A 66,017-nucleotide genomic window follows, 5' to 3' on the forward strand; every position below is an offset into this window, starting at 1 on the left:
GGGAATAGAGAGAGAGTGTAAAGGGGATATCAGGGAATAGAGAGAGAGTGTAAAGGGGATATCGGGGAATAGAGAGAGAGTGTAAAGGGGATATCGGGGAATAGAGAGAGAGTGTAAAGGGGATATCGGGGGAATAGAGAGAGAGTGTAAAGGGGATATCGGGGAATAGAGAGAGAGTGTAAAGGGGATATCGGGGAATAGAGAGAGAGTGTAAAGGGGATATCGGGGAATAGAGAGAGAGTGTAAAGGGGATATCGGGGGAATAGAGAGAGAGTGTAAAGGGGATATCGGGGAATAGAGAGAGAGTGTAAAGGGGATATCGGGGAATAGAGAGAGAGTGTAAAGGGGATATCAGGGGAATAGAGAGAGAGTGTAAAGGGGATATCAGGGGAATAGAGAGAGAGTGTAAAGGGGATATCGGGGGAATAGAGAGAGAGTGTAAAGGGGATATCGGGGAATAGAGAGAGAGTGTAAAGGGGATATCGGGGATTAGAGAGAGATTGTAAAGGGGATATCGGGGAATAGAGAGAGAGTGTAAAGGGGATATCGGGGAATAGAGAGAGAGTGTAAAGGGGATATCGGGGAATAGAGAGAGAGTGTAAAGGGGATATCGGGGAATAGAGAGAGAGTGTAAAGGGGATATCGGGGATTAGAGAGAGATTGTAAAGGGGATATCGGGGAATAGAGAGAGAGTGTAAAGGGGATATCGGGGGAATAGAGAGAGAGTGTAAAGGGGATATCGGGGGAATAGAGTGAGAGTGTAAAGGGGATATCGGGGAATAGAGAGAGAGTGTAAAGGGGATATCGGGGGAATAGAGAGAGAGTGTAAAGGGGATATCGGGGAATAGAGAGAGAATGTAAAGGGGATATCGGGGAATAGAGAGAGAGTGTAAAGGGGATATCAGGGGAATAGAGAGAGAGTGTAAAGGGGATATCGGGGGAATAGAGACAGAGTGTAAAGGGGATATCGGGGGAATAGAGAGAGAGTGTAAAGGGGATATCGGGGGAATAGAGAGAGAGTGTAAAGGGGATATCGGGGAATAGAGAGAGAGTGTAAAGGGGATATCGGGGGAATAGAGAGAGAGTGTAAAGGGGATATCGGGGGAATAGAGAGAGAGTGTAAAGGGGATATCGGGGAATAGAGAGAGAGTGTAAAGGGGATATCGGGGGAATAGAGAGAGAGTGTAAAGGGGATATCGGGGGAATAGAGACCGAGTTGAAAGGGTTATAAATGGCCCTGCCATTTTGTCCCCAGTTCGCTCTGACCTTTCACCATCGTTTCCAGCTATCCCTGACTCGGAGAGCGACGTGGAGCGTTCACTTCTGGAAGTTTTGTACCAGGCCGTGGCCAACATCTCCTGCGCTCCTGACCCCCGCATCTTCATCGCCCTTCGATTGGCCCGATCCCACGACGCAGGCGTTGAAAACCATCTCTTTCAACGACTGGTCCAAACTCTCCTCCAGAAAACGCAGGCAGGTTGGTCAACAGTGGAGAACTTTGGCGGGGCGGAGCCGTCTTAACTTTGGGGATGGGTGGCGGAGGGGGGCTTCGGGTGAAACGGACAACTTTGGGTTGTATTACATGGAATTCGCAGCGTGCAAGAAGCATGCTGAATGGGCCTCCTCCTGTTCCTGTGTAACAGGCTCGAGGGGCTGAATGGCCTCCTCCTGTTCCTGTGTAACAGGCTCGAGGGGGGCTGAATGGGCCTCCTCCTGTGCCTGTGTAACAGGCTCGAGAGGGGCTGAATGGGCCTCCTCCTGTTCCTGTGTAACAGGCTCGAGGGGCTGAATGGGCCTCCTCCTGTTCCTGTGTAACAGGCTCGAGGGGCTGAATGGGCCTCCTCCTGTTCCTGTGTAACAGGCTCGAGGGGGGCTGAATGGGCCTCCTCCTGTTCCTGTGTAACAGGCTCGAGGGGGGGCTGAATGGGCCTCCTCCTGTTCCTGTGTAACAGGCTCGAGGGGCTGAATGGGCCTCCTCCTGTTCCTGTGCAACAGGCTCGAGAGGGGCTGAATGGGCCTCCTCCTGTTCCTGTGTAACAGGCTCGAGGGGGGCTGAATGGGCCTCCTCCTGTTCCTGTGTAACAGGCTCGAGGGGCTGAATGGCCTCCTCCTGTTCCTGTGTAACAGGCTCGAGGGGGGCTGAATGGGCCTCCTCCTGTTCCTGTGTAACAGGCTCGAGGGGCTGAATGGGCCTCCTCCTGTTCCTGTGTAACAGGCTCGAGGGGGGCTGAATGGGCCTCCTCCTGTTCCTGTGTAACAGGCTCGAGGGGCTGAATGGCCTCCTCCTGTTCCTGTGTAACAGGCTCGAGGGGCTGAATGGGCCTCCTCCTGTTCCTGTGTAACAGGCTCGAGGGGCTGAATGGCCTCCTCCTGTTCCTGTGTAACAGGCTCGAGGGGCTGAATGGCCTCCTCCTGTTCCTGTGTAACAGGCTCGAGGGGGGCTGAATGGGCCTCCTCCTGTTCCTGTGTAACAGGCTCGAGGGGCTGAATGGCCTCCTCCTGTTCCTGTGTAACAGGCTCGAGGGGGGCTGAATGGGCCTCCTCCTGTTCCTGTGTAACAGGCTCGAGGGGCTGAATGGGCCTCCTCCTGTTCCTGTGTAACAGGCTCGAGGGGCTGAATGGCCTCCTCCTGTTCCTGTGTAACAGGCTCGAGGGGCTGAATGGGCCTCCTCCTGTTCCTGTGTAACAGGCTCGAGGGGGGCTGAATGGCCTCCTCCTGTTCCTGTGTAAGAGGCTCGAGGGGCTGAATGGCCTCCTCCTGTTCCTGTGTAACAGGCTCGAGGGGCTGAATGGGCCTCCTCCTGTTCCTGTGTAACAGGCTCGAGGGGCTGAATGGCCTCCTCCTGTTCCTGTGTAACAGGCTCGAGGGGCTGAATGGGCCTCCTCCTGTTGCTCGTTTGGCTCTTGTACACAAATGGGAGAAAGTATCTGAGAGTTTATTATCACAGATAGTGTCTGCAGTCACTGGTTATAGGAAGTCCATCACTCATATTGATGTGATTCCCGCCCTGTCATTATAGCTTAGCTCAGGATAATGATCTCCAATTCCTCTATATCCTTTTTATAATATGGAGACCAGAATTGTGCACAGTGCTCCCAGTGTGATATGGAGACCAGAACTGTGCACAGTGCTCCCAGTGTGATATGGAGACCAGAACTGTGCACAGTGCTCCCAGTGTGATATGGAGACCAGAACTGTGCACAGTGCTCCCAGTGTGATATGGAGACCAGAACTGTGCACAGTGCTCCCAGTGCGATATGGAGACCAGAACTGTGCACAGTGCTCCCAGTGTGATATGGAGACCAGAACTGTGCACAGTGCTCCCAGTGTGATATGGAGACCAGAACTGTGCACAGTGCTCCCAGTGTGATATGGAGACCAGAACTGTGCACAGTGCTCCAAGTGTGATATGGAGACCAGAACTGTGCACAGTGCTCCCAGTGTGATATGGAGACCAGAACTGTGCTCAGTGCTCCTAGTGTGATATGGAGACCAGAACTGTGCACAGTGCTCCCAGTGTGATATGGAGACCAGAACTGTACACAGTGCTCCCAGTGTGATATGGAGACCAGAACTGTGCACAGTGCTCCAAGTGTGATATGGAGACCAGAACTGTGCACAGTGCTCCCAGTGTGGTCTAACCAAGGTATATGGAGACCAGAACTGTGCACAGTGTTCCAAGTGTGATATGGAGACCAGAACTGTGCACAGTGCTCCAAGTGTGATATGGAGACCAGAACTGTGCACAGTGCTCCAAGTGTGGTCCAACCAAGGTATATGGAGACCAGAACTGTGCACAGTGCTCCAAGTGTGGTCTAACCAAGGTATATGGAGACCAGAACTGTGCACAGTGCTCCAAGTGCGGTCTAACCAAGGTATATGGAGACCAGAACTGTGCACAGTGCTCCAAGTGTGGTCTAACCAAGGTATATGGAGACCAGAACTGTGCTCAGTGCTCCAAGTGCGGTCTAACCAAGGTATATGGAGACCAGAACTGTGCACAGTGCTCCAAGTGTGGTCTAACCAAGGTATATGGAGACCAGAACTGTGCACAGTGCTCCAAGTGCGGTCTAACCAAGGTATATGGAGACCAGAGCTGTGCACAGTGTTCCAAGTGTGGTCCAACCAAGGTATATGGAGACCAGAACTGTGCACAGTGCTCCAAGTGTGGTCCAACCAAGGTATATGGAGACCAGAACTGTGCACAGTGCTCCAAGTGTGGTCTCACCAAGGTATATGGAGACCAGAACTGTGCACAGTGCTCCAAGTGTGGTCTAACCCAGGTTCGTTTCAAGTTTAACATAACTTTTCAATTCTGTCCCTCTCGAAATGAACCCCAGGTCTTGATTTGCCTTTTTTATGGCCTTAATGACCTGCGTCTGAAACAGCGCCTCAGCACGTTCCCACCCCATGCTCTGCTGCCCATTCGTTTTCAACAGACCACCAATCGCAGGCCGGGAAGGGGGCTTGTCCGTAGAATCACACAGCACAGAAGGAGGCCACTCGGCCCATCATGCCTGTGCTGGCTCTTTGAAAGGAGAGAGTGTTTCCAGTGGCCAGTTTCTCCACGTGTGAAAACAGCCCCTCCTTATCTCCTCGATCGAAATATTTGGGGTGACCGTAGCCGAGACATCGCTAATGGTTTCCCCTCTCCCTCGACCTTGCAGGTGAAAACCTGACTCTCTCCGAGATGGCCCTCTACTCTCTCGCTGTCCGATCGGCCTGCGGTAATCCTGGAAACATCAGCAGCGAAGGCTCATCCATCGATCTGATTCTCCAACTTGATGGCAAACTCAAGGAGGAAATGAAAAGCCTCGGTCGGTATCTCCAGGGGCTTGTCCCTCGCCCTCTCTCTCTCTCTCTCTCTCTCTCTGTCGGCCGTTCTCTGCAGCGTGGCAGGCGGCGTTGTGACCGTTGACGTAGCTTTGCGATGCAATGCCTCCTGGCCGGCCGCCCACGCCCGCCTCCGTAACATCGCCCGCCTCCGCCCGCCTGCTGCCGAAACCCTCGTCCGTGCCTTGGTCACCTCCAGACTCCACTATTCCAACGCTCTCCTGGCCGGCCTCCCATCTCCCACCCTCCGTAAACTCCAGCTCAGCCAAAGCTCGTGTCCAAATCCCCTCCATGGCCCCTCGCCCCTCCCTATCTCTCTAACCTCCTCCAACCCTCCCAGATCTCTGCGCTCCTCCAATTCCGCCCTCTTGTCCATCCCCCCGATTCCCATCGCTCCACCATTGGCGGCCGTGCCTTCAGCTGCCTGGGGCCCTGAGCTCTGGAATTCCCTCCCTAAACCTCTCCGCCTCTCTCTCCTCCTTTAAGACGCTCCTTAAAACCTCCCTCTTTGACCTCCCATCAGCTTCCCGACAGGCAGATTCGGTTAAAGTCACTCCCTGTCCTGCTTTAGCACTCGTCTTTTGTGATTGCAAAACTCCCCTGATGAATTCACTGTTCTATTTCTTCAGAAACGCTGTCGTATAACAACATCAAAAGTTCCGAAATGTCACCAGGATATTTTATTTCCTCTTTTAATGACGGTAAGCTTCTTACTCGGTTTTGATCGAGCAAATAAGGAGAGACTGTTTCCAGGAGGGTCGGGGAACCAGAGGACGCAGATTGAAGATAATCGGGGAACGAGGGGGAGATGAGGAGAACGTATTTTTATGCAGTGAGTCGCGATGATCTGGAATTCGCTGCCTGAAAGGGCGGTGGGAACAGATTCAATAATAACTTTCAAAAGGGAGGAATCGGAGAGATACTCGAAGGGGGAAAATTTACAGGGCGACGGGGGGAAAGATTGGGACTGATTGGAGAGCTCGTTCAGCGAGCTGGCACAGGCCCGACGGGCCGAGCGGCCTCTTTCTATGCCGTGTGAGTCTATGATTCTATATTTGTGGTTTAGACAACTCCATCGATTGGATTAAAAGTTTGAAATCAGGACCAAGCCTGAGAGTGCATTGCATCTTCTCCAGGAGACCAGAACTGTGCACAGGCAATGACCATCTCCAAAAAGAGAGAGTCTAACCATCTCCCCTTGACATTCAACGGCATTACCATCACCGAGTCCCCCACCATTAACATCCTGGGGGTCACCATTGACCAGAAACTTAACTGTACCAGCCATATAAATACTGTGGCTACAAGAGCAGGTCAGAGGCTGGGTATTCTGTGGCGAGTGACTCACCTCCTGACTCCCCAAAGCCTTTCCACCATCTACAAGGCACAAGTCAGGAGTGTGATGGAATACTCTCCACTTGCCTGGATGAGTGCAGCTCCAACAACACTCGAGAAGCTCGACACCATCCAGGACAAAGCAGCCCGCTTGATTGGCACCCCATCCACCACCCTAAACATTCACTCCCTTCACCACCGGCGCACTGTGGCTGCAGCGTGCACCATCCACAGGATGCACTGCAGCAACTCGCCAAGGCTTCTTCGACAGCACCTCCCAAACCCGCGACCTCTACCACCTAGAAGGACAAGGGCAGCAGGTACATGGGGACAACACCACCTGCACGTCCCCCTCCGAGTCACACACCATCCCGACTTGGAAATATATCGGCCGTTCCTTCATCGTCGCTGGGTCAAAATCCTGGAACTCCCTTCCTAACAGCACTGTGGGAGAACCTTCACCACACGGACTGCAGCGGTTCAAGAAGGCGGCTCACCACCACCTTCTCAAGGGGCAATTAGGGATGGGCAATAAATGCCGGCCTCGCCAGCGACGCCCACATCCCATGAATGAATAAAAAAAAACTCCAAGTGTGTGATATGGAGACCAGAACTGTGCACAGTGCTCCCAGTGTGATCTGGAGACCAGAACTGTGCACAGTGCTCCCAGTGTGATCTGGAGACCAGAACTGTGCACAGTGCTCCCAGTGTGATATGGAGACCAGAACTGTGCACAGTGCTCCCAGTGTGATCTGGAGACCAGAACTGTGCACAGTGCTCCCAGTGTGATCTGGAGACCAGAACTGTGCACAGTGCTCCCAGTGTGATATGGAGACCAGAACTGTGCACAGTGCTCCCAGTGTGATCTGGAGACCAGAACTGTGCACAGTGCTTCCAGTGTGATATGGAGACCAGAACTGTGCACAGTGCTCCCAGTGTGATCTGGAGACCAGAACTGTGCACAGTGCTCCAAATGTGATATGGAGACCAGAACTGTGCACAGTGCTCCCAGTGTGATATGGAGACCAGAACTGTGCACAGTGCTCCCAGTGTGATATGGAGACCAGAACTGTGCACAGTGCTCCCAGTGTGATCTGGAGACCAGAACTGTGCACAGTGCTACAAGTGTGATATGGAGACCAGAACTGTGCACAGTGCTCCCAGTGTGATATGGAGACCAGAACTGTGCACAGTGCTCCAAGTGTGATATGGAGACCAGAACTGTGCACAGTGCTCCCAGTGTGATATGAAGACCAGAACTGTGCACAGTGCTCCAAGTGTGATATGGAGACCAGAACTGTGCACAGTGCTCCCAGTGTGATATGAAGACCAGAACTGTGCACAGTGCTTCCAGTGTGATATGGAGACCAGAACTGTGCACAGTGCTCCAAGTGTGATATGGAGACCAGAACTGTACACAGTGCTCCAAGTGTGGTCTAACCAAGGTATATGGAGACCAGAACTGTGCACAGTGCTCCAAGTGTGATATGGAGACCAGAACTTTGCACAGTGCTCCAAGTGTGATATGGAGATCAGAACTGTGCACAGTGCTCCAAGTGTGATAGGGAGACCAGAACTGTGCACAGTGCTCCAAGTGTGGTCTAACCAAGGTATATGGAGACCAGAACTGTGCTCAGTGCTCCAAGTGTGGTCTAACCAAGGTATATGGAGACCAGAACTATGCACAGTGCTCCCAGTGTGATAGGGAGACCAGAACTGTGCACAGTGCTCCAAGTGCGATATGGAGACCAGAACTGTGCACAGTGCTCCCAGTGTGATATGGAGACCAGAACTGTGCACAGTGCTCCCAGTGTGATATGGAGACCAGAACTGTGCACAGTGCTCCAAGTGTGATATGGAGACCAGAACTGTGCACAGTGCTCCCAGTGTGATCTGGAGACCAGAACTGTGCACAGTGCTCCCAGTGTGATATGGAGACCAGAACTGTGCACAGTGCTCCCAGTGTGATATGGAGACCAGAACTGTGCACAGTGCTCCCAGTGTGATATGGAGACCAGAACTGTGCACAGTGCTCCCAGTGTGATATGGAGACCAGAACTGTGCACAGTGCTCCCAGTGTGATATGGAGACCAGAACTGTGCACAGTGCACCAAGTGTGATACGGAGACCAGAACTGTGCACAGTGCTCCCAGTGTGATATGGAGATCAGAACTGTGCACAGTGCTCCAAGTGTGATATGGAGACCAGAACTGTACACAGTGCTCCAAGTGTGATATGGAGACCAGAACTGTGCACAGTGCTCCCAGTGTGATATGGAGACTAGAACTGTGCACAGTGCTCCCAGTGTGATATGGAGATGAGAACTGTGCACAGTGCTCCCAGTGTGATATGGAGACCAGAACTGTGCACAGTGCTCCAAGTGTGATATGGAGACCAGAACTGTGCACAGTGCTCCAAGTGTGATCTGGAGACCAGAACTGTGCACAGTGCTCCCAGTGTGATATGGAGACCAGAACTGTGCACAGTGCTCCAAGTGTGATATGGAGACCAGAACTGTTCACAGTGCTCCCAGTGTGATATGGAGACCAGAACTCTGCACAGTACTCCCAGTGTGGTCTAACCGAGGTATATGGAGACCAGAACTGTGCACAGTGCTCCAAGTGTGGTCTAACCAAGGTATATGGAGACCAGAACTGTGCACAGTGTTCCAAGTGCGGTCAAACCAAGGTATATGGAGACCAGAACTGTGCACAGTGCTCCCAGTGTGATATGGAGACCAGAACTGTGCACAGTGCTCCAAGTGTGATATGGAGACCAGAACTGTGCACAGTGCTCCCAGTGTGATATGGAGACCAGAACTGTGCACAGTGCTCCCAGTGTGATATGGAGACCAGAACTGTGCACAATGCTCCAAGTGTGATATGGAGACCAGAACTGTGCACAGTGCTCCCAGTGTGATATGGAGATCAGAACTGTACACAGTGCTCCAAGTGTGATATGGAGACCAGAACTGTGCACAGTGCTCCAAGTGTGATATGGAGACCAGAACTGTGCACAGTGCTCCCAGTGTGATATGGAGATCAGAACTGTACACAGTGCTCCCAGTGTGATATGGAGACCAGAACTGTACACAGTGCTCCCAGTGTGATATGGAGACCAGAACTGTGCACAGTGCTCCAAGTGTGATATGGAGACCAGAACTGTGCACAGTGCTCCCAGTGTGATATGGAGACCAGAACTGTGCTCAGTGCTCCAAGTGTGATATGGAGACCAGAACTGTGCACAGTGCTCCAAGTGTGATATGGAGACCAGAACTGTACACAGTGCTCCCAGTGTGATATGGAGACCAGAACTGTGCTCAGTGCTCCCAGTGTGATATGGAGACCAGAACTGTGCACAGTGCTCCAAGTGTGATATGGAGACCAGAACTGTACACAGTGCTCCCAGTGTGATATGGAGACCAGAACTGTGCACAGTGCTCCCAGTGTGATATGGAGACCAGAAATGTGCACAGTGCTCCCAGTGTGATATGGAGACCAGAACTGTGCACAGTGCTCCCAGTGTGATATGGAGACCAGAACTGTGCACAGTGCTCCCAGTGTGATATGGAGACCAGAACTGTGCACAGTGCTCCAAGTGTGATATGGAGACCAGAACTGTGCACAGTGCTCCAAGTATGGACTAACCGAGGTTCTATCCAAGTTGAACATAACTTCTCTGCTTTTCAGTTGTATCCCTTAGACCAGGAGTTAACCGATTTTGTTTAATTGTAGACACCAATGGAATCCTCCTGAATATATCCATGGCTATCCTCGCCCTGTGCCTCGAAAATAAGCAAATTCCCTCCTACACGGTGGAAAGATTTGTTGATGAAATCCTCTATTATCAGTATCCATATGGAAGGCATTTCTCTTTTGGTGAGCTTGTTAACTGGTAGTTAACTGGTAGTTAACTGTTAGTTTGCCAAGCAAACACTTGGGATAAAGTGTCAGCAAGCAGAGCGGGCAGTCCAGGTCAGGCGTTAAATTCCTTATAGATGGCACCTTGATTGTTAAACAGATTAGTGAGATACGATTTCATCGGTGGTGTGACCAGACGAATGCTTTCTGCAAAGTAAAAAAGCCCGAGGGTCTTGAGATGGTTTCAACCCAACTTTATCAAAGTGTGTACATTTTGAGACCTGATTCTCAACTTTCGAAAGGGGAATGGGTAACTATTTGAAGCAGAAACAATTTGCCGGGCGATGGGGAAAGAGCAGGGGGAACCAATTGGAGAGGTTGTTCAAAGAGCCAGCACAGGGCACAGTGGGCTGAATGGCCTCCTTCTGGGGCAAGGTCATCCTGCGATTCTATCAGTGTAAGGTTGCGATGGCTGGACTGGGAGTCTAGACTGGCGTTATGGGATGGGCTGTAGGTCTCGGGGTCACTGAGGGTCACTGACCAGCCCTCTGAAGGTCCCTCCGCCTTGGTGATTGACGGTGGACATCTCAGGACGCAGCTTTTATCAAAGGGTCAATCAGAAGGGACTGTGATTGATCACTGTTAGTATTAATTCCGCCATTCAGCCCCTCGAGCCTGTCGCACAGGGACAGGAGGAGGCCCGTTCAGCCCCTCGAGCCTGTCGCACAGGGACAGGAGGAGGCCCGTTCAGCCCCCCTCGAGCCTGTTATAGGAACAGGAGGAGGCCCATTCAGCCCCCTCGAGCCTGTTACACAGGAACAGGAGGAGGCCCATTCAGCCCCTCGAGCCTGTTATAGGAACAGGAGGAGGCCCATTCAGCCCCTCGAGCCTGTTATAGGAACAGGAGGAGGCCATTCAGCCCCTCGAGCCTGTCGCACAGGGACAGGAGGAGGCCCATTCAGCCCCTCGAGCCTGTTATAGGAACAGGAGGAGGCCCATTCAGCCCCCCTCGAGCCTGTTATAGGAACAGGAGGAGGCCATTCAGCCCCTCGAGCCTGTTATAGGAACAGGAGGAGGCCCATTCAGCCCCTCGAGCCTGTTATAGGAACAGGAGGAGGCCCATTCAGCCCCCCTCGAGCCTGTTATAGGAACAGGAGGAGGCCCATTCAGCCCCTCGAGCCTGTTATAGGAACAGGAGGAGGCCCATTCAGCCCCTCGAGCCTGTTATAGGAACAGGAGGAGGCCCATTCAGCCCCTCGAGCCTGTTATAGGAACAGGAGGAGGCCCATTCAGCCCCCTCGAGCCTGTTATAGGAACAGGAGGAGGCCCATTCAGCCCCTCGAGCCTGTTATAGGAACAGGAGGAGGCCATTCAGCCCCTCGAGCCTGTTATAGGAACAGGAGGAGGCCCATTCAGCCCCCCTCGAGCCTGTTATAGGAACAGGAGGAGGCCATTCAGCCCCTCGAGCCTGTTATAGGAACAGGAGGAGGCCCATTCAGCCCCCCTCGAGCCTGTTATAGGAACAGGAGGAGGCCCATTCAGCCCCCCTCGAGCCTGTTATAGGAACAGGAGGAGGCCCATTCAGCCCCCCTCGAGCCTGTTATAGGAATGGGAGGAGGCCATTCAGCCCCTCGAGCCTGTCGCACAGGGACAGGAGGAGGCCCATTCAGCCCCTCGAGCCTGTTATAGGAACAGGAGGAGGCCCATTCAACCCCTCGAGCCTGTTATAGGAACAGGAGGAGGCCATTCAGCCCCTCGAGCCTGTTATAGGAACAGGAGGAGGCCCATTCAGCCCCCCTCGAGCCTGTTATAGGAACAGGAGGAGGCCATTCAGCCCCTCGAGCCTGTTATAGGAACAGGAGGAGGCCCATTCAGCCCCCCTCGAGCCTGTTATAGGAACAGGAGGAGGCCCATTCAGCCCCCCTCGAGCCTGTTATAGGAACAGGAGGAGGCCCATTCAGCCCCCTAGAGCCTGTTATAGGAACAGGAGGAGGCCCATTCAGCCCCTCGAGCCTGTTATAGGAACAGGAGGAGGCCCATTCAGCCCCTTCGAGCCTGTTCCGCCATTCGATGAGATCAGGGCTGATCTCTCTCCCATCTCCCTCCACCACCCTAGGCTCCATCTCCCTTGAGCTAGCAAAAATCTATCGATCTCCGATGTGGAATGATGAATTGAGCTAACATCGACTGCTTTTAGTGGGAGGGAGTTCCACACATCTCCCACCCTTTGTGTGAAGAAATGTCTCTCAAACTCCTCTCCTGAACGGCCCAGCTCTGGTTTTAAGGGTCTTCCCCCTTGTCCCAGGCTCCCCCGACCAGCGGAGAAAGTTTCTCTCTCTCTCTCTCTCGACCCTATCAATTCCTTTCCAAATCCTAAAAACCCCAATCAAATCACCCCCTTAACCTTCGATATTCCCGGGAATACAAGCCTGGTTTATGGACCCTCTCCTCATAATCCAACACTTGGAGTCCTGGTAACGTTCTGGGGAATCTGCAGAGCACTCCCTCCGAGGCCGGTATCTCCCCTCGAAGGTGCGGTGCCCGGAACCGTACACCATACTCCAGATGTGGTCTAACCAGGGCTCTGTATCGCTGTAGCAGAAACTCCCCTTTATGTTCTGGCCCTCTCGTTATAAAGGCTAACGTCCCATTAGCCTTTGTGATTATTTGTTGTATCTGACCCCTAGTGATCTGTCGACATGGATCCCCTAAATCTCTTTGGATCTCCACTGTTCCTTGTTTATCTTCCCTTAGCTTGCTTTTTCCTGTTCATCGGAGATCTATCCCGGGCAACACTCTCGTGTATTTCTAGTGTACAAACTACAATTTTCATTTATATAGCACCTTTGACGTAGCAAAACGTCCCAGGGCGCTTTACAGGAGCGTTTATCAAACAGAATTTAACACCGAGACACATAAGGAGATATTAGGACAGGTGATCCAAACCTTGGCCAAAGAGGGAGGTTTTAAGGAGCGTCTTAAAGGAGGAGGAGAGAGAGAGGCGGAGAGGTTTAGGGAGGGAATTCCAGAGAGCAGGGCCCCAGGCAGCTGAAGGCACGGCCGCCAATGGTGGAGCGATGGGAATCGGGGGCGGGATGGGCAAGAGGCCGGAATTGGAGGAGGGCCGAGATCTCGGAGGGGCTGGAGGAGGCTGCGGAGATTAGGGCGAGGGGCCATGGAGGGGATTTGAACACGAGGGTGGAGAATTTTAAAATCGAGGCGTCGCCGGACAGGGAGAGCATCGGAAGAGGGGAGTCTGGAGGTGACGAGGGGACGGACGAGGCAGGGGGCGGAGGCGGGCGTCGTCACGGAGTGGGGGAGGCGGGCGGCCTTCGCCGAGTTTGTTTTAACATCCCGAACTCTCTTTCAGAAACCAGTAGCGTTTCTGTCCTCGCCTTGACCTGCCTGTTTCGCTCAACGACTCTGTACAAGCCTTTCAGAACCAAGTTATTTGTGGCACTGGAGTTTTCAGTGAAAGGCCTACTGCAGAGGCTGAAGATTGACGGCTCTTTTGGGGGCATCGTAAACACGACGCTCGGTATCCAGGTAACACGAGGGGGACTATTTATGTGAGACATGGAGCCCACCGAGTGTCCAACTCCAGTGTGGGGTTCATTTCTAGAGGGGTAGAGTTGAAAATCAGAGAACGTAGGAACAGGAGGAGGCCATTCAGCCCCTCGGGCCTGTTATAGGAGCAGGAGGAGGCCCATTCAGCCCCTCGGGCCTGTTATAGGAGCAGGAGGAGGCCCATTCAGCCCCTCGGGCCTGTTATAGGAACAGGAGGAGGCCATTCAGGGTCAGTACTGAGGGAGCGCCGCACTGTCGGAGGGTCGGTACTGAGGGAGCGCCGCACTGTCGGAGGGTCGGTACTGAGGGAGCGCCGCACTGTCGGAGGGTCAGTACTGAGGGAGCGCCGCACTGTCGGAGGGTCAGTACTGAGGGAGCGCCGCACTGTCGGAGGGTCGGTACTGAGGGAGTGACGCACTGTCGGAGGGTCGGTACTGAGGGAGCGCCGCACTGTCGGAGGGTCGGTACTGAGGGAGCGCCGCACTGTCGGAGGGTCGGTACTGAGGGAGCGCCGCACTGTCGGAGGGTCGGTACTGAGGGAGCGCCGCACTGTCGGAGGGTCGGTACTGAGGGAGCGCCGCACTGTCGGAGGGTCGGTACTGAGGGAGCGCCGCACTGTCGGAGGGTCGGTACTGAGGGAGCGCCGCACTGTCGGAGGGTCGGTACTGAGGGAGCGCCGCACTGTCGGAGGGTCGGTACTGAGGGAGCGCCGCACTGTCGGAGGGTCAGCACTGAGGGAGCGCCGCACTGTCGGAGGGTCGGTACTGAGGGAGCGCCGCACTGTCGGAGGGTCGGTACTGAGGGAGCGCCGCACTGTCGGAGGGTCAGTACTGAGGGAGCGCCGCACTGTCGGAGGGGCAGTACTGAGGGAGCGCCGCACTGTCGGAGGGTCGGTACTGAGGGAGCGCCGCACTGTCGGAGGTGCCGTCTTTCGGATGAGACGTTAAAAGAGCAGGGGGGAGTCCTCCCCGGTGTCCTGGGCCCCAATATTCACCCCTCAACCAAATTCACTGATAAAGCACAGATGACCTGGTCATTAGCGTGTTTGTGGGATCTTGCTGTGCGCACACTGGCGGCCGCGTTACCCTACGTTACGACAACGCCCGCACTTCATTGGCCGTGAGGTGCTTTGGGACATTCTGAGGTCGATAAAGGTACTGTTGAATCAGGGAGGCTTTTCTTTATCAGGGCAAGGTAGAGCATTAAAGTATGACACCAAAACCCGTGGACTTCTGATCGATCTCACTCTGCAGGCCTTGGGCGTCGACACGCTGGTACGACCAACAAGCTACAACTGCTCCAAATCCCTGCGACGGTTGATCAGCGAGACCCGCACTTGGAACTCCCCCTCAAAGACCTCCAGCGCAGTGGCCCTGGTGGTCGAAGCTTTGGAAGGGAAGACTTACCTGGACGTGGCCCGGATGAGCTGCAAAGGTAACGGTTCGCGGCGCGGGGACGTAGGACTGTTGGAACGTCGAATCGTAGAAAGGTTGTCCGGCCCGCCGAGTCCGTGCCGGCTCGATGCAAGAGCAATGCACCTAGTCCCGCTTCCCCGCCCTTTCCCCGTAGCCCTGCAAATTTTTCTTCCTTTCAAGTACTTATCCAGTTCCCCTTCGAAGGCCATAATTGAATCTCCCTCCACCTCCCCCTCGGGCAGCGCATTCCAGATCCTAACCACTCGACTTTCCTCAAGTCCCCTTTGGTTTTTGTGCCAATCACCTTAAATCGACGTCCTCTGGTTCTCGACCCTTCTGCCAATGGGAACAGTTTCTCTCCATCTGCTCTGTCTAGACTGTCTAGAATTTGAACCCCTCGATCAAATCTCCTCGCGACCGTCTCTGCTCCAAGGAGGACAACCCCAGCTTCTCCGGTCTCTCCACGTAACTACAGTCCCTCATCCCTGGAACCATTCTAGTAAATCTCCTCTGCACCCTCTCTAAGGCCTTCACATCTTCCCTGAAGTGCGGTGCCCAGAACTGGACACAATACTTTTTTTTTATTCGTTCACGGGATGTGGGCGTCGCTGGCGAGGCCGGCATTTATTGCCCATCCCTAATTGCCCCTTGAGAAGGTGGTGGTGAGCCGCCTTCTTGAACCGCTGCAGTCCGTGTGGTGAAGGTTCTCCCACAGTGCCGTTAGGAAGGGAGTTCCAGGATTTTGACCCAGCGACGATGAAGGAATGGCCGATATATTTCCAAGTCGGGATGGTGTGTGACTCGGAGGGGAACGTGCAGGTGGTGTTGTCCCCATGTACCTGCTGCTCTTGTCCTTCTAGGTGGTAGAGGTCGTGGGTTTGGGAGGTGCTGTCGAAGAAGCCTTGGCGAGTTGCTGCAGTGCATCCTGTGGATGGTACACACTGCAGCCACGGTGCGCCGGTGGTGAAGGGAGTGAATGTTTAGGGTGGTGGATGGGGTACCAATCAAGCGGGCTACTTTGTCCTGGATGGTGTCGAGCTTCTTGAGTGTTGTTGGAGCTGCACTCATCCAGGCAAGTGGAGAGTATTCCATCACACTCCTGACTTGTGCCTTGTAGATGGTGGAAAGGCTTTGGGGAGTCAGGAGGTGAGTCACTCGCCGCAGAATACCCAGCCTCTGACCTGCTCTCGTAGCCACAGTATTTATATGGCTGGTCCAGTTAAGTTTCTGGTCAATGGTGACCCCCCAGGATGTTGATGGTGGGGGATTCGGCGATGGTAATGCCGTTGAATGTCAAGGGGAGGTGGTTAGACTCTCTCTTGTTGGAGATGGTCATTGCCTGGCACTTATCTGGCGCGAATGTTACTTGCCACTTATGAGCCCAAGCCTGGATGTTGTCCAGGTCTTGCTGCATGCGGGCTCGGACTGCTTCATTATCTGAGGGGTTGCGAATGGAACTGAATACTGTGCAGTCATCAGCGAACATTCCCATTTCTGACCTTATGATGGAGGGAAGGTCATTGATGAAGCAGCTGAAGATGGTTGGGCCTAGGACACTGCCCTGAGGAACTCCTGCAGCAATGTCCTGGGGCTGAGATGATTGGCCTCCAACAACCACTACCATCTTCCTTTGTGCTAGGTATGACTCCAGCCACTGGAGAGTTTTCCCCCTGATTCCCATTGACTTCAATTTTACGAGGGCTCCTTGGTGCCACACTCGGTCAAATGCTGCCTTGATGTCAAGGGCAGTCACTCTCACCTCACCTCTGGAATTCAGCTCTTTTGTCCATGTTTGGACCAAGGCTGTAATGAGGTCTGGAGCCGAGTGGTCCTGGCGGAACCCAAACTGAGCATCGGTGAGCAGGTTATTGGTGAGTAAGTGCCGCTTGATAGCACTGTCGACGACACCTTCCATCACTTTGCTGATGATTGAGAGTAGACTGATGGGGCGGTAATTGGCCGGATTGGATTTGTCCTGCTTTTTGTGGACAGGGCATACCTGGGCAATTTTCCACATTGTCGGGTAGATGCCAGTGTTGTAGCTGTACTGGAACAGCTTGGCTAGAGGCGCAGCTAGTTCTGGAGCACAAGTCTTCAGCACTACAGCTGGGATGTTGTCGGGACCCATAGCCTTTGCTGTATCCAGTGCACTCAGCCGTTTCTTGATATCACGTGGAGTGAATCGAATTGGCCGAAGACTGGCTTCTGTGATGGTGGGGATATCGGGAGGAGGCTGAGATGGATCATCCACTCGGCACTTCTGGCTGAAGATGGTTGCAAACGCTTCAGCCTTGTCTTTTGCTCTCACGTGCTGGACTCCGCCATCATTGAGAATGGGGATGTTTGCAGAGCCTCTTCCTCCCGTTAGTTGTTTAATTGTCCACCACCATTCACGACTGGATGTGGCAGGACTGCAGAGCTTTGATCTGATCCGTTGGTTGTGGAATCACTTAGCTCTGTCTGTAGCATGTTGCTTCCACTGTTTAGCATGTATGTAGTCCTGAGTTGTAGCTTCACCAGGTTGGCACCTCATGCTGCTCCTGGCATGCTCTTCTACACTCCTCATTGAACCAGGGTTGATCCCCTGGCTTGTTGGTAATGGTAGAGTGAGGAATATGCCGGGCCATGAGGTTACAGATTGTGCTGGAATACAATTCTGCTGCTGCTGACGGCCCACAGCGCCTCATGGATGCCCAGTTTTGAGCTGCTAGATCCGTTCTGAATCTATCCCATTTAGCACGGTGGTAGTGCCACACGACACGTTGGATGGTGTCCTCAGTGCGAAGACGGGACTTCATCTCCACGAGGACTGTGCGGTGGTCACTCCTACCAATACTGTCATGGACAGATGCATTTGCGACAGGTAGATTGGTGAGGACGAGGTCAAGTAAGTTTTTCCCTCGTGTTGGTTCGTTCACCACATCCAGTTGTGGCCGAGCCAGTGTTTTATATAAAGGTTCATCATGACTTCCGTGCTTTTGTACTCAATGCCTCTATTTATAAAGCCTGCGATCCCGTCTGCTTTTTTAAGCATTTTTTGACATGGGGACATCGGAATGCAGGAACATGGAGCAGAAATTGGGCCGCGTCGCGCCCATCGCTGCCTCCCGAATTTCCAAAATGGCGTCCGGAGCGCGCGGGCATTGTTTCCGGCGTTACGCAGCCCAGACGCCATCTTGGTAAAGGGTTTAGCGCAGATAACAATCGCTGGCTTCCGTGTCGAGTGGGGAGAAAAATGCGTTTGATCACTCCACTCGACGCACGGTCTTGACCGCGTCTATCTAAACGTGTCTTCGAGTGCCTGGAGGACCCCCCCCAAACCAGCGATATTTAAAGGGACCACGCAGGATTTAACGGGTTAGTGGCTGGATTATTGCTTCTGGCCGCCCAGACATTTGTAACTGTTTTTGGAGACTTCAATACTAGGACGCGAGGAAGACCTACCACCCTCTGAGTGAAGAAGTTTCTCCTCATCTCAGTTTTGAAAGAGCAGCCCCTTATTCTAAGATTATGCCCCCTAGTTCTAGTATCACCCATCTTTGGGACCATCCTTACCGCATCCACCCGATCAAGCCCCTTCACAATCTTATATGTTTCAATAAGATCGCCTCTCATTCTTCTGAACTCCAATGAGTAGAGTCCCAATCTACTCAACCTCTCCTCATATGTCCGCCCCCTCATCCCCGGGATTAACCGATTGAACCTTCTTTGTACTGCCTCGAGAGCAAGTATGTCTTTTCTTAAGTATGGACACCAAAACTGTATGCAGTATTCCAGGTGCGGTCTCACCAATACCTTATATAACTGCAGCAATACTTCCCTGTTTTTATATTCTATCCCCCTAGCAATAAAAGCCAACATTGCGTTGGCCTTCTTGATCACCTGCTGCACCTGCATACTAACTTTTTGATTTTCTTGCACTTGGACCCCCAGATCCCTTTGCACTGCAGTACTTTCCAGTCTCTCGCCATTAAGATAATAACTTGCTCTCTGATTTTTCCTGCCAAAGTGCATAACCTCACATTTTCCAATATTGTATTGCATCTGCCAAATCTCCGCCCACTCACCCAGCCTGTCGATATCCCCTTGTAGGTTTTTTATGTCCTCCTCACTCTCTACTTTCCCTCCCATCTTTGTATCATCTGCAAACTTTGATACGTTACACTCGGTCCCCTCCTCCAAATCGTTAATATAGATTGTAAAGAGTTGGGGACCCAGCACCGACCCCTGCGGAACACCACTGGCTACTGGTTGCCAGTCCGAGAATGAACCATTTATCCCAACTCTCTGCTTCCTGTTAGATAACCAATCCTCCACCCATGCCAGAATATTACCCCCAATCCAGTGATTCTTTATCTTGAGCATCTGTCGGTGAGTGTCCTGCGGGACGGTCGGGTGATGTGCCAGTCATGGTTGAATAGCCGCCAGTGCTTGTGGCCTCTGAGCTGTGGGTGTGCGGCTTGCAACAGCGGTAATGTGTAAGGAAGCGTCTGAGTTGAGGACTGATGGAGAGAGTTTGTTGGTACGTGGGTGATGGGGGGGTGTAGTGCGTGGTGCAGTTGCTAGGAGGCGCCACTTGACAGTTGACCTCACTCACCTTGACCACTCGTGCCAGAGCATTGAACTTCTTCCTGCACTGCATTCACGTCCGTGGTGCTGTGCGCCTGGCATTGACTGCTGCCTCCCACTGCCTCGGAAGCATATGTCTGGAGGGTATGTTGCCCCCCCACCTCTGCGGATGTAGGATGTCCCTCCTTCTGTCCACCTCTTGCACCAAGGCCTCTGAGAACCTTGGTGCACGCTCTCTCGCAGGCCTGGCACCAACTCAGATCGGTGGGGTCTGGGGCGCAGATTGCAGGATGTGGGATTTAGCAGTGCGCAACCTTAATTCAAAAGTTTTAAAACAACCCATCAGCTTGCAAACATAGGGACGGGACCCGCATCTGCGTTTTACGTGCGCGATGTCTGATCTCCGTTTGGCCTCTGTGCAGATCGTCTCTTATTTCTCGCGACTAAGAGGTGCAGCCTGCCTTTAAGAGGTGCGAGCAACTCAGCCGAGATTTGCCCCCCATCTCCCCCCCCGCCGGTGAGAAGGGAGGAGAAGGGAGAAACTGGAGAGATGAACCGGCTAACCGCGCACCGCGATGCCCGCGCCCTGAATCGGGGGTTAACAGGGACAGGAGGAGGCCCATTCAGCCCCTCGAGCCTGTTACACAGGAACAGGAAGAGGCCCATTCAGCCCCCCTCGAGCCTGTTACACAGGAACAGGAGGAGGCCATTCAGCCCCTCGAGCCTGTTACACAGGAACAGGAGGAGGCCCATTCAGCCCCTCGAGCCTGTTACACAGGAACAGGAGGAGGCCCATTCAGCCCCTCGAGCCTGTTACACAGGAACAGGAGGAGGCCCATTCAGCCCCTCGAGCCTGTTACACAGGAACAGGAGGAGGCCCATTCAGCCCCCTCGAGCCTGTTACACAGGAACAGGAGGAGGCCATTCAGCCCCTCGAGCCTGTTACACAGGAACAGGAGGAGGCCCATTCAGCCCCTCTGTTCCGCCATTCGATGGGACCAGGGCTGATCTATCTCCCATCTCCCTCCACCCCGCCTTGGCTCCATCTCCCTTAATACCCTCGGGCCAGCAAAAATCTATCGCTCTCCGCTGTAAAATGATGAATTGAGCTAACATCGACTGCTTTTAGTGGGAGGGAGTTCCACACATCTCCCACCCTTTGTGTGAAGAAATGTCTCCAAACTCCTCTCCTGAACGGCCTGGCTCTGGTTTTAAGGGTCTTCCCCCTTGCCCCAGATTCCCCCGACCAGCGGAGAAAGTTTCTCTCCATCTACCCTATCAATTCCTTTCCGAATCCAGAAAACCCCAATCAAATCACCCTTTAACCTTCGACATTCCCGGGAATACAAGCCTGGTTTATGGAATCTCTCCTCGTAATCCAACACTTGGAGTCTTGGTAACGTTCTGGGCAATCTGCACAGCACTCCCTCCGAGGCCGGTATCTCCTCTCGAAGGTGCGGTGCCCAGAACTGTAACACGGTTTCCTGGTGTTTTCTGATGGATTTTGTGTTGGGACAATTTGGGGGAGTCATTACGGGGCAGTAAATTGACAGAGGACATCGCACACCCAGTATCGAGCCCGGCCGATCTTCCACCCCCATCGATTTCGAAGTTTGTAACACCCAACTTCCCAGCACTGAGGAGATTAACATCATTGACGATCCCAAGTCTCACTCGGTCAGGTATTAACAAAAATAGTGGCACCAGTATACCCGGCCAGAACGGAGATGATTGGGTAATTCCCCCAATCACGCCTGGAGACCGCGCTGCTGGAAGTGACTGGGATTGATATTACGCATGTAATTTGTATTATGGAATTATCCCCCGCTCGCTGCATTTTGCTGGAGAAATAATCCCGCTTTTGTCGGGAGAAGTTGCTGTAGTTTCGGTCATGGCTTCTGTTTGCTGTAATTCATAGTGACTCTGTTTAAATAGACTCTGTTTGCTGTAGTTCATAGTGACTCTGTTTAAATAGACTCTGTTTGCTGTAGTTCATAGTGACTCTGTTTAAGTAGACTCTGTTTGCTGTAGTTCATAGTGACTGTTTAAATAGACTCTGTTTGCTGTAGTTCATAGAGGCTCTGTTTAAATAGACTCTGTTTGCTGTAGTTCATAGTGACTCTGTTTAAATAGACTCTGTTTGCTGTAGTTCATAGTGACTCTGTTTAAATAGACTGTTTGCTGTAGTTCATAGTGACTCTGTGTAAATAGACTCTGTTTGCTGTAGTTCATAGTGACTCTGTTTAAGTAGACTCTGGTTGCTGTAGTTCATAGTGACTGTTTAAATAGACTCTGTTTGCTGTAGTTCATAGAGGCTCTGTTTAAATAGACTCTGTTTGCTGTAGTTCATAGTGACTCTGTTTAAATAGACTCTGTTTGCTGTAGTTCATAGAGGCTCTGTTTAAATAGACTCTGTTTGATGTAGTTCATAGAGACACTGTTTAAATAGACTCTGTTTGCTGTAGTTCATTGAGACTCTGTTTAAATAGACTCTGTTTGCTGTAGTTCATAGTGACTCTGTTTAAATAGACTCTGTTTGCTGTAGTTCATAGTGACTCTGTGTAAATAGACTCTGTTTGCTGTAGTTCATAGTGACTCTGTTTAAGTAGACTCTGGTTGCTGTAGTTCATAGTGACTGTTTAAATAGACTCTGTTTGCTGTAGTTCATAGAGGCTCTGTTTAAATAGACTCTGTTTGCTGTAGTTCATAGTGACTCTGTTTAAATAGACTCTGTTTGCTGTAGTTCATAGTGACTCTGTTTAAATAGACTCTGTTTGCTGTACTTCATTGTGACTGTATAAATAGACTGTTTGCTGTAGTTCATAGTGACTCTGTTTAAATAGACTCTGTTTGCTGTAGTTCATAGAGGCTCTGTTTAAATAGACTCTGTTTGATGTAGTTCATAGAGACACTGTTTAAATAGACTCTGTTTGCTGTTGTTCATAGTGACTCTGTTTAAATAGACTCTGTTTGCTGTAGTTCATAGAGGCTCTGTTTAAATAGACTCTGTTTGTTGTAGTTCATTGAGGCTCTGTTTAAATAGTCTCTATTTGCTGTAGTTCATAGAGGCTCTGTTTAAATAGACTCTGTTTCCCACACCTCCTGCCCGCCTCCAACTCATTGGCTGACACAGTGGCAGCAATACACACACCGTAAAAATATTAGAGGCAGATTTTCTCAGTCGTGCTCGGATGAAAAGCAAGGTTTATTTTTAAAGTCAGTTTGGTCGTCGGTTCAAATCTCACTCCAGAAACTTGAGCCCCATAATCCGGCCTGACACTCCCGGAGCCGGTACTGAGGGAGCGCCACACTGTGGGAGGGTCAGTACCGAGGGAGCGCCGCACTGTGGGAGGGTCAGTACTGAGGGAGCGGCGCACTGTCGGAGGGTCGGTACTGAGGGAGCGCCGCACTGTCGGAGGGTCGGTACTGAGGGAGCGCCGCACTGTGGGAGGGTCAGTACTGAGGGAGCGCCACACTGTGGGAGGGTCAGTACCGAGGGAGCGCCGCACTGTGGGAGGGTCAGTACTGAGGGAGCGGCGCGCTGTCGGAGGGCCGGTACTGAGGGAGCGCCGCACTGTCGGAGGGTCCGTACTGAGGGAGCGCCGCACTGTCGGAGGGTCAGTACTGAGGGAGTGCCGCACTGTCGGAGGGTCAGTACTGAGGGAGTGCCGCACTGTTGGAGGGTCAGTACTGAGGGAGCGCCGCACTGTCGGAGGGTCAGTACTGAGGGAGCGCCGCACTGTCGGAGGGTCGGTACTGAGGGAGCGCCGCACTGTCGGAGGGTCGGTACTGAGGCAGCGCCGCACTGTCGGAGGGTCGGTACTGAGGGAGCGCCGCACCGTCGGAGGGTCGGTACTGAGGGAGCGCCGCACTGTCGGAAATGCCGTCTTTCAGATGAGACGTTAAACCGAGGGCCCTGTCTGCCCCTCTCAGGTGGATGTAAAAGATCCCACGGCCCACTATTGGAAGAAGAGCAGGGGGGAGTTCTCCCCGGGGTCCTGGGCCCCGATATTTATCCCTCGACCAACATCACTAAAAAAAACAGATGATCTGGGTCATTTATCACATTGCTGTTTGTGGGATCTTGCTGTGCGCAGATTGGCTGCCCCGTTTCCCCCATTACAACAGTGACTACCCTTCAATGATGTACTTCATTGGCTGTGATGCGCTTTGGGACATCCTGAGGCACTGGGTATCAATGGGAGTGAATTCTCTCTTTTCGGTTATATTTTGCATGGTGTCTCCACAAACAAACCATCTATTTCTGTGTCCCCTTTAGATACAAGCCCGTCCATGGTTGGGTTGAGTGCAAAGGTATCTAAGACCCCAAATCCTTCCAGCTCAGCCGCGGTGATCATCGAGAGCACCCAGCTCGTCGCAATGAAATGCTGTAAGCACGGTTTGCAGTCGACTTTCGAAACCTATTTGTGTTAAGTCCGGCGGGGGGCGCGGGCATCGCCGGGCGAGGCGGCCGTTCGTTGGCCCCCCGTTGCCCCCCTCGAGAAGGTGGTGGTGGGCCGCCTTCTTGGACCGCTGTGCAGTCCCGTGCGGCGAAGGTTCTCCCGCGGTGACGGAGTTCCGGGGATTTCTGACCCAGCGACCGTGAAGGAACGGCCAGTACACGTCCCAGTCGGGGCGCTGATTGCTGGGCGCGCGCCTGCGACTCGGAGGGGAACGTGCAGTCGGCTATCTTCCCCGCTGCCCCTTTCTCCTTGCTGATGGTCGAGGTCGCGGGTTTGGGAGGGGGGAAGGCAAAAGAGGCAGAGCCGCGTCGGATAGAATCAGAGAATGTTACGGCGGAGAAGGCGGCCTTTTGGCCCATCGTGTCCGTGTTGGCCGACAAAGAGCCACCCAGCTTAATCCTACTTTCCCGCACTTGGTCCGTAGCCCTGGAGGTCCTGGCTCTTCAGGTGCACATCCAGGTACTTTTCGAATGAGTTGAGGGTCTCTGCCTCTCCCACCCTCTCAGGCAGTGAGTTCCAGACTCCCACCACCCTCTGGGTGAAAACATTTCTCCTCAACTCCCCTCTCATCCATCTACAAATTACTTTAAATCTATGTCCCCTGGTCACTGATCCCTCCACTAAGGGAAATAGGTCCTTCCTGTCCACTCTATCTCGGCCCCTTGTAATTTTAGACGCCTCAATTAAATCTCCCCTCGCCCTCTTCTGTTCCAAAGAGAACAACCCCAGCCTCTCCAATCTTTCCTCACGGCTAAAATTCTCCAGCCCTGGCTAAGTCCTCGTAAATCTCCTCTGCACCCTCTCTAGTGCGATCACATCTTTCCTGTAATGTGGTGACCTGAACTGTACGCAGTACTCAAGCTGTGGCCTAACCAGTGTTTTATACAGTTCGAGCATAACCTCCCTGCTCTTATATTCGATGCCTCGGCTAATAAAGGAAAGTATCCCATATGCCTTCTTAACCACCTTATCTACCTGTCCTGCTACCTTCAGGGATCTGTGGACATGCACTCCAAGGTCCCTCACTTCCTCTACACCTCTCAGTATCCTCCCATTTATTGTGTACTCCCTTGCCTTGTTTGCTCTCCCAAATTACCTCACACTTCTCCGGATTGAACTCCATTTGCCACTTTTCTGCCCACCTGACCAGTCCATTGATATCTTCCTGCAGTCTACAGCTTTCCTCCTCACTATCAACCGCACGGCCGATTTTTGTATCATCTACAAACTTCTTAATCGTGCCCCCTACATTTAAGTCCGAATCATTAATATATACCACAAAAAGCAAGAGGCCTAGTACCGAGCCCTGCGGAACCCCACTGGAAACAGCCTTCCAGTCACAAAAACACCCGTCGACCATTACCCTTTGCTTCCTGCCGCTGAGCCAATTTTGGCTCCAACTTGCCACTTTCCCTTGGATCCCATGGGCTTTTACTTTTTTTGACCAGTCTGCCATGTGGGACCTTGTCAAAAGCCTTGCTAAAATCTATGTAGATTACATCAACCGCGCTGCCCTCATCGAGCCTCCTTGTTAACTCCTCAAAACATTCAATCAAGTTAGTCAGACGCGACCTTCCCTTAACAAATCCGTGCTGACTGTCCTTGATTAGTCCGTGCCTTTCTAAATGACGATTTATCCTGTCCCTCAGAATTGATTCCAATAAATTGCCCACCACCGAGGTTAGGCTGACTGGCCTATAATTACTCGGTCCATCTCTTTCTCCCTTTTTAAATAACGGTAAGACGTTAGCAGCCCTCCAATCCTCCAGCACCACGCCTGTATCCAGAGAGGATTGGAAAATGATGGTCAGAGACTCCGTTATTTCCTCTCTTGCTTCTTTTAACAGCCTGGGATGCATTTCATCCGGGCCTGGGGATCTATCTACTTTCAAAGATGCTAAACCCCTTAATACTTCCTCTCTCACGATGTTTATCCCATCCAATATCTCACACTCCTCCTCCTTAACTACAATCTCTGCATCGTCCCTCTCCTTTGTGAAGACAGAAGCAAAGTATTCATTAAGAACCATCCCCACATCTTCGACCTCCACACACAGGTCACCTTTATGGTCTCCGATAGGCCCTACTCTTTCCTTGGTTATCCTCGTGCTCTTAATGTATTTATAAAATGTTTTTGGGTTTTCCTTAATTTTACTAGCCAGTACTTTTTCATGCCCTCTCTTTGCTGTCCGAGTTTCCTTTTTTAATTTCACCCTGAACTTTCTATACTCCTCGAGGCTTTCTGCGATATGGAGTTCTCGGTGTCTGACTAGGCTTCCCTTTTCTGCCTTATCCGACCCTGTGTGCTCCTCGTGGTCCAGGGGGCTCTAGATTTGGGAGTCCCACCTTTTCTCTTTGTGGAAACATATTTACTCTGAACTCCTTGAGTGTCTCCCACTGCTCCGACACTGGCTTTCCTTCAAGTCGCTGTTTCCAGTTTGCTTTTTGCGAAATCTCTTCTCAGCTTCGTAAAATTGGCCTTTTCCCGTTCCAGCTCCGTCCTTTTCCATAACTGTGCTAAATCGAACTGAGTTATGATCACTGCCACCAAAAAGCTCTCCCACTGACGGCCTGGAGCAGACGCCTAGACGGCCTGGAGCAGACGCCTAGATGGCCTGGAGCAGACGTCACCTACAACGTAACATCTGCTGACGTCAGCAAATCGTGCGGCCAATTGGGGAGTAGAAGGGATCGAAACAGGATCGAGATGGGCAGATAAAATTTATCGCAGAGAAGTGTGAAGTGATGGATTTTGTAGGAAGAACGAGGAGAGGCAATATAAACGAAATGGTCCAATTTTAAAGGGGGTGCAGGGTCAGAGGGACCTGGGGGGGTGGTGTGTGCACAAAGCCGTTCCAATCGGGGAATTCAGGAGAAACTTCTTTCCCCAGAGAGCGGTGGGAATGTGGAACTTGCTCCCACAAGGAGTAGTTGAGGTGAATAGTGGAGATTGATTTAAGGGGAAGCTCGATAAACACATGAGGGAGAAAGGGATAGAAGGAGATGGTGATCGGGTGAGATGGAGTCGGGAGGGAGGAGCAGGAACACCGGGATAGACCACAGTCGGGCCGAGTGGCCTGTTTCTGTGCTGTAGACCTGATGTAATTCTCTTTCTTTTTCTCTCGTTTTTCTCTCTTTCTTTCTCTCTTTCTCTTTCTTTCATTTTTCTCTCGCGCTCTCTTTCTTTCTCTCTTTCTCTCTTCCCTCTCTCTCTCTTTCTCTTTCTGTCTCCTTCTTTATCTTTCTCTTTCTCCTTCTTTCTCCCTTTCTCTCTTTCTTTCTTTCTCTCTTTCTCTCTCTCTTTCTCTCTCTCTTTCTCTCTTCCTTTCTCTCTCTCTCTCTTTCTTTCTCTCTCTCTCTTTTTTCTCTCTCTTTCTCTCTTTTTCTCTTTCTTTCTCTCTCTCTCTTTCTCTCTTTTTTCTCTCCCTTTCTCTTTCTCTTTTCTCTCTTTCTCTCTCCCTTTCTCTCTCTCTCTTTCTTTCTCTCTCTCTTTTTTCTCTCTCTTTCTCTCTTTTTCTCTTTCTCTCTCTTTGTTTCTATCTTTTTTCTCTCTCTTTCTCTCTCTCTTTCTTCTCTCTCTTTCTCTTTCTTTCTTTCGCTCGCTCTCTCCCTTTCTCTCTCTCTTTCTCTCTTTTTTCTCTCTTTCTTTCTCTCTTTCTTTCTCTCTCTCTCTCGTTCTCTCTCTCTCTCTTTCTCTTGTTCTCACTTTCTCTCTCTTGTTCTCTCTCTCTTTCTCTCTCTCTCTCTTTTTTCTCTCCCTCTCTCTTTCTTTCTCTCTTTTTTCTCTCTCTTTCTTTCTCTTTCTTTCTCTCTCTCTCTCTCGTTCTCTCTCTCTCTTTCTCTTGTTCTCACTTACTCTCTCTTGTTCTCTCTCTCTTTCTCTCTCTCTCTTTTCTCTCCCTCTCTCTTTCTTTCTCTCTTTTTTCTCTCTCTTTCTTTCTCTCTCTCTCTTTCTCTTGTTCTCACTTTCTCTCTCTTGTTCTCTCTCTCTTTCTCTCTCTCTCTCTCTTTTCTCTCCCTCTCTCTTTCTTTCTCTCTTTTTTCTCTCTCTTTCTTTCTCTCTTTCTTTCTCTCTCTCTCTTTCTCTTGTTCTCACTTTCTCTCTCTCGTTCTCTCTCTCTCTTTCTCTCGTTCTCACTTTCTCTCTCTCTCGTTCTCTCTCTCTTTCTCTCTCTCTCTCTCTCTCTTCCTTTCCTTCTGATATTGATATGTTCTTCAGGTATTACTGAGAATCAGAGGCCGATCGTGAATTTGCTGAACAGCCTCTTACTCCAAACCATCTGTAACTGCTCCCTCAACCCGGACCCAAGAATTTTGCTCGCTCTGCGTCTAGCCAGGAGACACAACCTGCAACTGGAACAGCGACTCGTGGACTGCCTCCTGCAGTCATACTCCGAGAAATCAGTGGGAGGTAAGTGCAGTCCTGGGCACCGCCCCTCGGGAAGGATATATCGGCCCTCGGAGGGGGTGAGGCCCAGATTCCCCAGAACGATCCCCGGGGCTGAAAGGGTTAAATCCCGAGGAGGGGTCGCACAGACCGGGCTTGTGTTCCCTCGAGTGTAGGAGATCGAGGGGTGATCTAATCGAGGGGTTTGAGATGATTGAAGGTTTCGATAGGGTCGATGGAGAGAAACTATTTCCTCTGGTCGGGGGTCGGGGGAGAGTCCAGAACAAGGGGGCAGAATCTTAAAATGAGAGCTGGGCCCGTCCAGGGGTGATGTCAGGAAGCATTTCTTCACACAAAGGGGAATGGGGAATCTGGAACTCTCTCCCCCCAAAAAGCTGTCGGGGCCGGGGGTCGATTGGGAATTTCAAACCTGAGATCGATCGATTTTTGTTGGGTGAGGGGATTAAGGGTTAGGGAACCAAGGGGGGTAAATGGGGTTAAGATACAGGTCAGACATGGTCTCATTGGATGGCGGAACAGGCTCGAGGGGCTGAATGGGCCTCCTCCTGTTCCTGTGTAACAGGCTCGAGGGGGCTGAATGGGCCTCCTCCTGTTCCTGTGTAACAGGCTCGAGGGGCTGAATGGCCTCCTCCTGTTCCTGTGTAACAGGCTCGAGGGGCTGAATGGGCCTCCTCCTGTTCCTGTGTAACAGGCTCGAGGGGCTGAATGGCCTCCTCCTGTTCCTATTCTCCAGACCATTTGGGCAGAATGGCCTGTTTTTGTGCTGTAAAATTCAATTTAATTCCATGTAATGCAGGCCCAGACTCGGGTAAGGACTGGAGTCAGGTATTGGCCCAGACCGGGTAAGGACTGGAGTCAGGTATTGGCCCAGACTGGGTAAGGACTGGAGTCAGGTATAGGCCCAGACTGGGTAAGGACTGGAGTCAGGTATTGGCCCAGACTGGGTAAGGACTGGAGTCAGGTATAGGCCCAGACTGGGTAAGGACTGGAGTCAGGTATCGGCCCAGACTGGGTAAGGACTGGAGTCAGGTATTGGCCTAGACCGGGTAAGGACTGGAGTCAGGTATTGGCCTAGACCGGGTGAGGACTGGAGTCAGGTATTGGCCCAGACTGGGTAAGGACTGGAGTCAGGTATTGGCCTAGACTGGGTAAGGACTGGAGTCAGGTATTGGCCCAGACTGGGTAAGGACTGGAGTCAGGTATAGGCCCAGACTGGGTAAGGACTGGAGTCAGGTATAGGCCCAGACTGGGTGAGGACTGGAGTCAGGTATCGGCCCAGACTGGGTAAGGACTGGAGTCAGGTATCGGCCCAGACTGGGTAAGGACTGGAGTCACGTATAGGCCCAGACCGGGTAAGGACTGGAGTCAGGTATTGGCCCAGACTGGGTAAGGACTGGAGTCAGGTATAGGCCCAGACTGGGTGAGGACTGGAGTCAGGTATAGGCCCAGACTGGGTAAGGACTGGAGTCACGTATAGGCCCAGACTGGGTAAGGACTGGAGTCAGGTATAGGCCCAGACTGGGTAAGGACTGGAGTCAGGTATTGGCCCAGACTGGGTAAGGACTGGAGTCAGGTATAGGCCCAGACTGGGTAAGGACTGGAGTCAGGTATTGGCCCAGACTGGGTAAGGACTGGAGTCAGGTATTGGCCCAGACTGGGTAAGGACTGGAGTCAGGTATTGGCCCAGACCGGGTTAGGACTGGAGTCAGGTATTGGCCCAGACTGGGTAAGGACTGGAGTCAGGTATAGGCCCAGACTGGGTAAGGACTGGAGTCAGGTATAGGCCCAGACTGGGTAAGGACTGGAGTCAGGTATTGGCCCAGACCGGGTTAGGACTGGAGTCAGGTATAGGCCCAGACTGGGTAAGGACTGGAGTCAGGTATAGGCCCAGACTGGGTAAGGACTGGAGTCGGGTATTGGCCCAGACTGGGTAAGGACTGGAGTCAGGTATAGGCCCAGACTCGGGTAAGGACTGGAGTCAGGTATAGGCCCAGACTGGGTAAGGACTGGAGTCAGGTATAGGCCCAGACTGGGTAAGGACTGGAGTCAGGTATAGGCCCAGACTGGGTGAGGACTGGAGTCAGGTATTGGCCCAGACTGGGTAAGGACTGGAGTCAGGTATAGGCCCAGACTGGGTAAGGACTGGAGTCAGGTATTGGCCCAGACTGGGTGAGGACTGGAGTCAGGTATTGGCCCAGACCGGGTAAGGACTGGAGTCAGGTATAGGCCCAGACTCGGGTAAGGACTGGAGTCAGGTATAGGCCCAGACTGGGTAAGGACTGGAGTCAGGTATTGGCCCAGACTGGGTAAGGACTGGAGTCAGGTATAGGCCCAGACTGGGTAAGGACTGGAGTCAGGTATAGGCCCAGACTCGGGTAAGGACTGGAGTCAGGTATAGGCCCAGACTGGGTAAGGACTGGAGTCAGGTATAGGCCCAGACTGGGTAAGGACTGGAGTCAGGTATTGGCCCAGACTGGGTAAGGACTGGAGTCAGGTATAGGCCCAGACTGGGTGAGGACTGGAGTCAGGTATTGGCCCAGACCGGGTAAGGACTGGAGTCAGGTATAGGCCCAGACTCGGGTAAGGACTGGAGTCAGGTATAGGCCCAGACTGGGTAAGGACTGGAGTCAGGTATTGGCCCAGACTGGGTAAGGACTGGAGTCAGGTATAGGCCCAGACTGGGTAAGGACTGGAGTCAGGTATAGGCCCAGACTCGGGTAAGGACTGGAGTCAGGTATAGGCCCAGACTGGGTAAGGACTGGAGTCAGGTATAGGCCCAGACTGGGTAAGGACTGGAGTCACGTATAGGCCCAGACTCGGGTAAGGACTGGAGTCAGGTATTGGCCCAGACCGGGTAAGGACTGGAGTCAGGTATAGGCCCAGACTGGGTAAGGACTGGAGTCAGGTATAGGCCCAGACTGGGTAAGGACTGGAGTCAGGTATTGGCCCAGACTGGGTAAGGACTGGAGTCAGGTATTGGCCCAGACCGGGTAAGGACTGGAGTCAGGTATTGGCCCAGACCGGGTAAGGACTGGAGTCAGGTATTGGCCCAGACCGGGTAAGGACTGGAGTCAGGTATTGGCCCAGACTGGGTAAGGACTGGAGTCAGGTATTGGCCCAGACTGGGTAAGGACTGGAGTCAGGTATTGGCCCAGACCGGGTAAGGACTGGAGTCAGGTATTGGCCCAGACCGGGTAAGGACTGGAGTCAGGTATTGGCCCAGACTGGGTAAGGACTGGAGTCAGGTATTGGCCCAGACCGGGTAAGGACTGGAGTCACGTATAGGCCCAGACTCGGTAAAGACTGGAGTCAGGTATAGGCCCAGACCGGGTAAGGACTGGAGTCAGGTATTGGCCCAGACCGGGTAAGGACTGGAGTCAGGTATTGGCCCAGACTGGGTAAGGACTGGAGTCAGGTATTGGCCCAGACCGGGTAAAGACTGGAGTCACGTATAGGCCCAGACTCGGTAAAGACTGGAGTCAGGTATTGGCCCAGACCGGGTAAGGACTGGAGTCAGGTATTGGCCCAGACCGGGTAAGGACTGGAGTCACGTATAGGCCCAGACTCGGTAAAGGACTGGAGTTACCTATAGGCCCAGACTGAGGCAGGTTTCCTTCTCTAAAGGGACATTAATGAACCAGGTGGGTTTATACCAACATCACTACCCACCTTTACGAGCACAGCTTTGTGTTCAACAGAATTCCAAGTACCGGGCCGGAGAATTGAACTCGCCACTGCTCGGAGATTACGAGCACCAGGCCTGATTGCTGGTCCAGAAACATAACCGCTCGTCCACGGTCCCCAGACTGGCCAGTACCGGGGTAGATGGAAACGATACCTTGCTGGCGGAGGCGTTGACGTTGTGTTGTCCTCTCCCTGCAGATGGGAACTTCACGACTGGCGATATGGCTTTATACACTCTGGCCTTCAGGTCCTCTTGTATGGACCCCACTGCCATACCCAACAACTACCTCGGAATTAACCTCATCCGTCTACTGGACGCAACACTGATGATTGAGATGCACACATTGGGTGAGCATGGTGGACGCCTCCCAGTTCTATCGTTGGGACTGGACACGTCTTCAGCAACCTGCGCCTTTTAACGTGGTGAGGCGTCCCCCAGGGAGCCTCACAGGAGCGATCGTCAGACAAAATTTAACATCTGAAAACAGGTGGTGACCTGGTCGCTTATCACAATGGCCGTTTTCTGGGATCTTTGCTGTGCGCAAATCGGCCTTCCCTGCATTACGACAAATGACGCCGTCTCGGAACACTTGAGATGTCAGGAGAGTTGGCCGAAAGCTCGGTCAAAGAGGGAGGTTTTCAGGAGAGTCTTAAAGGAGGAGAGGTTTAGGGAGGGAATTCCAGAGCTCGGGGGCCCCAGAGCAGCTGAAGGCACGGCCGCCAATGGTGGAGCGATGGGAGTCGCTGGGGATGGACAAGAGGGCGGAATTGGAGGAGGGCAGAGATCTCGGAGGGTTGGAGGAGGTTCCAGAGATAGGGAGGGAGGGGGGCGAGGGGCCAAATACAAGGAGCACGAGACTGACCCCAGGAGAATACCAGAGCTTCACAGCCAATGAAGGACTTTATTGAGATGGCGCCATTGTCGCAATGCAGGAAGGGCCAATTTGCGCACAGCAAGATCCCACAAACGGCCATTGCGATAAATGACCAGATCATCTCTCTTCAGGAATTGGGTCGAGGATAAATATCGGGGCCCCAGGACCCCGGGGAGAACTCCCCCCTGATCTTCTTCCAATCGTGGGCCGTGGGATCTTTTACATCCACCCGAGAGGGGCCCTCGGTTTAACGTCTCATCCCGAAAGACGGCACCCCCGACAGTGCAGCGCTCCCTCAGTACCGACCCTCCGACAGTGACGGCGCTCCCTCAGTACTGACCCTCCGACAGTGCGGCGCTCCCTCAGTACCGACCCTCCGACAGTGCGGCGCTCCCTCAGTACCGACCCTCCGACAGTGCGGCGCTCCCTCAGTACCGACCCTCCGACAGTGCGGCGCTCCCTCAGTACTGACCCTCCGACAGTGCGGCGCTCCCTCAGTACCGACCCTCCGACAGTGCGGCGCTCCCTCAGTACTGACCCTCCGACAGTGCGGCGCTCCCTCAGTACCGACCCTCCGACAGTGCGGCGCTCCCTCAGTACCGACCCTCCGACAGTGCGGCTCTCCCTCAGTACCGCCCCTTCCGACAGTGCGGCGCTCCCTCAGTACTGGACACCGGGCAGAGTCGGCCTGGATTATGGGGTCAGTACTGAGGGAGCGCCGCACTGTCGGAGGGTCGGTACTGAGGGTGACCCAGATCCCCAATGAGCAGGAGGCGGAGAGCATGGCGGTCGATCTAGATCAGTTCTACCCTCAAGCCTTACGTGTCCCGTCTCCCCCTCCGCTGGCCTAACCCTCCTTCTTGTCTCAATTCGCAGAGAGCTCTCGTTCGTATTTCACGGACTCCTATCAAGTGAGCCTGGCCATCTTGGCCCTGTGCCTGGAGGATGAGGAGATCACGCTCAATGTTGCCCACGCCTTCATCAACTTTATCGTGGACCGCGAGGCTCCAGAAGCGAAGAACATGACCGCGGGTGAGCGCCCCGCTCGAGAATCGATGGCGCCCGAGAGATGGCGTCAGACGTTGCGTTCGGCGAGACGGGCATAATCTGGGACGTCGTCACGCACGCCCTGCGCGCCCGAACGGGGACGGGGGGAGGGGGACGCGTTCCATCCATGGCGATAAGGCGCTCAAGGTCGCCCCCTCGGGCGTGACGCCACGCGTGGGGGGTGGGGTTTCCGACGCAGGCTGACCAGCGAAAGCTCGCCGTGAATCCTGCCCGTGAGTCGGCGCGGTCGAGCGGCAGGATCAATCGGACGCGAGCCGCGAGCGGAGACGGGCGACAGACGGCCGATTCGGGAGGCCACCGGAAGCCTGGCCGCGATCTGAACAACACGGGCCACGGACGGACGCAGTCGGTGGGAACAGGAGGAGGCCATTCAGCCCCTCGAGCCTGTTCCGCCATCCAATGGGACCATGGTTGATCTGTATCTTAACCCTACCCCCCTTGGTTCCCTATCCCTTAATCCCCCTCACCCGACAAAAATATTACCACCGCCTCAGAAAAGGACGAGGCAATTGTTGAGATACAAATTTGTCAGCCATATGCTTTTCTCTCCCAACTATTTCTGGTTCACAAAGTGATGATCGGATACGGTGAAATTATTGACAATTTTCCTTGGTTCTGATCGTGTTTGTGCTTCCAGGAGCCAGGTCTGTCTACGTTCTCGCCTTGATCTGCATATCAACGTCTCAGATCCAACTGGGTGTCCTACGGCCAAGAATGGAGATTGCCATTGAGGTGCTGGTGGCTTCCATCCTTCGGGATTTGCAACCGGATGGCAGCTTTGGGAATGTGTACAACACGGGGCTGGCCATTCAGGTATCGTCTGGTGTGGAGGGACGTGTCAGAGAGAGAGAGAGAGGGAGAGGGAGGAGGGGAAGGGGGAGAGAGAGGGAGAGAGTGGGAGGGAGAGAGAGAGAGAGAGCGGGGAGAGAGGAGGAGGAGGAGAGAGAGAATGGGGGAGAGAGGGGGAGGGAGAGAGAGAGAGAGGGGGAGGGAGGGAGGGGAAGGGGGAGAGAGAGGGAGAGAGAGAGAGAGAGCGGGGAGAGAGGAGGAGGAGGAGAGAGAGAATGGGGGAGAGAGGGGGAGAGAGAGAGAGAGAGAGCGGGGAGAGAGGAGGAGGAGGAGAGAGAGAATGGGGGAGAGAGGGGGAGAGAGAGGGATAGGGGGGGAGGGAGAGAGAGAGAGAGAGCGGGGAGAGAGGAGGAGGAGGAGAGAGAGAAAGGGGGGGAGAGGGGGGGAGGGAGAGAGAGAGAGGGGGGGGAGGGGGAGGGAGAGAGGGAGAGAGTGGGAGAGAGAGAGCGGGGAGAGAGGAGGAGGAGGAGAGAGAGAAAGGGGGGGAGGGAGAGAGAGAGAGGGGGGGGAGGGGGAGGGAGAGGGAGAGAGTGGGAGAGAGAGAGCGGGGAGAGAGGAGGAGGAGGAGAGAGAGAAAAGGGGAGAGAGAGGGAGGGAGAGAGAGAGAGAGAGGGGGGAGAGAGGAGGAGGAGAGAGAGAAAGGGGAGAGAGAGAGGGGGAGGGAGAGAGAGAGAGAGGGGGGGAGGGGGAGGAGGAGAGAGAGAGAGGGGGAGAGAGAGGGGGAGGGAGAGAGAGAGAGAGAGGGGGGAGGGGGAGGGGGAGAGAGAGGGAGAGAGTGGGAGAGAGAGCGGGGAGAGAGGAGGAGGAGAGAGAGAAAGGGGGAGAGAGAGGGAGGGAGGAGAGAGAGAGAGGGGGGAGGGGAGAGAGAGAGGGAGGGGAGAAGGGGGAGGAGAGAGAGAGGGGGATGGGAAGAGAGAGGGGGAGGGAGGGGGGAAGGAGTGGAGAGGGGGAGGGAGAGGGAGAGCGGGGAGAAGGAGGTGGAGAGAGAGGGGGAGGAGAGAGAGAGAGAGAGGGAGGGGAGAAGGAGGGGGAGGGGGAGGGGGAGAGAGGGGGAGGGAGGGGGAGGGAGAGAGAGAGGGAGGGGAGAAGGAGGGGGAGGGGGAGGGGGAGAGAGGGGGAGGGAGAGAGCGGGGAGTAGGAGGAGAGAGAGAGAGAGGGGGGGGAAGGGGGAGAGAGAGGGAGAGAGAGGGAGAGAGGGGGAGAGAGAGAGAGCGGGGAGGGAGGAGGAGGAGAGAGAGAAAGGGGGGGGAGACGTGGAGAGAGGGAGAGGGGAGAGAGAGAGAGAGGGGGAGAGGGAGAGGGAGGGAGAGAGAGAGAGGGAGGGGGAAGGGGGAGAGGGAGAGGGGGAGGGAGGGGGAGGGGGAAGAGAGAGAGAAGAGGAAAGGAGAGAGAGGAGAAGGGGAGGGAGAGAGGAGGAGAGGGAGGGGGCACGATGGGGGAGGGAGAGTGGAGGAAGAGGGGGAAGGGGGGAGAGAGGTGGGAGGGAGAAAGGGGGAGGAAGAGAGAGAGGGAGGGGGAAGGGGGAGAGAGGGAGAGGAGAGAGAGATAGAGAGAGGGAGGAGGGAAGGAGGGGAGGGGGGAGGAAGAGGGAGGGAGAGAGAGAGAGTGGGGAGAAGGAGGAGGAGAGAGAGAAGGGGATGGGGAGAGAGAGGGGGAGGAGAGAGAGAGAGAGAGGGAGGGGGAAGGGGAGAGGGAGAGGGGGAGGGAGGGGGAGGGGGAAGAGAGTGGGTAGGGGAGAGAGGGGGAAGTGGAGAGAGGTGGGAGGGAGAGAGGTGGGAGGGGAAGAGAGGTGGGAGGGAGAGAAAGGCGGAGGGAGAGAAAGGGGGGAGGGAGAGAGAAGAGGAAAGGAGAGGGAGGAGAAGGGGAGGGAGAGAGGAGGAGAGGGAGGGGGCACGATGGGGGAGGCAGAGTGGAGGAAGAGGGGGGAGGGGCGGGGGAGTGCTGGAGAGAGAGGGGGAGGAGGGAGGGAGAGAAAGAGAGGCGGGGAGAGTGGGGGAGAGGCGGAGAGAGGGGCGACCTCCACCCGGGGGGGGCGGGGGGAGGTGATTGATTTTTTTCCCCCCCCCCCAAACCAATCGAGTGGGACACGAGGATGACCCTGGTCTTCTTTCCCCAAAGGTCATGAGCGTGGACATGGGTGTGAGGGTATCCACCGCCCACCACACCTACAACTGTTCACAATCGCTACGGACCATGATCGCCAACATCGCCAACCAGACGCCCCCTGACATCATGGCCGTCTCCACCGCCCTCCCCGCTCTGGAGGGACGGAATTATTTGGATGTGAAGGATCTGTGCACCTCAGGTAATGGAGTGGGGGTCCACCTTGCGCTTAGACGCTGCGGGGCAAATACCCTCCTCTTCCACCCACCTCCCCCATTTCCCTCCAAGCTCCCACTGCGTTCAAGAACCAGCGAGCGATGAGTTGGCCGCAGGGAAGATGTCACCCCCCCCCAACCCCCCCCTACTGTGCCTGATTGGTTCCCTGTCCTTCAAGGCCTCGATTAAAATTCTCGTCCTCGTGTTCAAACGGCCCCTCGCTCCCCCCCCCACCACCTCCCGATCTCTGTAACCTCCTCCAACCCTCCCAGATCTCGGCCCTCCTCCAATTCCGCCCTCTTGCCCACCCCCCTCCGATTCCCATCGCTCCGCCATTGGCGGCCGTGCGCTCAAACCGTGGAATTCCCCTCTCCGCCCCTCTCCCTCCCCCTTTAGGACGCTCCTTAAGACCTCCCTCTTTGGTCACCTGTCCTAGTATCTCCTCACGTGGCCCGGTGTCAGATGTTTGCCTGATTTACGCTCCTGCGATTCTCTGATAGGGTGGGATGAAGAGGTGAGGGAGGAGGAGGCCCGCGTGGAAGCGCGGCTGGCACGGACCAGTTGGGCCGAATGGCCTGTATCTGTGCCGTGGACTCTAGGTAAGATGTGACTCGAAGTCTTCTTGGTAACAGACGGATCCCTCTCCCTACAGATGAGAAACCGTGTTCCACCAACGTTAAGCACAAATCTCAGATGTTCATGGAAGCCCAAGTGAGACGAGTCGTCCAGGAGACCACGATGATCAGTGTCACTCAATGATTGACCTCTCGGTGGGGTGGGCAGGGAAGGGAAGCGGGAGGCGGGGGGGGGCGGGGGGTTAACGACTGCCAGGAGGACCAACCAAGCAAGAACGGGCAACGCCCCCCCTCCCCGCCCACCTTCTGGAAGACTGAAGACCTTCTTGCTCCCGAGCTGACTCCAGCGCTGGCTTGGACGCCAAGACGACGGGGCTGGTTGGCCTTGGGCCCAGTTGCCCCTCTCGCCAATTGGCACGGTCAATTTGGAACCGGGAATCCTCTCGCGGACCGTACTCTGGGGTCATCTCAATGGGGCGGGGTTATTTTAACTTTGAGGCAACAGGGAATTGTCAGGGCCCCTGGTCGGCCCCGTCCGATTCTCCCTTCCGTTCGCTCGAACGCACGGGACACTCGGGCCTGGTGCTTAACGGGCGGAAAATTCCTTCCGGTCCTGTTTCATGCCACCCTCTCACGGTTATAATGACCACCCGAGCTTTCGCTAGCGGCCTGGTGCCAGCAACCCTCAGCTCGATACATCAGCCCCGCTTCGTGGGATCGGGTGGGGAGAGTGGGGGGATGGGACGACCTTCTTTCAAATCCTCGCTGATTGTCCTTCCGTTTTGTCAGCCCCAATCAATAAAAGCTAATTAACCTCCTCGTGGATTGTATCTCGATAATTTTCCACACATGGCATCAGGGCAGCAGAAAGATCTTGATGGGACGTCCATCGAACACTCTTAATAAAGCAGCGTAGGATCAGGAGGAGGCCCATTCAGCCCCCTCGAGCCTGTTACACAGGAGCAGGAGGAGGCCCATTCAGCCCCCTCGAGCCTGTTACACAGGAACAGGAGGAGGCCATTCAGCCCCTCGAGCCTGTTACACAGGAACAGGAGGAGGCCATACAGCTCAGACAGTGTGAGACCCAGTGCAAGGGGGCAGAAGTTATGCTGCAGCTATACAAAACCCTGGTTAGACCGCACCTGGAGTACTGTGAGCAGTTCTGGGCACCGCACCTTCGGAAGGACATATTGGCCTTGGAGGGAGTGCAGCGTAGGTTTACTGGAATGATACCCGGACCTCAAGGGTTAAGTTACGAGGAGAGATTCCACAAATTGGGGTTGTATTCTCTGGAGTTTCGAAGGTGAAGGGGTGATCTGATGGAAGTTTATAAGATATTAAGGGAGGGTGGATAGAGAGAAACTATTTCCGCTGGTTGGGGATTCTAGGAGTAGGGGGCACAGTCTAAAAATTGGAGCCAGACCTTTCAGGAGCGAGATTAGAAAACATTTCTACACACAAAGGGTGGTAGAAGTTTGGAACTCTCTTCCGCAAATGGCAATTGATACCAGCTCAATTGCTAAATTTAAATCTGAGATAGATAGCTTTTTGGCAACCAAAGGTATTAAGGGATATGGGCCAAAGGCTCGATCACAGATCAGCCATGATCTTATCAGATGGCGGAGCAGGCACGAGGGGCTGAATGGCCTCCTCCTGTTCCTATGTTCTGCTGTCCAGAGAAACCGTCCTCTTCTCTCAGCAATGCACAGGAGCCGACCGCCAACCCCACACCTCATGTTCTCACCAGCTCCTCGTCCGATTGTGAGAAGCCTTGCTATTTCATCGCAAGGGCCATGTGGGAACGGGTGTTGTTGGTGGCAGGGGGAAACGAAGAGGGAGAGGGAGGAGAGAGGTCAGAAGAGACACAATGCATTTCGCCGTCCTGCAACGCAAGAGTCAGGAGCGTAACAGGCAGAAGGACCTTCCGTGCAATCGGAGACTCCGCATTGGTGGCTTTTTTGGCAGAAAACACGGGCGTCCGAGTGTAAATCCCCAGGGATACTGGCGGAACGTTTGCTATCCGGAGGAAGGAGGCTTCAGATAGCGAACACAAGTGCCTTTAGACTCCATGTTGCCCATCCATTGTCTCCTATAATGCCCCTCTCCGGTGGGCACACTGCCCTCCTGAGCCCCACCAGAGTACAGGGCATTTTGTACCTTTCCCCATTTCTCCGTCTTTCCCCCTCCATTCTCCTTCTGCAGGCCCATCCTGGAGTCCGATTCCTCGGGAGGAGCAGCCCCCCACACCCTGTTCTAGGATGCTCTCCCTGGGTGACCCCAGACAGTGGGTGTTGGTCCCTATTGGATTCTGGGGACCAACCCAACGAATCAGAGCACGACCCCCACCCCGCCCCGCCAATCCCTCTCCATCCTGAACCCACACGGGCGCGATTCCCATCAGGACGACGGATAGCCCTTCCCACCAAAACCAAGGAATACCGAGTCCCACTGGAGCCCAGTCTGAGCCCCGCCCTGGGCCCTTCCTGTCCCTGCACTGGGGGAACATTCAGCCCCGGATATCCTGCAGGATCAGCACGGTGAGACCGAGCGACCGAGTCTCGTGACCCGGTCACTGACGGCACAGTGGGAGCTCAAAGCCGTCAAGAGGCCTTCAAGGTTTGGTTACGGAGCAGGCCTGTCACGTGACACAGCGCCAGTTAAAGGGGAGGGGCGTGAAACCCGCAGAAGATGTTGACGTATGGAGGTCAACAAAGCTCATCGACACCGTGCCTGAGCAAATGTCACAATTTGTGATTTTCGACCCTAGTGGTATTTTGGCCTTTATTGCAATGGGGTTGGAGTACAAGATTAAGGAAGTCTTACTACAATTGTACAGGGCTTTGGAGAGACCTCACCTGGAGCACTGTGTACAGTTTTGGTCTCCTTATCTCAGGAAGGATAGACTTGCCTTAGAGGCGGTGCAATGAAGGTTCACTAGATTGATTCCTGGGATGAGAGGGTTGTCCTATGAGGAGAGGTTGAGTAGAATGGGCCGATACTCTCTGGAGTTTAGAAGAATGAGAGGCGATCTCATTGAAACAGATAAGATTCTGAGGGGGGTTTGACAGGGTAGATGCTGAGAGGCTGTTTCCCCCCTGGCTGGAGAGTCTAGAACCAGGGGGCATAGTCTCAGGATAAGGGGTCGGCCATCCTAGACTGAGATGAGGAGGAATTTCTTCACTCGGAGGGTGGTGAATCTTTGGAATTCTCTACCCCAGAGGGCTGTGGATGTTGAGTCATTGAGAATATTCAAGGCTGAGATGGATGGATTTTGGGACTCGAGGGGAATCAAGGGATACGGGGATCGGGTGAGTTGAGTTCCATGATCTGATGGAATGGCGGAGCAGGACCGAGGGGCCGAATGGCCTCCTCCTGCTCCTATTTCTCATGTTATTTTCAATGTTGATGGTTTGTACGTTACTTTATGTTAAATTGTTGATTGTTACGTAAAAGTTGAGTTCACCAAGGGTTGAAATCTTGGCCGGGGGGAGTGAGGGGGGAGGTGCAGGGGCAGTAGATGGTTTGATGGCCAGAATTACTGACCCGCCCCCAGACAGGGAAAAGGTGGGAATTTCAGCCTGCAGACGCACAGGGCACAGGGAAAGAATCGGATACACATGAAGCATCAGTTGAGAAACAGGTCGGGCGGTCTGGTTTGATGAAAGATCTGTCCAGATCCAAGGCGGGCCTTCGTCTGATAGCCCTGGCCGACAACAGGTGCTACAAAGCCTGTTAACTGGGGCCCGGGAGCTGTCTTTATCTGTCTTCATCACCTCCCGGGCCAGCGTGGAGTCGTCAGGTTTGCTGCTCCTGTTAACGTAACTGCCTCAGCTCATCTGCTGCTGAAACCCTCATCCATGCCTTTGTCACCTCCACTCTCCTGGCCTCCCTCCCATCTTCCACCCTCCGTAAGCTCCAGCTCATCCAGAACTCTGCTGCCCCTCGCCCCCCACCCCCCGCCGTATCCTAACTCGCACCAAGTCCCGTTCACCCCCCTGAGCTCGCTGGACCCACATCGGTTCCCGGTCTGGCAGCTCCTCGATTGTGAAATTCTCATCCTCGTTTTCAAATCCCTCCCCTCCCTCCCTATCTCTGGAACCTCCTCCAACTCTCCGAGATCTCTGCCCTCCTCCAATTCCGCCCTCTTGTCCATCCCCCCCGATTCCCATCGCTCCACCATTGGCGGCCGTGCCTTCAGCTGCCTGGGCCCCAAACTCTGGAATTCCCTCCCTAAACCTCTCCCCCTCTCTCTCTCTCCTCCTTTAAGACGCTCCTTAAAACCTCCCTCTTAGACCGAGCTTTTGGTCACCTGTCCTGATATCTCCTTATGTGGCTCAGAGTTGGATTCTTGTCTGATTCACCCTCCTGTGAAGCTCCTTGGGAGGTTTTACTCTGTTAAAGGCGCTATATAAATGCAGGTTTGTGTTGTATTACCTGGTATATCTGCTCTGAGTGGAAGCCGGCTTGACCTGGGCTAACTCTTAGGCAGAATTTCAGAACTTTGATTAAAGCCCGGTAACTCTTCAGGCCCTGCTTTGGTCTCAGCTTCACACCCTGGGCCTGAGGAGATGGCCCTCATGCCCAATCCTACAGCACACCAATTCCTGCCAGTAGCTTCTACTAAAGCCGTTCCCAGTGTAATCTGTGCGTTGGTCTCATCCTGTCCACGGCGGCCAGCCCCATTGGCCCGATCCATGACCCATCCAGCATCGCACCCTCCTCTAAACCCACAGAACCCCACCTGTCTCACGTTGGGTGGGATAGAGAGTTCCTCCCCTGTGCTCTGTACCACAGGAACAGAGAGACCTGGGGGGGGTGTGGACACCAATCTTTGAAGGTGGCAGGACAAGTCGAGAAGGTTGTTAAAAAAGCAGATGGGATCCTGGGCTTTATTAATAGAGGCACGGAGCACAAAAGCAAGGGAGTTATGCTAATCCTTTATAAAACACTGGGTTAGACCTCAGCTGGAGTATTGTGTCCAATTCTGGGCTTCGAACACTTTAGGAAGGATGTTCAGGGCCTTGGAGAGGGTGCGGAGGAGATTTCCCAGAATGGGACCAGGGATGAGGGACCTCAGTTATGTGGAGAGACTGGAGAAGCCATTCGGCCCGACTGTGGTCGATCCCGGTGTTCCTGCTCCTCCCTCCCTACTCCATCTCACCCTATCACCATCTCCTTCTATCCCTTTCTCCCTCATGTGTTTACCGAGCTTCCCCTTAAATCCATCTCCACTATTCACCTCAACTACTCCTTGTGGGAGCGAGTTCCACATTCCCACCACTCTCTGGAGAAAGAAGTTTCTCCTGAATTCCCCGATTGGATTTATTGGTGACGATCTTATATTGATGGCCCCCGAGTTCTAGTCTCCCCCCACAAGTAGAAACATCTTCTCTACGTCTACCCTATCGAACCCTTTCATAATCTTAAAGACCTCGATCAGGTCACCCCTCAGTCTTCTCTTTTCTAGAGAGAAGAGAGTATTCCTGTCATTTCTGATATCCATATGAAAATCTTGCAGCAACACTCAGTTCCTGTGAATGTTTTTTTCTGATGTCCAAATTTAGAATGAGATGAAGGTCATTTAATACGATGATCATACGATTTCTGCCGTAACCTGAGCAGTTTCCGTGTGGGCTAAACTGATTCTCCCTCAGTCTGAAACAGATTAAATAGGGAATAAACACATTGCACAAATAATGGTAAAGTTACTATTTCAATGATAACCACTGACAAATATCGCCCACCACAGCGACTGGTTGCATTGATATTTTATTACTCCCATTAAACGTTCCCACTAACCCGATTATCTGCAGGTCTGTGCGAGACGGTGGAAAGAGTGCACAGATTCAGTCGGTGACGGAATTCAACACGAGGGACAGGACCGTCAGTGAGATCCTCGAGACAGGAATCCGAGAGACCAGCATCTTCCCAATCTGGGGATCAGACAGAGAGGGGTGAGGGTGAGAGAGTAGGGAAAGAGGGAGGGTACTGCACTGGGACTGTCAGCCGAGATTTGCTGCTGTCATGTCCCCGAAGCGGGGGCTCGAACCCGTAACCTCTGGCTCGAGAGGCGAGAGTGTTACCCCCTGAGCCATGGCAACAAACAGCATTAAACATTAATAATACTATTGCTGATACTAATAATGTACATCATTAGGCATTAATAATACCATTACTGATACTAATTATGTACAGTGTTAGACATGAATAATACTCTTTCTGATATACTAATGTACATTGTTAGACATTAAAAATACTATTGCTGATACTAATAATGTACAGTGTTAGACATTAATAGTACTATTACTGATACTAATAACGTAGAGTGTGAGAGATTAATAATACTATTACTGATACTAATAATGTACAGTGTTAGACATGAATAGTATTATTACTGATACTAATAACGTACAGTGTTAGAGATTAATAATACTATTACTGATACTAATAATGTACAGTGTTAGACATTAATAGTACTATTACTGATACTAATAACGTACAGTGTTAGAGATTAATAATACTATTACTGATACTAATAATGTACAGTGTTAGACATTAATAATATTATTACTGATACTAATAATGTACAGTGCTAAACATTAAGAATACCATTACTGATACTAATAATGTACAGTGTTAGACATTAATAATACCATTACTGATACTAATAATGTAAAGTGTTAGACATTAATAGTACTATTACTGATACTAATAATGTACAGTGTTAGAGATTCATAATACTATTACTGATACTAATAATGTACAGTGTTAGAGATTAATAATACCATTGCTGATACTAATAATGTACAGTGTTAGACATTAATAGTACCATTACTGATACTAATAATGTACAGTGATAGAAATTAATAATACCATTACTGATACTAATAATGTACAGTGTTAGAGATTAATAATACTATTACTGATACTAATAATGTACTGTGTTAGAGATTAATAATACTATTAATGACACTAATAATATAGTGTTAGACATTAATAATACTATTACTGATAATAATAATGTACAGTGTTAGACATTAATAATACTATTACTGATACTAATAATGTACAGTGTTAGACATTAATAATACCATTACTGATACTAATAATGTACAGTGCTAAACATTAAGAATACCATTACTGATACTAATAATGTACAGTGTTAGACATTAATAATACCATTACTGATACTAATAATGTACAGTGCTAGAGATTAATAATACTATTACTGATATTAATAATATACATAATTAGGCATTATTAATACTATTACTGATACTAATAATGTACATCATAAGGCATTAATAATACTATTACTGATACTAATAATGTACATCATTAGGCATTAATAATACTATTACTGATACTAATAATGTACAGTGCTATAGATTAATAATACCATTACTGATATTAATAATGTACAGTGCTAGAGATTAATAATACTATTACTGATACGAATAATGTACAGTGTTAGACATTAATAATACCATTACTGATACTAATAATGTACATCATTAGGCATTAATAATACTATTGCTGATACTAATAATGTACATCATTAGGCAGTAATAATACTATTGCTGATACTAATAATGTACAGTGCTATAGATTAATAATACCATTACTGATATTAATAATGTACAGTGCTAGAGATTAATAATACTATTACTGATACGAATAATGTACAGTGTTAGACATTATTAATACTATTACTGATACTAATAATGTACATCATAAGGCATTAATAATACTATTACTGATACTAATAATGTACATCATTAGGCATTAATAATACTATTACTGATACTAATAATGTACAGTGCTATAGATTAATAATACCATTACTGATATTAATAATGTACAGTGCTAGAGATTAATAATACTATTACTGATACGAATAATGTACAGTGTTAGACATTAATAATACCATTACTGATACTAATAATGTACATCATTAGGCATTAATAATACTATTGCTGATACTAATAATGTACATCATTAGGCAGTAATAATACTATTGCTGATACTAATAATGTAAAGTGTTAGACATTAATAATACTATTGCTGATACTAATAATGTACCATGTTAGACATTAATAATACTATTGCTGATACTAATAATGTACCATGTTAGACATTAATAATACTATTGCTGATACTTATAATGTACTGTGTTAGAGATTAATAATACTATTACTGACACTAATAATGTACAGTGTTAGAAATTAATAATACTATTACTGATAATAATAATGTACAGTGTTAGACATTAATAATACCATTACTGATATTAATAATGTACAGTGTGAGACATTAATAATACTATTACTGATACTATTAATGTACAGTGTTAGAGATTAATAATACGATTACTGATACTAATAATGTACAGTGATAGACATTAATAATACTATTACTGATACTAATAATGTACAGTGTTAGACATTAATAATACTATTACTGATACTAATAACGTACAGTGCTAAACATTAAGAATACCATTACTGATACTAATAATGTACAGTGTTAGACATTAATAATACCATTACTGATACTAATAATGTACAGTGCTAAACATTAAGAATACCATTACTGATACTAATAATGTACAGTGTTAGACATTAATAATACTATTACTGATACTAATAATGTACAGTGTTAGACATTAATAATACTATTACTGATACTAATAATGTACAGTGTTAGACATTAATAATACTATTACTGATACTAATAATGTACAGTGTTAGACATTAATAATACTATTACTGATACTAATAATGTACAGTGCTAAACATTAAGAATACCATTACTGATACTAATAATGAACAATGTTAGAGATTAATAATACTATTACTGATACTAAAAATGTACAGTGTTAGAGATTAATAATATTATTGCTGATACTAATAATGCACTGTGTTAGAGATTAACAATACTATTACTGATACTAATAATGTACAGTGTTAGACGTTAATAATACTATTACTGATACTAATAATGTACAGTGTTAGACATCAATAATAGCATTACTGATACTAATAATGTACAGTGTTAGAGATTAATAATGCTATGGCTTATACTAATAATGTACATCATGAGCCAAAAATAATACTATTACTGATAATGTACAGCATTAGACATTAATAATACCAGTACTGATACTAATAATGTACAGTGTTAGACATTAATAATACTATTACTGATACTAATAATGTACAGTGTTAGACATTAATAATACCATTACTGATACTAATAATGTACAGTGTTAGACATTAATAATACTATTACTGATACTAATAATGTACAGTGTTAGACATTAGTAATACTATTACTGATACTAATAATGTACAGTGTTAGACATTAATAATACTATTACTGATACTAATAATGTACAGTGTTAGACATTAATAATACCATTACTGATACTAATAATGTACAGTGTTAGACATTAATAATACTATTACTGATACTAATAATGTACAGTGCTAAACATTAAGAATACCATTACTGATACTAATAATGTACAGTGTTAGACATTAATAATACCATTACTGATACTAATAATGTACAGTGCTAGAGATTAATAATACTATTACTGATATTAATAATATACATAATTAGGCATTATTAATACTGTTACTGATACTAATAATGTACATCATAAGGCATTAATAATACTATTACTGATACTAATAATGCATTTCATTAGGCATTAATAATACTATTACTGATACTAATAATGTACAGTGCTATAGATTAATAATACCATTACTGATATTAATAATGTACAGCGCTAGAGATTAATAATACTATTACTGATACTAATAATGTACATCATTAGGCATTAATAATATTATTACTGATGCTAATAATGTACAGCATTAGACATTAATAATACTATTACTGATACTAATAATGTACAGTGCTAGACATTAATAATACCATTACTGATACTAATAATGTACAGTGTTAGACATTAATAATACTATTACTGATACTAATAATGTACAGTGTTAGACATTAATAATATCTTACTGATACTAATAATGTACATCATAAGGCATTAATAATACTATTGCTGATACTAATAATGTACATCATTAGGCAGTAATAATACTATTGCTGATACTAATAATGTAAAGTGTTAGACATTAATAATACTATTGCTGATACTAATGTACAGTGTTACACATTAATAATACTATTGCTGATACTAATAATGTACAATGTTAGACATTAATAATACTATTACTGATACTAATAATGTACGGTGTTCAACATTAATAATACTATTACTGATACTAATAATGCATATCATTAGGCATTAATAATACTATTACTGATACTAATAATGTACAGTGCTATAGATTAATAATACCATTACTGATATTAATAATGTACAGTGCTAGAGATTAATAATACTATTACTGATACTAATAATGTACATCATTAGGCATTAATAATATTATTACTGATGCTAATAATGTACAGCATTAGACATTAATAATACTATTGCTGATACTTATAATGTACAGTGTTAGACATTAATAACACTATTACTGATAATGATAATGTACAGCATAAGACATTAATAATACTATTACTGATACTGATAATGTACAATGTTAGACATTAATAATACTATTTCTGATACTAATAATGTACAGTGTTAGACATTAATAATACTATTACTGATACTAATAATGTACAATGTTAGACATTAATAATACTATTACTGATACTAATAATGTACGGTGTTCAACATTAATAATACTATTGCTGATACTAATAATGTACATCATTAGGCAGTAATAATACTATTGCTGATACTGATAATGTACAATGTTAGACATTAATAATACTATTTCTGATACTAATAATGTACAGTGTTAGACATTAATAATACGATTGCTGATACTAATAATGTACAGTGTTAGACATTAATAATACTATTGCTGATACTAATAATGTACAGTGTTAGACATTAATAATACTATTGCTGATACTAATAATGTACAATGTTAGACATTAATAATACTATTACTGATACTAATAATGTACAGTGTTCGACATTAATAATACTATTGCTGATACTAATAGTGTACATCATTAGGCAGAAATAATACTATTGCTGATACTAATAATGTGCAGTGTTAGACATTAATAACACTATTACTGATACTAATAATGTACAGTGTTCGACATTAGTAACACTATTGCTGATACTTATAATGTACAGTGTTAGACATTAATAACACTATTATTGATAATGATAATGTACAGCATAAGACATTAATAATACTATTACTGATACTGATAATGTACAATGTTAGACATTAATAATACTATTTCTGATACTAATAATGTACAGTGTTAGACATTAATAATACTATTACTGATACTAATAATGTACAATGTTAGACATTAATAATACTATTACTGATACTAATAATGTACGGTGTTCAACATTAATAATACTATTGCTGATACTAATAATGTACATCATTAGGCAGTAATAATACTATTGCTGATACTAATAACGTACAGTGTTAGACATGAATAATACTATTGCTGATACTAATAATGTACAGTGTTAGACATTAATGATACTATTACTGATATTAATAATTTACAATGTTAGACATTAATAATACTATTACAGATAATAATAATGTACAGTGTTAGACATTAATAATATAATTGCTGATGCTAATAATGTACAGTGTTAGACATTAATAATACTTTTGCTGATACTAATAATTTACTCTGTTAGAGATTAATAATACTGTTGCTGATACTAATAATGTACAGTGTTAGACATTAATAATACTATGACTGATACTAATTCTGTACAATGTTAGACATTAATAATACTATTACTGATACTAACAATGTACAGTGTTAGACATTAATAATACCATTGCTGATACGAATAAAGTACAATGTTAGACATTAATAATACTATTACTGACACTAATAATGTACAGTGTTAGAGATTAATAATACTATTGCTGATACTAATAATGTACAGTGTTAGACATGAATAATACTATTGCTGATACTAATAATATACAGCAGTAGGCATTAATAATACTATTGCTGATACTAATAATGTACAGTATTAGACATTAATAATACTATTGCTGATACTAATATACAGCATTAGACATTAATAATACTATTACTGATACTAATAATGAACAGTGTTAGACATTAATAATAATATTGCTGATACTAATAATGTACAGTGCTAAACATTAAGAATACTATTACTGATACTAATAATGTACAGTGTTAGACTTTAATAATACTATTACTGATACTAATAATGTACAGTGTTAGACATTAATAATACTATTACTGATACTAATAATGTACAGTGTTAGACATTAATAATACTATTACTGATACTAATAATGTACAGTGCTAAACATTAAGAATACCATTACTGATACTAATAATGTACATCATAAGGCATTAATAATACTATTACTGATACTAATAATGTACATCATTAGGCATTAATAATACCATTACTGATATTAATAATGTACAGTGCTAGAGATTAATAATGCTATTACTGATACTAATAATGTACATCATTAGGCATTAATAATACTATTACTGATGCTAATAATGTACAGCATTGGACATTAATAATACTATTACTGATACTAATAATGTACAGTGCTAGACATTAATAATACCATTACTGATACTAATAATGTACAGTGTTAGACATTAATAATACTATTACTGATACTAATTATGTACAGTGTTAGACATTAATAATACCATTACTGATACTAATATTGTACATCATTAGGCATTAATAATACCATTGCTGATACTAATAATGTACATCATTAGGCAGTAATAATACTATTGCTGATACTAATAATGTAAAGTGTTAGACATTAATAATACTATTGCTGATACTAATAATATACCATGTTAGACATTAATAATACTATTACTGATACTAATAATGTACGGTGTTCAACATTAATAATACTATTGCTGATACTAATAATGTACATCATTAGGCAGTACTATTGCTGATACTAATAACGTACAGTGTTAGACATTAATAATACTATTGCTGATACTAATAATGTACAGTGTTAGGGATTAATAATACGATTGCTGATACTAATAATGTACAGTGTTAGACATTAATAATACTATTGCTGATACTAATAATGTACAGTGTTAGACATTAATAATACTATTGCTGATACTAATAATGTACAATGTTAGACATTAATAATACTATTACTGATACTAATATTGTACATCATTAGGCATTAATAATACTATTGCTGATACTAATAATGTACATCATTAGGCAGTAATAATACTATTGCTGATACTAATAATGTAAAGTGTTAGACATTAATAATACTATTGCTGATACTAATAATGTACCATGTTAGACATTAATAATACTATTACTGATACCAATAATGTACGGTGTTCAACATTAATAATACTATTGCTGATACTAATAATGTACATCATTAGGCAGTACTATTGCTGATACTAATAACGTACAGTGTTAGACATTAATAATACTATTGCTGATACTAATAATGTACACTGTTAGAGATTAATAATACTATTGCTGATACTAATGTACAGTGTTACACATTAATAATACTATTGCTGATACTAATAATGTACCATGTTAGACATTAATAATACTATTGCTGATACTAATAATGTACAATGTTAGACATTAATAATACTATTACTGATACTAATAATGTACAGTGTTCGACATTAATAATACTATTGCTGATACTAATAGTGTACATCATTAGGCAGAAATAATTCTATTGCTGATACTAATCATGTACAGTGTTAGACATTAATAACACTATTACTGATACTAATAATGTACAGTGTTCGACATTAATAACACTATTGCTGATACTAATAATGTACAGTGTTAGACATTAATAACACTATTACTGATAATGATAATGTACGGCATAAGACATTAATAATACTATTACTGATACTGATAATGTACAATGTTAGACATTAATAATACTATTACTGATACTAATAATGTACAGTGTTCGACATTAATAACACTATTGCTGATACTAATAATGTACAGTGTTAGACATTAATAACACTGTTACTGATAATGATAATGTACGGCATAAGACATTAATAATACTATTACTGATACTGATAATGTACAGCATAAGACATTAATAATACTATTACTGATACTGATAATGTACAATGTTAGACATTAATAATACTATTTCTGATACTAATAATGTACAGTGTTAGACATTAATAATACTATTACAGGTAATAATAATGTACAGTGTTAGACATTAATAATACTATTGCTGATGCTAATAATGTACAGCATTAGTCATTAATAATACCATTCTGATACTAATAATGTACAGTGTTAGACATTAATAATACTTTTGCTGATACTAATAATTTACTCTGTTAGAGATTAATAATACTGTTGCTGATACTAATAATGTACAGTGTTAGACATTAATAATACTATTACTGATACTAATTCTGTACAGTGTTAGACATTAATAATACTATTACTGATTCTAACAATGTACAGTGTTAGGCATTAATAATACCATTGCTGATACGAATAATGTACAATGTTAGACATTAATAATACTATTACTGATACTAATAATGTACAGTGATAGACATTAATAATACTATTGCTGATGCTAATAATGTACAGTGTTAGACATTAATAATACTATTGCTGATACTAATAATGTACAGTGTTAGAGATTAATAATACTATTGCTGATACTAATAATGTACAGTGTTAGACATGAATAATACTATTGCTGATACTAATAATATACAGCATTAGGCATTAATAATACTATTGCTGATACTAATAATGTACAGTATTAGACATTAATAATACTATTGCTGATACTAATATACAGCATTAGACATTAATAATACTATTACTGATACTAATAATGTACAGTGTTAGACATTAATAATACTATTGCTGATACTAATAATGTACAGTGTTAGGCATTAATAATAATATTACTGATACTAATAATGTACAGCATTAGACATTAATAATACTGTTACTGATATTAATTCTGTACAGTGTTAGACAATAATACTATTTCTGATACTAATAATGTACAGTGTTAGACATTAATAATACTATTGCTGATACTAATAATGTAGTGTTGGACATTCATAATACTATTACTGATACTGAAAATGTACAGCATTAGTCAGTAATAATATCATTACTGATACTAATAATGTACAACGTTAGACATTAATTGTACTATTTCTGATACTAATGATGTACAGTGTTAGACATGAATAATAATATTACTGATATTAATAATGTACAGTGTTGGACATTAATAATACTTTTGCTGATACTAATAATTTACTCTGTTAGAGATTAATAATACTGTTGCTGATACTAATAATGTACAGTGTTAGACATTAATAATACTATTACTGATACTAATTCTGTACAGTGTTAGACATTAATAATACTATTACTGATTCTAACAATGTACAGTGTTAGACATTAATAATACCATTGCTGATACGAATAATGTACAATGTTAGACATTAATAATACTATTACTGATACTAATAATGTACAGTGATAGACATTAATAAGGCTATTGCTGATGCTAATAATGTACAGTGTTAGACATTAATAATACTATTGCTGATACTAATAATGTACAGTGTTAGAGATTAATAATACTATTGCTGATACTAATAATGTACAGTGTTAGACATGAATAATACTATTGCTGATACTAATAATATACAGCATTAGGCATTAATAATACTATTGCTGATACTAATAATGTACAGTATTAGACATTAATAATACTATTACTGATTCTAACAATGTACAGTGTTAGACATTAATAATACTATTGCTGATACTAATAATGTACAATGTTAGACATTAATAATACTGTTACTGATACTAATTCTGTACAGTGTTAGACAATAATACTATTTCTGATACTAATAATGTACAGTGTTAGACATTAATAATACTATTGCTGATACTAATAATGTAGTGTTGGACATTAATAATACTATTACTGATACTGAAAATGTACAGCATTAGTCAGTAATAATATCATTACTGATACTAATAATGTACAATGTTAGACATTAATAATACTCTTACTGATATTAATAATGTACAGCGTTAGACATTAATAATATTATTACTGATACTAATAATGTACAATGTTAGACATTAATAATACTGTTACTGATACTAATTCTGTACAGTGTTAGACAATAATACTATTTCTGATACTAATAATGTACAGTGTTAGACATTAATAATACTATTGCTAATACTAATAATGTAGTGTTGGACATTAATAATACTATTACTGATACTGAAAATGTACAGCATTAGTCAGTAATAATATCATTACTGATACTAATAATGTACAATGTTAGACATTAATAATAGTATTACTGATATTAATAATGTACAGCGTTAGACATTAATAATACTATTGCTGATGCTAATAATGTACAATGTTAGACATTAATAATACTATTACTGATACTAATAATGTACAGTGTTAGACATTAATATTACGATTGCTGATACTAATAATGTACAGCATTAGACATTACTAATACTGTTCTGATACTAATAATGTACAGTGTTAGACATTAATAATACTATTACTGATATTAATAATGTACAGCGTTAGACATTAATAATACTATTGCTGATACTAATAATGTACAATGTTAGACATTAATAATACTATTACTGATACTAATAATGTACAGTGTTAGACATTAATAATACTATTGCTGATACAAATAATGTACAGCATTAGACATTACTAATACTGTTCTGATACTAATAATGTACAGTGTTAGACATTAATAACACTATTACTGATACTAATAATGTACAGTGTTAGACATTAATAATACTATTGCTGATACTAATAATGTACAGTGTTAGACATTAATAATACCATTACTGATACTAATAATGTACAGTGTTAGACATTAATAACACTATTGCTGATACTAGTGATATACAGCATTAGGCTTTAATAATACTATTACTGATACTAATAATGTACAGTGTTAGACATTAATAATATTATTGCTGATACTGATAATGTACAGTGTTAGACATTAATAATACAATCCTGATACTAATAATGTACAGTGTTAGACATTAATAATACTATTACTGATACTAATAATGTACAGTGTTAGACATTAATAATACTATTACTGACACTAATAATGTACAGTGTTAGACATTAATAATACTATTGCTGATACTAATAATGTACAGTGTTAGACATTAATAATACTATTGCTGATACTAATAATGTACAGTGTTAGACATTAATAATACTATTGCTGATACTAATAATGTACAGTGTTAGACATTAATAATACCATTACTGATACTAATAATGTACAGTGTTAGACATTAATAACACTATTACTGATACTAATAATGTACAGTGTTAGAGATGAATGATACTATTACTGACACTAATAATGTACAGTGTTAGAGATTAATAATACTATTACTGACACTAATAATGTACAGTGTTAGACATTAATAATACTATTACTGACACTAATAATGTACAGTGTTAGACATTAATAATACTATTACTGACACTAATAATGTACAGTGTTAGACATTAATAATACTATTACTGACACTAATAATGTACAGTGTTAGACATTAATAATACTATTACTGACACTAATAATGTACAGTGTTAGACATTAATAACACTATTATTGATACTAATAATGTACAGTGTTGGACATTAATAAAACTATTACTGACACTAATAATGTACAGTGTTAGACATTAATAACACTATTACTGATACTAATAATGTAGTGTTGGACATTAATAACACTATTACTGATACTAATAATGTAGTGTTGGACATTAATAACACTATTCCTGATACTAATAATGTAGTGTTGGACATTAATAACACTATTACTGATACTAATAATGTACAGTGTTAGACATTAATAACACTATTACTGATACTAATAATGTACAGTGTTAGACATTAATAACACTATTACTGACACTAATAATGTACATTGTTAGACATTAATAATACTATTACTGATACTAATAATGTACAGTGTTGGACATTAATAATACTATTACTGATACTAATAATGTACAGTGTTAGACATTAATAACACTATTACTGATACTAATAATGTACAGTGTTAGACATTAATAACACTATTACTGATACTAATAATGTACAGTGTTAGACATTAATAACACTTTTACTGATACTAATAATGTACAGTGTTAGACATTAATAATACTATTACTGACACTAATAATGTACAGTGTTAGAGATTAATAATACTATTACTGATACTAATAATGTACAGTGTTAGAGATTAATAATACTATTACTGATACTAATAATGTACAGTGTTAGACATTAATAACACTATTACTGATACTAATAATGTACAGTGTTAGACATTAATAACACTATTACTGATACTAATAATGTACAGTGTTCGACATTAATAACACTATTACTGATACTAATAATGTACAGTGTTAGACATTAATAATACTATTACTGACACTAATAATGTACAGTGTTAGACATTAATAACACCATTACTGATACTAATAATGTACAGTGTTGGACAGTGAGTCATTATTAACACAGTCTGGTCTTACCGCAGTTCCTGTATTTTACATTAATTGTTCCTCAGAGCCGCAGACAGTAGTTTCACTCCTGAATCTCCCAGTTTATTATTACCCATGTGGAGGTCTGTGAGTGACTGGTTTGTACTCAAATCGGAGGCTCAATCCTCGATACACAAATCTGTGAGGCCAGCTACGTACAGCCTGGGATCGGCGAGAGAGAAAGAGAGAGAATCAGCATTAAACATGCAGCGTTTCTTACCAATGATGTCCAGTTTTCAGAGTCATTCTGAACATAATCACAGTCTGGTACTTACCGGAGTTCCTGTACTGTACAGTCAGGGTTCCTCAGAGCTGCACACAAGTCGTTTCACTCCTGAATCTCCCAGTTTATTATTACCTCTGTTTACAGGATCACATTTGCTCCTTTCCGTAAATCTCCTGCACTGAACTCGGTCCAAAGTCCCCCCGAGGCCCCGTTCGAACCTCTGCCCCGTTACCAGGCCAAGGAGCAGCACCACTCCTGCGTGAGAGGGGGGCAACCAGCATTCTGGCAACACCGCGACAGCGAAGGCAGATCAGCTATGATCCAATTGGATGGTGGAACAGACTCAATGGGCTGAATGGCCTCCTCCTGTTCCTGTGTAACAGGCTCGAGGGGGGCTGAATGGGCCTCCTCCTGTTCCTGTGTAACAGGCTCGAGGGGGGCTGAATGGCCTCCTCCTGTTCCTGTGTAACAGGCTCGAGAGGGGCTGAATGGCCTCCTCCTGTTCCTGTGTAACAGGCTCGAGGGGGGCTGAATGGCCTCCTCCTGTTCCTGTGTAACAGGCTCGAGAGGGGCTGAATGGGCCTCCTCCTGTTCCTGTGTAACAGGCTCGAGGGGCTGAATGGGCCTCCTCCTGTTCCTGTGTAACAGGCTCGAGGGGCTGAATGGGCCTCCTCCTGTTCCTGTGTAACAGGCTCGAGGGGGGCTGAATGGGCCTCCTCCTGTTCCTGTGTAACAGGCTCGAGGGGCTGAATGGCCTCCTCCTGTTCCTGTGTAACAGGCTCGAGGGGGGCTGAATGGGCCTCCTCCTGCTCCTAACCTTTTTTTTATTCATTCACGGGATGTGGGCGTCGCTGGCGAGGCCGGCATTTATTGCCCATCCCTAATTGCCCCTTGAGAAGGTGGTGGTGAGCCGCCTTCTTGAACCGCTGCAGTCCGTGTGGTGAAGGTTCTCCCACAGTGCTGTTAGGGAGGGAGTTCCAGGATTTTGACCCAGCGACGATGAAGGAACGGCCGATATATTTCCAAGTCGGGATGGTGTGTGACTTGGAGGGGAACGTGCAGGTGGTGTTGTTCCTTCTGCCACTGGAAACACTCTCTCCTGATTCACTCTCTCGAAACCCCTCCTGATTTTGAACCCCTCGATTAAATCTCCCCCTGAACCTTCTCTGCTCTGAGGAGAACAATTCCCAGTTTCTCCAGTCTCTCCCACACAACTGAGGTCCCTCATCCCCTGGTCCCATTCTGGGAAATCTCCCCTTAACCTTCTCTGCTCTGAGGAGAACAATTCCCAGTTTCTCCAGTCTCTCCCACACAACTGAGGTCCCTCATCCCCTGGTCCCATTCTGGTAAATCTCCTCTTAACCTTCTCTGCTCTGAGGAGAACAATTCCCAGTTTCTCCAGTCTCTGCACGTAACTGAGGTCCCTTTTGGTCCCATTCTGGTAAATCTCCTCCACACCCTCTCCGAGACCCTGGACATCCTTCCTAAAGTGTGCGGGGCCCAGAATTGGACACAATGCTCCAGCTGAGGTCTACCCCAGTGTTTTATAAAGGTTTAGCACAACTCCCTTGCTTTTGTACTCCGTGCCTCTATTAATAAAGCCCAGGATCCCATCTGCTTTTTTAACAACCTTCTCGACTTGTCCTGCCACCTTCAAAGATTGGTGTACACACCCCCCCAGGTCTCTCTGTTCCTGTGGTACAGAGCACAGGGGAGGAACTCTCTATCCCACCCAACGTGAGACAGGTGGGGTTCTGTGGGTTTAGAGGAGGGTGCGATGCTGGATGGGTCATGGGTCGGGCCAATGGGGCTGGCCGCCGTGGACAGGATGAGACCAACGCACAGGTTACACTGGGAACGGCTTTAGTAGAAGCTACTGGCAGGAATTGGTGTGCTGTAGGATTGGGCAGGAGGGCCATCTCCTCAGGCCCAGGGTGTGAAGCTGAGACCAAAGCAGGGCCTGAAGAGTTACCGGGCTTTAATCAAAGTTCTGAAATTCTGCCTAAGAGTTAGCCCGGGTCAAGCCGGCTTCCACTCAGGGCAGATATACCAGGTAATACAACACAAACCTGCATTTATATAGCGCCTTTAACAGAGTAAAACCTCCCAAGGAGCTTCACAGGAGGGTGAATCAGACAAGAATCCAACTCTGAGCCACATAAGGAGATATCAGGACAGGTGACCAAAAGCTCGGTCAAAGAGGGAGGTTTTAAGGAGCGTCTTCAAGGAGGAGAGAGAGAGGCGGAGAGGTTTAGGGAGGGAATTCCAGAGTTTGGGGCCCAGGCAGCTGAAGGCACGGCCGCCAATGGTGGAGCGATGGGAATCGGGGGGGATGGACAAGAGGGCGGAATTGGAGGAGGGCAGAGATCTCGGAGGGGTTGGAGGAGGTTCCAGAGATAGGGGCGAGGGGAGGGATTTGAAAACGAGGATGAGAATTTCACAATCGAGGAGCTGCCAGACCGGGAACCGATGTGGGTCCAGCGAGCTCAGGGGGGTGAACGGGACTTGGTGCGAGTTAGGATACGGCGGGGGGTGGGGGCGAGGGGCAGCAGAGTTTTGGATGAGCTGGAGCTTACGGAGGGTGGAAGATGGGAGGGAGGCCAGGAGAGTGGAGGTGACAAAGGCATGGATGAGGGTTTCAGCAGCAGATGAGCTGAGGCAGTTACGTTAACAGGAGCAGCAAACCTGACTTGACTCCACGCTGGCCCGGGAGGTGATGAAGACAGATAAAGACAGCTCCCGGGCCCCAGTTAACAGGCTTTGTAGCACCTGTTGTCGGCCAGGGCTATCAGACGAAGGCCCGCCTTGGATCTGGACAGATCTTTCATCAAACCAGACCGCCCGACCTGTTTCTCAACTGATGCTTCATGTGTATCCGATTCTTTCCCTGTGCCCTGTGCGTCTGCAGTCTGAGATTCCCACCTTTTCCCTGTCTGGGGGCGGGTCAGTAATTCTGGCCATCAAACCATCTACTGCCCCTGCACCTCCCCCCTCACTCCCCCCGGCCAAGATTTCAACCCTTGGTGAACTCAACTTTTACGTAACAATCAACAATTTAACATAAAGTAACGTACAAACCATCAACATTGAAAATAACATGAGAAATAGGAGCAGGAGGAGGCCATTCGGCCCCTCGGTCCTGCTCCGCCATTCCATCAGATCATGGAACTCAACTCACCCGATCCCCGTATCCCTTGATTCCCCTCGAGTCCCAAAATCCATCCATCTCAGCCTTGAATATTCTCAACGTCTGAGCATCCACAGCCCTCTGGGGGAGAGAATTCCAAAGATTCACAACCCTCCGAGTGAGGAAATTCCTCCTCATCTCAGTCTAGGATGGCCGACCCCTTATCCTGAGACTATGACCCCTGGTTCTAGACTCTCCAGCCAGGGGGGAAACAGCCTCTCAGCATCTACCCTGTCAAACCCCCTCAGAATCTTATCTGTTTCAATGAGATCACCTCTCATTCTTCCAAACTCCAGAGAGTATCGGCCCATTCTACTCAACCTCTCCTCATAGGACAACCCTCTCATCCCAGGAATCAATCTAGTGAACCTTCATTGCACCGCCTCTAAGGCAAGTCTATCCTTCCTGAGATAAGGAGACCAAAACTGTACACTGTGCTCCAGGTGAGGTCTCTCCAAAGCCCTGTACAATTGTAGTAAGACTTCCTTACTCTTGTACTCCAACCCCCTTGCAATAAAGGCCAAAGTACCACAAGGGTCGAAAATCACAAATTGTGACATTTGCTCAGGCACGGTGTCGATGAGCTTTGTTGACCTCCATACGTCAACATCTTCTGCGGGTTTCACGCCCCTCCCCTTTAACTGGCGCGGCGTCACGTGACAGGCCTGCTCCGTAACCAAACCTTGAAGGCCTCTTGACGGCTTTGAGCTCCCACTGTGCCGTCAGTGACCGGGTCACGAGACTCGGTCGCTCGGTCTCACCGTGCTGATCCTGCAGGATATCCGGGGCCGAATGTTCCCCCAGTGCAGGGACAGGAAGGGCCCAGGGCGGGGCTCAGACTGGGCTCCAGTGGGACTCGGTATTCCTTGGTTTTGGTGGGAAGGGCTATCTGTCATCCTGATGGGAATCGGGCCCGTGTGGGTTCAGGATGGAGAGGGATTGGGGGGGGCGGGGTGGGGGTCGTGCTCTGATTCGTTGGGTTGGTCCCCAGAATCCAATAGGGACCAACACCCACTGTCTGGGGTCACCCAGGGAGAGCATCCTAGAACAGGGTGTGGGGGGCTGCTCCTCCCGAGGAATCGGACTCCAGGATGGGCCTGCAGAAGGAGAATGGAGGGCGAAAGACGGAGAAATGGGGAAACGTACAAAATGCCCTGTACTCTGGTGGGGCTCAGGAGGGCAGTGTGCCCATCGGAGAGGGGCATTATAGGAGACAATGCATGGGAGACCGTTACAACATTGATTGAAAAATTCTCCATCCTCGTGTTCAAATCAGCCCCATGGCCCTCGCCTCCTCCCCTCTGTTGCCTCCTCCAGCCCCCTCCAACCCTCCCAGATCTCTGCCCTCCTCCAATTCCGCCCTCTTGTCCATCCCCCCGATTCCCATCGCTCCACCATTGGCGTCCGTGCCTTCAGCTGCCTGGGGCCCTGAGCTCTGGAATTCCCTCCCTAAACCTCTCCCCCTCTCTCTCCTCCTTTAAGACGCTCCTTAAAACCTCCCTCTTTGACCGAGCTTTTGGTCACCTGTCCTAATATCCCCTTATGTGGCCCGGTGTCAAATTCTGTTTGACAATCGCTCCTGTGAAGCGCCTCAGGACGATTCCCCTCCCTAAACCTCTCTGCCTCTCTCTTCCTCTTTAAGACCCTCCTTAAAACCTACCTCTTTGACCAAACTTTCGTCACCCCTCTTAATGACTCCTTAGGACCATAGGATCAGGAGCAGGCCCATTCAGCCCCCTCGAGCCTGTTACACAGGAACAGGAGGAGGCCATTCAGCCCCCCTCGAGCCTGTTACACAGGGACAGGAGGAGGCCATTCAGCCCCTCGAGCCTGTTACACAGGAACAGGAGGAGGCCCATTCAGCCCCTCGAGCCTGTTACACAGGAACAGGAGGAGGCCCATTCAGCCCCCCTCGAGCCTGTTACACAGGAACAGGAGGAGGCCCATTCAGCCCCCCTCGAGCCTGTTACACAGGAACAGGAGGAGGCCCATTCAGCCCCTTGAGCCTGTTACACAGGAACAGTAGGAGGCCCATTCAGCCCCCCTCGAGCCTGTTACACAGGAACAGGAGGAGGCCATTCAGCCCCTCGAGCCTGTTACACAGGAACAGGAGGAGGCCCATTCAGCCCCCCTCGAGCCTGTTACACAGGAACAGGAGGAGGCCATTCAGCCCCTCGAGCCTGTGACACAGGAACAGGAGGAGGCCCATTCAGCCCCTCGAGCCTGTTACACAGGAACAGGAGGAGGCCCATTCAGCCCCCCTCGAGCCTGTTACACAGGAACAGGAGGAGGCCCATTCAGCCCCTCGAGCCTGTTACACAGGAACAGGAGGAGGCCATTCAGCCCCTCGAGCCTGTTCTGCCCCCCCCCCCCCCGACCAGAGGAAATAGTTTCTCTCCATCGACCCTATCGAATCCTTCAATCATCTCAAACCCCTCGATTAGATCACCCCTTAATCTTCGACACTCGAGGGAACACAAGCCCGGTCTGTGCGACCCCTCCTCGAAAATTAACCCTTTTATCCCCGGGGATCGTTCTGGTGAATCTGGGCCGCACTCTCCCTCTCCGAGGGCCGATATATCCTTCCTGAGGGGGCGGTGCCCAGGACTGGACGCAGTTCCTCCAGACGGGGTCTGAGCAGAGCTGTGTCCGGCTGTAAACGTAACTCCCTCCCCTTTGTCGACTGGCCCTCCTTGACAGACATGTGGAATTCTTGCAGACTGCTCCCCCTCCACTTCTTAAAAAAAATTACTTGACACTGCCCTCGATGTGCAATACATGCCAGCAGAAGTGAATCAGAGACTGAGCAGGAAACGTCTCAACTGTTGAGAAACCACAGTGCGCGGAGGCACTGAGAAAGACTGAGACGGAGAGAGAGAGAGAGAGAACAGCAAACCAGCAACGAGCTGCTAACAGCCCTGAGGGAAGAACAGAAAAGTAAGTGGAGGCTCCCACTCGCTCTTTAACTCGCTCAGCCTCTCCCTTATCGACTGAACGCAAGACTGGCTTCACCAAACCACTTTGCCTTGCAATCCGTCCCACTTTTTAAAGTGTGTCTGTGTGTGTATCTCTGGGGGGCGCCTGTGTTGGTCGGCCTGTGGTGTTTCTGTGTGTGACTGTGTGTATTTGTATGTCTGTGTGTGTCTGTAGTTGTGTGTCCGCCTACTGGTGTGTGTGTGTGTGTAGTTGTGTGTCTGCCCACGTGTGTGTGTGTGTGTGTGTGTGTAGTTGTGTGTCTGCCCACGTGTGTGTGTGTGTGTGTAGTTGTGTGTCTGCCCACGTGTGTGTGTGTGTGTGTGTGTGTGTGTGTAGTTGTGTGTCTGCCCACTGGTGTGTGTGTGTGTGTGTGTAGTTGTGTGTCTGCCTACTGGTGTGTGTGTGTCTGTGTGTGTGTAGTTGTGTGTCCGCCTACTGGTGTGTGTGTGTGTGTAGTTGTGTGTCTGCCCACGTGTGTGTGTGTCTGTGTGTGTCTGTAGTTGTGTGTCTGCCCACTGGTGTGTGTGTGTGTAGTTGTGTGTCTGCCTACTGGTGTGTGTGTGTGTGTGTGTGTGTGTCTGCCCACTGGTGTGTGTGTGTGTGTGTAGTTGTGTGTCTGCCCACTGGTGTGTGTGTGTGTGTGTGTGTAGTTGTGTGTCTGCCCACTGGTGTGTGTGTGTGTGTGTAGTTGTGTGTCTGCCCACTGGTGTGTGTGTGTGTGTGTAGTTGTGTGTCCGCCTACTGGTGTGTGTGTGTGTGTGTGTGTGTAGTTGTGTGTCTGCCCACTGGTGTGTGTGTGTGTGTAGTTGTGTGTCTGCCCACTGGTGTGTGTGTGTGTGTGTGTGTGTGTAGTTGTGTGTCTGCCTACTGGTGTGTGTGTGTGTGTAGTTGTGTGTCTGCCCACTGGTGTGTGTGTGTGTGTGTGTGTAGTTGTGTGTCTGCCCACTGGTATGTGTGTGTGTGTGTGTGTGTGTGGCCCTCGCCCCCCTCCCTATCTCTGTCACCTCCTCCAACCCTCCCAGATCTCCGCCCTCCTCCAATTCCTCCCTCTTGTCCATCCCCAGCGATTCCCATCGCTCCACCATTGGCGTCCGTGCCTTCAGCTGCCTGGGCCCCGAGCTCTGGAATTCCCTCCCTCAACCTCTCCCTCTCTCTCCCTCCTCCTTTAAGACGCTCCTTAAAACCTCCCTCTTTGACCGAGCTTTTGGTCACCTGTCCTAATATCTCCTTCTGTGGCCCGGTGTCAAATTTTGTCTGATTTTCACTCCTGTGAAGAGTCCAGGGACATTTTACTATGTTAAAGGCCCTATATAAATGCAGCTCCTAACAGTTGCAATAATCTATAATCACGCTGGGACTCGAACAAATTGTCTGCACTGAGCACATCCGTGATAAGCATCTGTTAGTCGTTTTTGTATCAAAGATAAAAATGTGTCATTGCTTTTAAAATGTAAAGATTAAGAAACAGTCTGATCATATCTTTCTCAGCTCAGTGGGGACCACACTCTCTCTCTCTCTCTCTCGCCCCCACTCCAGAGACTCGAGCCCCAAAATCCCAAGCCGACACTCCCTGGTGTCCAGTACTGAGGGAGCGCCGCACTGTCGGAGGGTCAGTACTGAGGGAGCGCCGCACTGTCGGAGGGTCGGTACTGAGGGAGCGCCGCACTGTCGGAGGATCAGTACTGAGGGAGCGCTGCACTGTCGGAGGGCCAGTACTGAGGGAGCGCCGCACTGTCGGAGGGTCAGTACCGAGGGAGGGCCGCACTGTCGGAGGGTCAGTACTGAGGGAGCGCCGCACTGTCGGAGGGTCGGTACTGAGGGAGCGCCGCGCTGTCGGAGGGTCGGTACTGAGGGAGCGCCGCACTGTCGGAGGGTCAGTACTGAGGGAGTCGACAGTGCGGCGCTCCCTCAGTACCGACCCTCCGACAGTGCGGCGCTCCCTCAGTACTGACCCTCCGACAGTGCGGCGCTCCCTCAGTACCGACCCTCCGACAGTGCGGCGCTCCCTCAGTACCGGACACCGGGGAGTGTCGGCCAGGGATTATGGGGCTCGAGTCTCTGGAGTGGGGGCTTGACCCCACTTCTGACTCAGAGGCGAGCGAGAGAGAGAGAGAGAGAGTGTGGTCCCCACTGAGCAGAAGAAAGATATAATCAGTCTGTTTCCTAATCTTTGCATTTTAGAAGCAATAACACATTTTTATCTTCGATACAAAAATGACTAATGGATGATACAGCACTGAAGGAGGCCGCTCGGCCCATTGTCCCTGTGCTGGCTCTGTGAAAGAGCTCTCCAATCAGTCCCAATCTTTCCCCCCGTCGCCCTGTAAATTTTCCCCCTTCGAGTATCTCTCCGATTCCCCCCTTTTGAAAGTTATTATTGAATCTGCTCCCTCCGCCCTTTCAGGCAGCGAATTCCAGATCATCGCGACTCGCTGCGTAAAAAAACGTTCTCCTCATCTCCCCCTCTTTCCCCGATTATCTTCAATCTGCGTCCTCTGGTTCCCGACCCTCCTGCCCACTGGAAACACTCTCTCCTTATTTACTCTCTCAAAACCCCTCCTGATTGTGAACCCCTCGATTAAATCTCCCCTTAACCTTCTCTGCTCTGAGGAGAACAATTCCCAGTTTCTCCAGTCTCTCCACACAACTGAGGTCCCTCATCCCCTGGTCCCATTCTGGGAAATCTCCCCTTAACCTTCTCTGCTCTGAGGAGAACAATTCCCAGTTTCTCCAGTCTCTGCACATAACTGAGGTCCCTCATGGTCCCAATCTGGGAAATCTCCCCTTAACCTTCTCTGCTCTGAGGAGAACAATTCCCAGTTTCTCCAGTCTCTCCACATAACTGAGGTCCCTCATCCCCTGGTCCCATTCTGGGAAATCTCCCCTTAACCTTCTCTGCTCTGAGGAGAACAATTCCCAGTTTCTCCAGTCTCTCCACATAACTGAGGTCCCTCATGGTCCCATTCTGGGAAATCTCCTCCGCACCCTCTCTGAGACCCTGGACATTCATCCTAAAGAGTGCGGAGCCCAGAATTGGG

At 48.2% G+C, this 66,017-nt stretch overlaps 1 long non-coding RNA gene across 1 annotated transcript; it reads right to left on the reverse strand.

Moving 5' to 3' along the window:
- Positions 1-42,674: 42,674 nt before the first annotated feature.
- On the reverse strand, positions 42,675-57,608 carry LOC137311311 (uncharacterized). Its single transcript, XR_010960294.1, has 4 exons — positions 56,866-57,608; positions 56,582-56,752; positions 43,621-43,754; positions 42,675-43,476 (listed from the first exon to the last, which is right to left on the reverse strand). It is a non-coding gene; the product is annotated as an uncharacterized lncRNA (long non-coding RNA).
- Between the last annotated feature and the right edge of the window lie 8,409 nt (positions 57,609-66,017).

This window comes from Heptranchias perlo, unplaced genomic scaffold, assembly GCF_035084215.1.
Source record: "Heptranchias perlo isolate sHepPer1 unplaced genomic scaffold, sHepPer1.hap1 HAP1_SCAFFOLD_325, whole genome shotgun sequence".
NCBI lineage: Eukaryota > Metazoa > Chordata > Chondrichthyes > Hexanchiformes > Hexanchidae > Heptranchias > Heptranchias perlo.